The following is a 72089-nucleotide window of genomic DNA, read 5'->3' as shown; positions in this document are numbered from 1 at the left end:
CGTGATTCAGCTTGTCGTGAGAGAGACATTCTTATTGAGGAAAGAAATATAATTCGATCTCAACTCCTTATAGAAAGTGAACCTGAGTTTAATTGGGCTGCTAGAGTTCTGAATGATGCTAGAAATAATTTAGGTGTAAATGTTAGCCTTCACACTGAACATTCCACACTGGTCGCAGACATTATTTCCAATTATGTAGGTCATTTTTTGTTCTTTGATCTTCACTCATACTTTTAAGAATAATTGTCTGTTATTTTAACTCATTTGTTGATACTTCGCGGAGAAATAAAAGGTGTATCAAAAGAAAATTGCACAGTTAGAAACTAGCTTAGCTGCTAAAGAAGAAGAATAATCCGCTCGTAACTCCAAGTATCAACAATTGAAGGAAAATTGGTTCAAATTAGTCCAAAACAATAGTAACGATGCTAATCGCTCTCGTGAGGATGCTGTTAAAAGAGTTTGTCTGGAGAATGGTATTCCTTTGTCAAAGTAGAGTTTTCCAGTGATTCCTGAAAATGTACCCATTCCTGATATCCAAGTTATTGATGGAAAATAAGATTCTGAAGAAGATTCTGAGGAAGAAACTAGTGATTCTGAAACTGAGCGAAATAAGGAAGATGAAAATTGATCGCTTCTTCTTGTTGTAATATTTTGTTGTAAATTCTTGTAAATTCAGCTTTCATCTTTTTAATATAAATCTTCTTTTCTTCGCTTCGTATTTATGACCTCTTCATATGCATATAAGACTATCAAAATGGGGCAAATAACACTTCCTTTGCATTCCCATTTTTGCCTCTTGTTATTTGGCATATCTTGATAGACCAAGTATGATTGTTATCCTTTATCATAAACTTCTCTTGGTGCGAGCACATGTGGAACTTCATGAATAATTTATTTTCTTATATTATCTATGAGGTCTTATTTTTGCCTTCCTATGTAAAGGTCTTACGCTGCCTTTGTTTATGTGCGACGAAATCGCAGGCAGTCTTTACATCGTAGTGTATTGACCCATTGATCTTGTCTTATCATTTTCTTGTATTATTTCCTCTTCAGGTTAATTCGCATAAATATCACAAGTCTTAATACTCGTGTGAGTTAAAAGTCTTGTGACATTTACGACTTTTGACACAATTCAGCTCCCTAATGGAGGCTGTCGTCCTTATCTTCCCCCTGGTTGCCCCTTCAAGGAAGCTTACCTCTATCGGGTTAAGATTATGGCTCTTCTCATCCAGTTTTTCAACAACCAGTTGATTTCGCAGTCTTGTAACCTTTCAGCTACAAGACTGCACCCTAAGTGGGGTTTCTTTGGACCGAGTGCATCATAGTCAGGACTTGTCAAGAGTGGTGAGGTACGCTCCAGACGTCCCGGGCACTCTTGATCGAGTTTCTGCACTCCTTGGGAGATACTTTCTCACCTTAGGCTCTCAATCTAATATTATTATCTTAGACTGAAAATTTAAGGTATCTCTCCCGGATGGGCATTATCGTTTTATTCTCACCCCAAATCTCCACAACTCAAGTTTCGGGGTCGGTGTATCCTTCCCTTGAGTCATGCCTTCTAGGTATCTCCAATTATGACGTGCGATAGGTCTTACTATATTTCCTATTGCATATAAGCGAACTAAGGTGCACGCCACGTTCGGATTCCTAGCCAATCTGATAATAAACATCATTTTCTGTATCCTTTTATAGTGGTCTTATTATAAAGATTTTTCTTTTTGTTTTCTTAGTATGGATTTACCATATGAAATTAAAATTTCTCCTTCCAATCTTTTAAATCGTACAACTCTAGTACATAAATGCCTTTATCGAATCATCTTGGTCAAAGAAAATCAGATACACTATTCATTTTACTCATTTGTCTTCGTCACTTTTGAATCTTCCTAAGTTCGCGTATGTTTTCCAGAATATTCATTCGCATAACCATTCAGTTGGCTTTGTGCGAAAGTCATTGTACCCTCCAATTTTTGATATTTTGCCTCTACGCTTTTTTTTTCCATAGAAACTGTGTTGTTAATCTATTCCAGCACTTCGCATACTTGTATCCCCAACTTCGTACACCGTATCAACAATCAGTCTCTCTGCTCTTTGACTATCTGTCGCATATTTTTTCCAATTACTTCGCTTGATTTCTCTTGCTTCGCATTTGTCAACATCAATTTCTTGGCAATTTTTACTTTCAACTGTATCTCCTCTTATAATGCCAACACCCTGAGGTAAAGGAAACTTAATGCATTGATGAAATGTTGATGCAACAACTAATATACCCTGCATACATGGTCTTCTAATGAGTACATTATAAGGCGACTCAACATCCACTACACAGAATGTGATATCTATTGGTAAATTTTGTAGAAGAATTCGCATAGTCACTTCTCCCTTTGGTTTATTCGCAGAACCATTAAAGCCATAGATTTTGTATGTTGAAGGGATTAACTCATAATATCTTCCACCCATGGTTTTATATGTATGATAAAACAGAATACCTACAGAACTTCTAGTATCTATAAGTATCCTATTTATCGCCCAGGTGTTTTTCTCGTTTTCTTCCTCATCTTCTTTCAATGGCTTCGGATTAATTCCCAATGGCACCACCAGTGGACACTCATGTGATTCTCCTCCTCCTTGTATGTCATCTTCAATAAACGAGATTTTCTTCTTTTGCCATTCCTTCAAGGGTGATATTTTTGCCAGGTTAAGAATTTCCCTTCCTTCAACATCTCTTGCATATTCTCGACTTAAGACATTATCATGAAAATCTTCTATGTTTTTGAAAGAGTGTATGATCGAGTTACAATATAAATTCTTTGCCTTCGCGCCCACTTCAATAACAAATGTATTCATGTCATTCTCCTTTGCATATGTATTTCCTTGAGTTGGTGGTGGTGGTAAATTCCTTGGTTGTTTTAGTAAGAAATGGTCCAACTTTCCTTGCTCAATCATTCGCAATATAATCTTCCCCACATTTCTACAGTTGCTTGTTGTGTGACCGTGAAATCTATGATAGACACAAAATTCTTTACTCATCCTCCCTGGCGGTGGATCTTTGCCTACATTATGTTGTTCTGGAATATCATCCATTAGGAGAGCGTCTTCCCATACTTTATCCACCGTAGTATTCAACTTTCGCAAATTTATCTGTTCCCACACTATTCTTGCAGTTTTCTTGTTATAATGTGTTTGTTGTCCTGAAAAACTTCCTGGTTGAACTATATCAGTACCTCCACGATTTTGAAGTTGCTTGTCTTTGTACTCTCTATCAAACTCTGCCTGATCTGCACTGCCCATAGCCACTAACTTTTGTTTCATTTCTGCATTATTCCTTCCCTGATTTCCCTGCGATGTACACGCAACAACATTTGTCAGCCTCGGAAGTAAACTTGTATTTCCACCTTTCGAATCAGATGTTGCGACTGGGTAAGACTCCATATCTGTTTGTTTTTCCTCAAGTGCTACGTATTCTTCTTGAAATTCGCGCAGCTCCGACATTGTTATTGTATCCTTTATTCTGAAAATTTGGGTATATAATAGATCTGTTGCAAGGAGAGCATTAATGAATGCAAGAATAAGATGTCTCTCATCCACCCGTCTTCCCATTTCACTACACATGGTTCTTCAACGTGTCGTTAGATGAAGCAAACTCTCATTTGTTCTTCTACGAAGTCCGAATGTTGTCTCAATCCCTGGTCTGGATAGATTATTACTTATGTATTACCCCAAAAAGACATTTTGTAAGTGATGAAACGAACCAATGGATTTTACATGTAGTCCTTCAAACCACTTCAAAGCTTCACCTGCTAAACTCGCAACAAAATATTTGCACATTACTACATCATTATTTTCCCACTGCAATAAAGATCTTGCATAAGCTTTCACATGTTGTATCGCACATGAACTTCCATCAAATATACTTGTAAATTCCGGTAAACTTCACTTAGATGGTATCGGTGCTCTCTGAATTTCCTTTGTAAATGGAGTTTTTCCAGCTTCCTCCACTGCTTCCTATAGTTGTATTCTTCCATCATTTCTTTTTGTAGTCATCATTTCTCTTAATTCTGCCATCTCTTTAAGAATTTATTTGCTTAATGATTGATCCAAATCCTCTCGTATGGGTCTTTTTAATCTTGTTTGTCTCAATCTATTCTCATAATTGTTTTAGTGTATTGCTTTTTTTATCTCATGTTGTTCAGTTTCTTCTCTTCTTCGCAAATTCCTTTCAGTATTTGCTTCAACTTGTACTCTATTATGTCTTTCTTCGTTGCATGTGCGATCATATCGATGTCTTGATATTTCTCTTTCTTGTGGTGTAACTCGACCTTGTTCTGTATCATCTATGTGATGACACTCGCGTCTCCTAACTCGATTATCATAATCAATTTGACGCAGTCCGCTTTGTAATTTTGTCTCTTATAATTCTTCCCTTCTTCTCATCTATCTCTCGCACGTGCAGTCTCTCGTTCGCGCTCATATTCGTCTTTTAATATTTCTCTGTCATGTAATATCATCTATCCTTGCCTTGGATCCTCTTCTTCCCTTTCAAAATTAATATGTGTGCAACGAAGAAGTTCACGTGGATGTTCATATCGATTAGTTGGTAAGTCAACTATACGTCTCCTTTCCCTTTGATCTTCAAATTTTTCATTTTCTTGCGAGTTTTCTTCAATGACTTCCATGTGCTTCCTTCGCCTATCATTTCCTCGATTAGATTGACTTTGTCGGGAAGAACTTCTACTTGATCTTGACCTTGAGCGTGTAGAACTCCTTGACCTTTGTTCTTGTAGTCTAAGATTCTCTTATCATAAATCATCATTTTGACGGATTAGATTTGCACGCTCTTCTTCTTCTCTCCTTTGTTAAGTTAGTAATCTTTGCCTAAGCTCTGCAATCGTCACATTTCCTTCACTCGCTGTAATTGGTCCTTCATTCCCAATTCTCTTTCCTTCCTCTGTAGAATCCGTTATTTCAGTATGTACACTCACCCTATCATAATCTATATCATTATTTTGTCCTTGTTGTCGTTGAGATCCAATTGGAATTTATGTTCTTTGATGTTCGTCCACTCTTTCTTCTTGTTGCTCAAGATTTGTAATTCGTCTGCGTTCAACAATTCTATTACTTCTTCTAGTTTTCATTCCTTATTCAACAACAGATTCAATCCTTACCATTTCCAAATTTTGAGATCTCACTTTTTTCCTTAAAATCTATGATACACTATCAGGAATTATCATCCAGAGCTGTTTCTAGCGCCAAAACTATAGTTGTCATAAATCTGACAATTACATTCCACTATCACTAAATGAGAATTTAGGTAATCATCTTCTTATTATATGAAATATAGATAGAATTACAAGGATTGATTTAACTATTACAATGATTTATTTGCCCTAGATTTACTTTCTCTCTCTCTTGACCAAGACTCACTATAACTCTCCCACAAGTAATGACCTCTCTCCTTTATATAGGATTTTGCATAGTGGATGACAACTAAGAAACCCATTATTTTCGGGATCACTATGTGACACATTCGCTCATATACAATCGCTCATCTTCGCATAGCGTACCTCTTCGCACAGTTCTTCACACTTTACTCGTGACTTTGCTGACATCATCTGGTGCGTCATCTCAACTTTGTTGTGTGTGATGCTCTTCGCTTAGGTTGTATTCTTTACTTTGCTTGATTACTAACGTGTGCGATACTTTACTCCTACAAGGAAACTAACTATTACAGTAATCTACAAGGTTCTTGAAGTTCGTGTGAAGATACTGCTTGAATTTAACGGGTATTATAGATTTTTACGGTTTCATGTAACGGTATTTTGTTTTTTTAAACATTTAGAGTATTTTGAGGTTTTGTTTAGTTCACTAAAAATTCCGGGACCTACGTTCCCCATGGAGAATTACTTGCAACTACTATTAGAGTATACTAGCTTTTATGCCGTGCTACGCACCGGGCGGACCCAAAAACTATCCATCAACATTTTTCTCTTTAGACCCTATTTTTTGTTTGGTGTGATGTGGTTTTGCCTTGCCCGGTCGTACATTTTTTATTTGGTGTGCCTCGGTTTCGCCCCGCCCCGTCGTGTATTTATTATTTGGTGTTGTGGGGCTTCGTCCTGCCCCATCACGATGTACTTTTGATTTTGTGTAGCTCGGCTTCACCTCGCCCATCGCTTAGGATTTTTGATTTGATGCGGCTCGGCTTCGCCTTGCCCTGTCTCTACGCATTTTTGATTTGATGTGGTTCGCTTCGCCTCGCCCCGTCACAATGCATTCTTAATTCGGTGTGGCTCGGCTTCGCCTCGTCGTAGAGGATTTTTGCAAAACTAAACTGATAGGATGAGAATATTCCATTTTACAAAACTAAATTGTTACGATGAGAATTTTAACAAACCTGGTATGTAACCTATGCTACGCGCCGGGTTCGGTGAGATGAGAATTTTTGATTGTACGTGTCGGCTTATTGCGATGCATCCACATACTTTGCACGGGATTAAGTTTAAGTTCATTGGATATCACACAAGACCCTAATACTAACACAAACTGTGGTAACCAGTTGATCCGTTGATTGGATATCAGCCACCTCAATAAATAGAGCTTACTTAAATTGTTTTCATTAATTTTCTTGGATTCGTACAAACCCTAAAATACTAAAATAAACTACACAAATTGGTTAAAAAGACCAAAATCAACAATTTCTTGGTGAAATAGACGTTTAGATTTTGATGCTGTTTAAATGGACAAAACTGTAAAAATAGGCAGGATGTAACCAATTTCATCGTGCCCATTTTCAAATATTTTTTCTTATTTTTAATTTACACAGGATGCATCCAGTTTCATCCTTGCTATTTTTTAAATTTAAGCTAGGATGAATCTAATTTCGTCCTTGCAAAAAAAAAAATTTGTCCAATTCACTTATACTAATTTTTACTTGTCCATTTGAACCATGTTTTAAAAATATTTGGACAAATGATCCATTTTCCGAATAAATTACGGATTTATAATGAACCTTACTTGAAAATCAAAAAAATAACCCTAAACTAATTAATTACTAAAGGCACCCATATATTGGATTGGTATTGTTATCCCAACATCCCAACCCCTTGAAACACAACTTATCCTCAAATTGGATCAAAATGATTTATCATATTTTACAGCTAGTAGCCAAGGTGGCTTCCATAGTCTTGGTAAGCTTGACTCAGGCAAAGCAACAATCATTCCAAATATACCTAAATGGTGTGTCAGGTCACCAACGTCTACATTGAATGCTTCAAATCCATCCACTTCATACCAGTCATCCCCGGACTGTTCATTTATGGCGTGTGCATCACCAATCGGAGAATGACAACACGAACGTGAAAATTTCTTGCCACGATCATAAGAAATATAAGAAATATAAAAACAATCATTACCACTTAGTTTTCTGTTAAGTAGTACCTTGGAATTTGCAGTTAAAGATTGTTTAAGATCATACTCCACCTCTTCTTCCACAAACACTTCAACGGCGTTCACCTGATCTGCTGAAGAATTAATAAGTACTACTTCATGTTGTTGTATTATTCCACCCTCCTTACAAAGGACCTTGCCCTCAAGGTTCGAGCTTGAAACTGCCGGTATAATATCATTTTCGGAAATGGGTCATTTGTCCAAATATTTTCAAATCAAGGTTCAAATGGACGAGTAAAAAATAGTTTGGGTGAAATGGTCAAAAAAAAATAGTAAGGATGAAACTGGTTTCATCCTGGCTTAAATTTAAAAAATAGCAAGGATGAAACTGGATACATCCTGTGTAAATTAAAAATAAGAAAAAATATTTGAAAATGGGCACGATGAAACTGGTTACATCCTGTCTATTTTTACATTTTTTTCCATTTAAACAGTATCAAAATCTGTCCATTTCACCCAGGAATTGTTGATTTTGGTCTTTTTAACCAATTTTGTGTATCATTTTCCTCTACAACAGCTGTGGATGGACGTGTGGTTCCTTGATATCGCGCAAGGCAACTTGTTTTAGGAGGTACATTAGCCGGGAGTCTTGAACAAGCCTTTTCCTTCAGTCTACTATTCCAAGAATCAGTAGTAATAGCATTCCCAAAATTATCACGTCCAGGGACTGGCAAAAGTATAGAAAGAGGCTTAATATGTGTTGGTTTATCACAAGCCCCAAGTAAAAGACGTGAATTATGGACATCCATCGCATTACACGAACTTCCCAAGGATACTCCGTTTGGGTCTGTACACTGACAATTAACGCTGCTGTTGCAAACATCAGAACTGCAATGAATGGACTCTTCTCCGGTTAGATGACCATTGCCGATACTTGAGTGTGCTGAAGGACTTGAATTGGAAATTTCAGGTTGCTTTCTATTAGCTCCGGTAGAGACAAGTACAATTTCTGTTGGATTTAACGCTATGTCTGCATAATCCGCTTCCACCACTGTTAATTGAGATGTACATGATGTGCTTGGTCGACTAGTAATGGAGCAGTTAGGAATACCTGAATTATCGACTTGTTCCCTCTTCAATTCATAACAAGTTTCTTTAACAATCTCCAATGGACAAACATCTGCATTACTAATGCTGACATTGTTTTGTGTCTCCGCAGTAATTTGAGTTTCTTTCTTACTCCAAAAATTCAATAAAGAGCTAAATGGATCCTTATTATTTCCACTGACTTCTGATGTGGCATTTGATTGAGAAATGTTGATGGAGTTGGTACCTGTTTGCGCCAATGTGGAACGGGTACGACATTGATTAATACGCTTGCGAGATGGGAATCGAGAATGTAGGAGTTAAATATCGCACATATTAGTAACTACGCGAAGTGAAGAACACAACATTCGCGAGGAGTATCGCACACAGCAAATTGAGATGTCACATCAGATGATGTCAGTAAAGTCACAGGTAAAGTGTGAGGAGTTATGCGAAGATGTAAGCTATGCGAAGATGAGCGATTGTATATGAGCGAATATGTCGCACAGTGATCCCGAAAATAAAGGGATTCTTAGTTGTCATCCATTATGTAAAACCCTATATAAAGGAGAGAGTAGTTGTCTTGCAGAGGATTCTAGGACAAGTCTTGTAAGAGAGATTGAAAGAGAGAGAAAGTGAGTTTAGTTTACAAAAAGTGTTATTGTAGGGTTCCATCAATTTTGTAAATAATCTGAATATATTCAATCAATAAGATAATTTTCCATGATGATTACATAGAGAAACAATTAGGTTAAGTGGAGTGTAGTTGTAAGATTTCTTACAACTACATTTTTGGCGCTAGAAACAGCTCCGGATGATAAATCCTGGTAATAGATCTGAAATTCAAAGAGAAATTAAGGAAGAATCATAAAAGACTAATGAAGACAGCAAGAATCATACCAGTTCAAGAAAGAGGCAGAGATATACAGTGTCATAACATAACTAAGGTATCAATTTCTGAGGAAGATTTCCAAGCGACAGTAACCGGGAAAATTCATAAAAGAAATCATGAAGGAAAGAAAATTGAAACGATGAAGGTAGAATTACCATTACAAGATTGGGAAAAGGTGAAGATATCCTTTGCGGCAGATGAAATTCCAGAAAAAGACTTACAACGAACAGATCCATTGGTAATCACGGTCACAGTCGAGCGAAAAAACGTTATTGCACAACAGAGGACATTTGAAGGATGGGCGATTGATAAGACCTTAATAGATACAGGAAGTACAGTTGATATATTATTTTATCGTAACATTTAAAGCAATGCGATACAAAGATGAAGAAATGACACCTGCATCATATAATATTCACGGATTCAATGAAGCAATTACAAAGCCAAAAGGAGAAATCGTGATGCGAATATTACTGAGAGAGATCGAAACTAAGATAACACTGTGTGTGCTTGACATTGAGTCACCATACAACATGTTGTTAGGACGACCATGGGTACATGGATTAAAGGCAGTTGCGTCAACATTACATCAATGTATCAGATTTCCAATTCCAAGCGGTATAGGTGAAATCAGAGGAGATATTAAGGTTGCGAATACTTTCAATCAAATAGATGTGCGAAATTATGAAGGACGAGCAAAGAAACGAAAGGATAGATGGAGAAAAGAGAAAGAACAAACAAAAGAAGAGGAGTTTCGAATATACATGATAAGAGCAAAAGAAGGAAAAGGAATACCAGGTGAAGAACCTATTGAGGAAGGTGAACGAGTTAATGAAATTAAGGAACCAACACGCGAACCAAAGGAGAATTTTACCGCAGCAGAACCAACAAAATAAATAAATATAGGAACTGAAGAATAACCAAAAATATTAAGAATCGGAACCAAAATGGGTAAAGAAGAAGAAGAAAAAACAAGAAACATTATGCGAGCATATGGTGATATTTTCGCACGGAGTATGGATGAAATGCCAGGAATAGATCCATCTGTCGCATGTCATAGATTAGACATTAAGAAGAATGTAAAACCATTCAAGCAAAGAATAAGGAAAATTGCAATTGATTATCATCCTAAAATCGAAGAAGAGTTACAAAAGATGTTGGATGCAGGAATTATAAGAGAAGAAAAATATCCAGAATGGATAGAAAATATGGTGGTGGTACCTAAAAAGAACAACGGAATTAGGATCTGTATAGATTTTACATATCTAAATAAAGCATGCCCGAAAGATAGCTTCCCTCTACCCGACATACCCCAAATGGTGGAGTCTGCGTCAGGGAATGATAGAGTCACGATGTTAGATGGGTACAAAGGCTATAATCATATTCCATTAGCAGAAGAAGATCAAGAACACATTGCTTTCTTCGCACCTAGAGGTTTATATTGTTACACGAAAATGTAAGTATTTGAAAAATGGATCCATAAAACACTGAAAGTTTATGTAGACGATATGATGGTGAAAATAAAAGAGGCAAAAGACCATGTTGATGATTTGCGAGAAATATTTGAGCAAATGCGAACATTCAATATTAAGGTAAATCCAGAAAAATGTATAATTGGTGTATCATCAGGAAAATTCCTAGGTTATATTATATCTAAGGAGGGAATACAAGTGGATCCGGAAAAAGTCCAAGCGATCAGAGATATGCCACCACCTGCAACAGTCAAGGATGTTCAAAAATTGAATGGATTGATAGCATCTTTGGGAAGATTCATTGCGAGATCTTCGGACAAATGAAACACTTTTTCAATATACTAAAAAAGGGAACCCAATTTGAGTGGACAATGAAATGTTATAAAGCATTGCAAAGCATAAAAGATTATTAGGTGAACCTATCCATTATGCAAAAGGAAAAACAAGGAGAATAAATATTATTGTACTTAGCATCAACATCCCATGCATTAAGTGCAGTATTATTACGATCGGAGGAAGGTGTGGAGAAACCAATATATTATATAAGCAAAACCTATAACTGCACAGAAAAATTATTCAAAAATCGAAAAAATGATTCTCGCATTGGTATATGCATCATTCAAGCTTCGCATTTATTTTCAAGCCCACAAAATTAAAGTAATAACAAGAGTACCAATTGAAAATGCAATGAAGTATTCGAAGAGGTCGGGAAGAATAGAAAGGTGGAATGCACAGTTAAGAAATTATAAGATCGGCTATGAAATTCTATCTTCGCCAAAATCTCAAGTTATCGCGGAATTTCTCGCAAAATTTCCAGTAGAAGAAGATGAATATATAGAAGAACTGATGGAGGTGGATGACGAACATGGAAATCCTAATGATTTATTAACTGAGCGAAACTCAAACAGATGGGAGATTTTGGTGGATGGATCCTCCAATGGAGAAGGCAATGAGATTGGTATATTGTATTCATTTCGCCAACGGGAACGAAAATGGCTTATTCTTTCAGATTATACTTCGCATCCACAAATAATGAAACTGAATATGAAGCGGTTGTTCATGCACTAAGATTAGCAATTGAAACGAAAATTGAGGATGCGCGAATAACTAGCGACTCTGAGCTGGTAATTCGTCAGATATAAGGCACATATAGTACTAATGAACCATTTTTGCAAAAATATAGGAGACTGGTTATGGATTTAGTAGTGCAAATTCCTAAAATAAGTTGGAGACACATAGGCAGAAAAGATAACAGGCTTCCGGATACATTTGCGTTCATACCATCAATGTTAGTAGATCCAGTTGCAAGGGATATAAAAATACAAACACTTTTGTTACCATCTATAGAAAAGAGTGCAGAAGTGCAAACAGATGTGATGATCATAGACGACATACAAGAAGAAAATGTGAGCGAAGAAAATGATTGGAGAACTGAGATACACTCTTATCTAGAGAAGGGAAAATTGCCGAAGAAAAGATTAGGAGCGCACAAATTAAAAATCCGTGCGACAAATTATGAATTAAAGGATGGAGTTCTTTATAGGAAATCATTTCTTGGACCTTCACTTAGATGTCTTACGCGAACGGAGGGAATCGAAATTCTAAAGGCATTACACTATGGCGATGCTGGCAACCATAGTGGAGGAAGATCACTTGGATATAGAGCAAAAATACAGGGCTATTACTGGCCATATATGCATGAAGATGCAAAACAAGTTTCGAGAAGATGCGAAGAATGTCAACATCATAGCAAGAAGATACATGCACCTGGGGCTATGCTTAATACATCGACAAATGTGTGGCTCTTTGGAAAATGGGGAATAGATATTGTTGGTCCATTTATACCAGGGACGGGAGAAAAAAGATTCTTAATAGTTGCAACTGACTATTTCACTAAATGGGCAGAAGTAAAAGCAGTTCAACATATTCGTGATAAAGACATATTTAAATTCATTTTTGAAAATATCATATGCAGATTTGGTATTCCTGCACAATTGGTGTCTGATAATGGGAAGCAGTTTGAAGGCGAGAATATAAAAATGCTGCTCAATGCGTTCAAAATTCAGAGTGGCAAATCTACTGCTTTGTATCCTTAAAGTAACGGACAGGTACAAGTTACGAACAAAACAATCGCAGACAATCTGAAGAAAAAATTAGAAAGGCACAATAAAGGATGGTGCGAACAAGTACATAATGTAGTATGGGCTTACAGAACTACAAGGAGAGAAGCAACAGGAATGTCGCCCTTTTGTCTGACATATGGAGTAGAGGCAGTACTACCAACAGAAATGACCATCCCTACCGCAAAGAGAGAAGCTTGGGAAAAGAATTTAAGTGCGGATTTGATTTTAACAAAGTTGGATGATTTGGAGGAAGTACGAGAAGTCGCTTTGCAGCATATGGAAAATTATCAAAAAAGACTAACTCGAGAATACAACAAGCGGGTTAAAATAAGAGAATTCCAACCAGGCGAATTGGTGCTACGCGAAATTCCAATTTATCAAAGAGGAAAAGATGGAAAGTTGGAGAAAAGTTGGGATGGACCTTATATAATAAAACGAATAGTTGGAGAGGGAGCCTATGAACTAATGGATCCCGAATGACGAGATACAGGTCGTAAGTTGGATCGCCCTTGGAATAGACAGTTCTTGAAGAAATATTATCCATAGTTACTTGCGAATCAATTAGCATGTACAAACAGTTGAAATTTTAAAAGTTCATATTTTTGAATAGAAATGTAGCGCGAACGTTTCGCTAAAAAGTTAATAAAAATAGAAATAAGACCTTTGCAAAAGGCTACAGAAAATGATATTTATTATTAGATTGGCTAGGAATCCAAATATGGCGTGCACCCTAGTTCGCTTATATGCAAGAGGCAAAATAGTAAGACCTAACGCACGTCATAATTGGAAAGACCTAGAAGGCATGACTCAAGGGAAGGCTACACCGACCCCGAAACTTAAGTTGTGGAGATTTGGGGTGAGAATTAAACGATAATGCCCATCCGGGAGAGATACCTTAAATTTTCAGTCTAAGATACTAGCCTTAGATTGAGAGCCTAAGGTGAGAAAGGCTCTCCTAATGAGTGCAAAAACTCGATCAGGGCGCCGAGATACACGATTGAGTCAAGAGTGCTCGGGACGTCTAGAGCATACCTTGCCACTCTTGACAAGTCCTGACTATGATGCACTCGGTCCGAAGATACCCCACTTAGGGTGCAATCTTGCTGCCATAAACCCTATGATTGCGAAATCAGCTGGTTGTTGAAAATTTGGATGGGAAGAGCCATAATCTTAACCATATAGAGGTAAGCTTCCTTGAAGGGGCACCATAGGGGAAGATAATGACGGCACCCTCCATTAGGGAGATGAATTGTGTCAAAAGACGTAAATGTCGCAAGGCTTTTACTCATGGAAGTATTAAGACTTGTGACATTTATGCAAAAAACCTGAAGAGGAAATAATACAAGAAAAAAAGATAAGAAGAGATCAATGGGTCAATGTACTAAAATACAAAGACCTCCTGCGATCTCGTCGCACGAAAAATGGGGCAAAATAAGACCTTTACATAAGAAGGCAGCATAAGACCTCCCAAATAAATTAAATAAACTACTGATAAATTCGCACAATTGTTTATTACAAGAAATATAATAAGAGGCAAGTATGGGAATTAAAATAACAATGTATTATCTTCCTTGCAACAAACAAGTCTAAAGGGGGTGCGAAGGACCAAAAAACATCAAAATAAAGAAAAGAAATCAAGAATGATCAAACAGTAACATCAGACTTTAGCGCTGGGCTCAGGATTTTCAATCTCAATACCGGCATCATTAGTAGATTTCTATTCTTCTAGCTGAATTTCTTCATCACCTTGATCCTTCTCATCATCGCTTAAAAATCGCTATCTGGTTTAGGATATTCTTCATCTGCACCCACATTGCATACGGGGAGTTTTACTGCTGGAAGAGAATTGCTAGAAAGAATCCCATCAATAACAGATTGAGCACTAGAGTGGCCTTGGAGAATAGCAGCCCTTTCAAGATTTCTAGCATTTATCTCTAGAAAATTCTTCAGGAATGCAAACCTTCTTCGTGCTCTGTTTCGAGACGCAGAAAGAGAAACCTCAAGATTACCACGAGATAATTCCAGATTAGCATACTCTTTGCGAACTTTGGATAATTCAGAATTCAGTTGAGCAACAGCAGACTGGTGCGATGCTTCAGAATATACAAAAAATGATAAATAACCATAAGTAGAAATATAAATTAACACTGCATAAAAAAAATTCTGAGAAATTATCATGAGGTAGTCAACCCTAGCTGACTACCTTGGAAGAATTTGGAAAAAGCAAGGGTATTGTCCTTCATACTTTCCATAGCCTTATCAAATCCATCACCAACTGAACCACTAAGACGAGTGCGAACTTTCTTTTCTTCAGAAGAAAGAGATTTGTTCTTTTTCTTAAGAACGTCATAAGAATTCTTCAGCTGGCCATATTGTTCTTGAAATTGGTTCTTCTTCACAGAAAGATTTATATTATTTTTAATTAATTTCTCATTTCGGGAACTCGGATCTTTAAGCGAAGTCTCGTACTGCTCCTTCTGTACGTGAAGAGTTCGCACTTGGTTTTCATTTATTTCATGAAAAATTGAATACTGTTGTGAAAACATTGCTTCTTTCTTTGAAAAAGACAGTTTTTCCCTAGAAAGGGTGTGGTTCTCTTCTGATAAGGTTTGATGAAGTAAGTCAGCGTCGTGTGATAACTTAGAAAAATAAGATATTTGATCGCTAAGAAAATCGATTTTTTGAGCAAGACGGTCATTTTCATGGGAAAGATGGCCAATCTGATTATGTCCATATGAATATTGATGATTTAATTGATTTAGTTGAGACTGTAACTTCGCGTTATTCGCTTGGGAATCTTCGGCAAGGAATTGAAATTCATATCTCTCATTCATTCGCTTCTGGTTTAAATCTTAACAAATGCATGAAGAAATTTACAAAAATGAACGCATGCGAAGAAGTAAAAAATACGATAAGTGACTCAAAGATAAAAATAAGTACATCTAAGTTTCTGATTTTCGCTGCGAAGATTTTCAGACTCAAAATTTGAAATCTGAAGTTCCCCTATCAATCTTTGTATTTCCTTTTCCAAAGAAATATTTTTCTGCGAGAGTTCCAATTGAGAACAACTAGACTCAAAATGCTTTTCAGCTAGCATCATACGACGATGAGATTCCTAAAAAGAAAAAGATAAAGATTAGCACTTGGAAATGTCACTAAAGAAGATAAAAGTTAAGGTGTGAGGGATAATTACCAAAACATCTAGAGCGACGTGGAAACTCGGGTCAATTTGAGAAAGGACCTCTCTCCTTTATATAGGATTTTTCATAGTGGATGACAACTAAGAAACCCATTATTTCCGGGATCACTATGCGACACATTCGCTCATATACAATTGCTCATCTTCGCATAGCGTTCCTCTTCGCACAGTTCTTCACACTTTACTCGTGACTTTGCTGACATCATCTGGTGCGTCATCTCAACTTTGTTGTGTGTGATGCTCTTCGCTTAGGTTGTATTCTTTACTTTGCTTGATTACTAACGTGTGCGATACTTTACTCCTACAAGGGAATAACTATTAGAGTAATTTACAAGGTTCTTGAAGTTCGTGTGAAGATACTGCTTGAATTTAACGGGTATTATAGATTTTTACGGTTTCATGTAACGGTCTGTTGTTTTTTTAAACATTTAGAGTATTTTGAGGTTTTGTTTAGTTCAGTAAAAATTCCGGGACCTACATTCCCCATGGAGAATTACTTGTAACTACTATTAGAGTATACTAGCTTTTATGCCGTGCTACGTACCGGGCGGACTCAAAAACTATCCATCAACATTTTTCTCTTTAGACCCTATTTTTTGTTTTGTGTGATGTGGTTTTGCCTAGCCCGGTCGTGCATTTTTATTTGGTGTGGCTCGGTTTCGCCTCGCCCCATCGTGTATTTGTTATTTGGTGTTGTGGGGCTTCGTCCTGCCCCGTCACGATGTACTTTTGATTTGGTGTAGCTCGGCTTCACCTCGCCCATCGCTTAGGATTTTTGATTTGATGCGGCTCGGCTTCGCCTTGCCTGTCTCGACGCATTTTTGATTTGATGTGGTTCGCTTCGCCTCGCCCCGTCAGAATGCATTTTTAATTCGGTGTGGCTCGGCTTCGCCTCGTCGTAGAGGATTTTTGCAAAACTAAACTGATAGGATGAGAATATTCCATTTTAGAAAACTAAATTGTTACGATGAGAATTTTAACAAACCTGGTATGTAACCTATGCTACGCGCCGGGTTCGGTGAGATGAGAATTTTTGATTGTACGTGTCGGCTTATTGCGATGCATCCACATACTTTGCACGGGATTAAGTTTAAGTTCATTATAGTATAATCATTGAATATGCAACATATTTGAAAAAGAACACAGTATATTTAGCATGAAGAACGTGGTAATAAGTTTAAGAGAAGACAAAATAAAATAAGTGGAAATTGATAATAATCTAAGCCACCAGAACTATTCAAAATGATGTCATCCAGATCAGTAAGATTTGAAAAAGTGAACTACAAAGCACCGTTGATGTAACCAATTTAGCTTGATCCCTTTAATCCAAGGGATAGACCACATTTTTGAACATAAAAGAAGGCATCATTTGAACTATGTTCATGTAATCATCAGAAGACGTTTGTTTCTACATTCTCTTGGGTACTTGGGATTATTGGATATACAGACTGAACCAAAATCTACTTTCAGAGTAAGTATAAAATAGTTAACATCCTGTAGGAAACGCCATTTCTTGAGGACTGGTGTCCAATCTTCGCCTTTATTCATCCAGATCACCGTATCTTGAGTAAGTATATTTATTCATCGTCATCACCCTTGTCACCTTCGCTTTCACCATAACTGTTTTCGATCAAAAGGGGAAAAAATGTTGCCACTGCAAGAATCAGTCTGTAATCTGAAAATGAAAGAAGTTAGTAATATCTTCAAGGATTGGCACTTACTATCTCACTTTTGTTCACCACGTTTACCATGAAAGAACCCTAAAAGCTATACAGTTCTTCATTTCATTTCAAGTAACCTCATAAGTAAAAAGAACTTCATCCAAGGGTTTATCTGTAAAACATTAAAATCTATTATCATATTGGCGTCATTCCGACCTATGGGTCAAAAACTGTTACACAAAGCAAGCCAATATTTAAAAATATGGTACACAAATACTCATTCAGGTGGTCCGGCTAACATCCAATCATAAAGGCTTGAAGGGGGTAACCTAGAGGAAAGTGCGTACTCACTTGGATAGAAGAGTTACTACCATCTTTAAACCGTTTTACCTTTCAATTTTGGATAACCCCCGACAGGATCGCTTACTGAAAAACACAAAATGATGAGCAATGTGGAAATAATATAAGAAACCAAGCCATCACTTTGTTAACAGCTAGAGTTGAATTTCGAGTGATGGGATTGGCTCTATTATCCAATGTACACATGCTTAATTAAATGACTAAAACCAAAAACATGTCAGCCAAATCAGAAATAAAACAAAATTGCTAGATACAAAACTAAATAGAATCATTCATCAACAACTCTCCCAAATAAACCAAACCATCATTTTGTTAACAGCTAACGTAGGCTTTCGGTGGTCTGGTTGACTCAATTATTTAATGTACACACCCTATCATGCTTAACTAAATGACTAAAACTAACAACCTGCCATCCAAATCAGAGATAAAACCAAATTGCTAATTGAGAGAGTTTTTTTTATTCTTTCAAGAATAACAAAGTAACAAAGAAGAAAAATAATAGATGTGAGCGCAATGTTAATTAACGGATACGCCACAATATTAAGAAGAATGAAATCATAACTTCAGGTCATATAGTGCTGGAATGAAGTAGGATTATTGTTCAAAACATATTGTTGGGGTTTTGTTGTTTCCCGACACATATATTGTGAGTCATGAGCTAATGGTCCCGGTTCAAAACATCAATGGGAGATGTAAGTCTCGAGGAAACACAACGACGGAATTTTGGTTTTCATTTTCTCTTATATAAATCCTAATTCTAGCACATTAGCGGTTAACATTATATGAATCATAACCTAGAGCGGCTAAGGAAGTTGCACAATTGTTAGAGGAACCAATATCTTTATGTTTGTTGGAAAACGGATGTGGGCTTGCAGCCATGCACACAAATATTTATTCTAAACTCAAAAAATTGCGAATATATATATATATACCTTTTGGTCTTCAAGAGGTAAGATTATCACTCCTAGCAGTGCATGAATGAGAACACTTCCCGTGGACTCAAGCAGTGTTGCTAGAGTGTGTAACAGACCAACTCGATCTCGTCCACCTTCTCCTATCCCTATGATTCCTCCTGAATACGGAAATAAATGGAATCAATCAAAGAAAATACCTGTCAACAAACAACACAATCACAAAGAAGGAGACGACTGAGCAAGTTTAAAATAATAGATTTTAGTCATTTGTTTCTTCCATCACACTATTTAACTCAACACTCCCAAGAAACAGAGAGATGTGGCAAACTGAAACAAATTCATGAACTAAAATGAACCAAAAGAAAACTGAATGATCTTTCTCTTTACTCAGGTCCAATACTGAGTTCCATTTCAAATGTGTACAGTACTATGTTACACCAAATGACATACTAATTCAAAAGTTAATCATTTTAGTTACTGCCATTCTGCCAAATATAACTTACCTAAATAAGCTGAAATCATGTTTCATTCGCTTGAGACCACACCACTCTGTCATTTTATTGCCAAATATTTATTGCATAATATAGCTTAAAATTGAGTTTAAGGAAATTAAAAAAAAATAAAATGAAGTAAAAGTAAAAGCCACCTCGATCCGGCAAAACTTGCAAAACATACAGTTACCCCCCACCCCCACCCCTTAATATCATGTCTCTGAACTGAGTAGTCATCATCAATGTCCTGCCTCCAACACACTACCGTTTTGGTTTACTTCAAAACTCAAATTATCCATCTCCAATACCTAAAGTCCCATCGTAAGCTTAAGTCACATTCCCATCATATCTGCAGCTATCCCCATCTTCCTATGTGAGCCTTCAAAAAGCCACAGTATAAAGAACACATTTGGCATATTCTTCTACTAAATGTTTGACATATCTACAGGATTGATGGATAAGTGATGCAAGCAGGGTAGCGTTGTGAAATACTTCAACTACTCGTTCACTTAGAATGAGATGTTATGTTCATTTTGGCATCCAAAGTTTGACTGAAACGAAGGAAAGTCTTAGTTTTAGTTGTTTCTAAAGTAGGGTGTTTCTGAAATGTACCAAAAATTCAACCAGTAAAAATTATAAAATCATTTATTCCATTTATAAATACTCAAGTATAATTGATCGTGATCTAATACTACTACCAGTATTCTGTTAGGCATTTAAACAAACAATCAATGTTCACAACCCTGGCTAAATCTGCACCACTACCTAATCATATTCTGTTAGGCATTTAGACAAACAACCAATGTTCACAAACTTAAACTTGACTAAATCTTCAATCGAAATCGGGGATAACCAAAAAAATTTAACACAATGGTACTGTAACAGTTGGATTTGAAATGAAATTGGTAGAGATGTAACAATTGTACCTGAAGTAAATTGATAATGGTGGTGTAGCTTGGTGGTGAACTTGTTTTGATGGTGGAGCTTGATAGGATCCTGATACTAATCACACAAGACCCTAATATTAACACAAACCGTGGTAACCAGTTGATCCGTTGATTGGAGATCATCCACCTCAATAAGCAGAGCTTACTTAAATTATTTTCATTAATTTTCTTGGATTCTTACAAACCCTAAAATACTAAAATAAACTACGGATTTATAACGAACCTTACTTGAAAAGCAAATAAATAACCCTAAACTAATTAATTACTAAAGGCACCCATATATTGGATTGGTATTGTTATCCCAACATCCCAACCCTTTGAAACACAACTTGTCCTCAAATCGGATCAAAATGATTTATCATATTTTGCAGCTAGTAGCCAAGGTGGCTTCCATAGTCTTGGTAAGCTTGACTCAGGCAAAGCAACAATCATTCCAAATATACCTAAATGGTGTGTCAGGTCACCAACGTCTACATTGAATGCTTCAAATCCACCGACATCATAAACATATCCATCCACTTCATACCAGTCATCCCCGGACTGTTCATTTATGGCGTGTGCATCACCAATTGGAGAATGACAACACGAACGTGAAAATTTCTTGCCACGATCAAATAATAGGAGTGGAAGCAAAAAGCGAAAAGATGAGCATTCCTTGCGAATTAGTTTGCTGTAGGTAGTGGTTAATGCCTCTAAAAATTTACAATACTCCTCCACGGATGTGTTATGACTCAGGGTATCAAAGTCCCAGCTTAGGATTTTCTTATCCTTGCTATTACTAACCAGATGCTTGCTATAAAAATTATTAGAATTGATAGCATCAGCGTGCACCCACTTAGCAGTCATGTTTTCTCCACGAGATATAGCAGCATACTTCCCACGATCAAATAATATCCGAAAATAATCATAAGAAATATAAAAACAATCATTACCACTTAGTTTTCTGTTAAGTAGTACCTTGGAATTTGCAGTTAAAGATTGTTTAAGATCATACTCCACCTCTCCTTCCACAAACACTTCAACGGCGTTCACCTGATCTACTGAAGAATTAAGGGAATTTAAATGCCATACTTTGGTTTTCTGGTTTAACAAAGTGCCACTGTTTTTTTCAAAATTTATAAAATACCACTGCTGTTATCTATTCCGTCAAGGCCCACATGATTGGTCATGTATAGCTGATCTGGTCAATTTTTCATTATGCAATTACTTATTTGTCCTCGTAGTCTCCTCAAATAGGTTTTCTTCTTTCTCCTCCAACTGAATCGAAACTGCACAAACAGAGAAGAGCTTCAACTTTCTTCTAATTTTATTCTTCTTTAATCGAATCAATGTATATACATCTGCTTCTTCTTCTCGTGCATCACTACCACCATCACCACTAAACAAGTGATTCTTCACCACACCATTTTTCTGATTTGCAACTACACCAGAAAAATAAATCTTTGGGGTTTTGAAAACTAAAATCATCGATTTCATATAAAAGTTCTCAATCAAATTATGATCAGAGCTTAGATCTGTAAATATGTCATCTCAGTCTTACTTTTGAGATCAAAATCTTGAAATTTTTCTATCTTTAATCTTGATCGAAAATCGGTCTTCAGGCATGTAACTAGTTTTTCTCTTTTAGGGTTCAATTTCTCAAATTCGGATGTCTTAAATTTGAACTCTTTTTGCTTATTTAGGGTCCTCTGATTTCAATTTCACATGCACATGAACTTGGTACTGGCTTATTGCCGTGGGTTTCAAGGATTAATGGAGACGATTGGAGGCTGTCTCAGGAAGAGGAAAGATGGATTTTCATTGAGAAGTGCACATAATCAAGGAGAGTTGGGTTTCATTCAGATTCGAAAATGCAGAGAAGAGATTGAGCTTAAGGATGGAAATATAGGGGAGAAGAATCTTGTTTGTCGCCACTGATCTTTGGGAAGTAATTGGTTAAGGTTGATAGTGAGTTAGAGTTCTGAATGAGATTTAAATTGTTGCGTTCTTATTGACTTCGAATTTGCAGGGAAGGAATTGATTTTTGTTGGCTCCAATATGCAATTAGAACACATCGATTGTTAGTTTGATAGACACACATTTAGTGCTCGACAGAATGCCTGAGTCGTCTTCAACTGCATATCGTCACCACCATTCCTTGTTCAGTTTTCAGTTTACACAGCTAATTGTTGAAGTGAAGCTGACTGTTCAGTTTTCAGTTTACACATTTAGTAAGCAAGTATATCCTTCTATGTGTATTCCTTGATGCACAAGTTCAGAGGTAAGGTCCTATTGTTGGTGCTAATTGCAGTCTTATTATTGTTATACTTCATTGGTTGTTGTTGATGGTGCACTACTTGGTGTAGGCAGAGTACAACTGAATATTGAATTAAAACAGTTCGTACATGTTGTCTTATATATTTTTGTTGCTAGAAGTGTTGTTGCAGTACTATACTTCCTACAAAATCATTGTACAGCAGAAGGAATACACATAGAAGGATATACTTGCTTATTACATCCAAGTGCTTAGTCAGTGCCATTTGCTTTTAGGGAAGAACAATGGTGTTCTTACTGTGCTTGGGAGTGTCTGCAACAGCTGGGTCTCCACTGGTTTGGGGTAGAAGACAAACAGAGGTTGAGTTGTGGTTCACTGGGCACTTACTCGCAACCAAACTCCCAATGACTCACACTATTAAGTCGACTTGAATCAGTCCTAGTTAGATGTTTTGGGGGATTAAATGTCTTTTACTAGGGCTGATTTACTGCCACGTAGGCACTAACGGTAATTAACCGTTTTCTCAAAAAAAAACGGGATGGAAAAGGTCAAAACTGTGGCACTTTATAAATATTGAAAAAAACAGTGGCATTTTCTTAAACATGAAATTGTAAGTGTGGCACTTTATTAAAATACCCAAAAATTAATAATTACTACTTCATGTTGTTGTATTATTCCACCCTCCTTATAAAGGACCTTGCCCTCAAGGTCCGAGCTTGAAACTGCCGGTATAATATCATTTTCGGAAAATGGGTCATTTGTCCAAATATTTTTAAATCACGTTCAAATGGACGAGTAAAAAATAGTTTGGGTGAAATGGCTAAAAAAATAGTAAGGATGAAACTGGTTTCATCCTGGCTTAAATTTAAAAAAATAGCAAGGATGAAACTGGATACATCCTGTGTAAATTAAAAATAAGAAAAAATATTTGAAAATGGGCACGATGAAACTGGTTACTTCCTGCCTATTTTTACATTTTTGTCCACTTAAACAGTATCAAAATCTAACTGTCCATTTCACCCAGGAATTGTTGATTTTGGTTTTTTTAATCAATTTTGTGTATCATTTTCCTCTACAACGGCTATGGATGGACGTGTGGTTCCTTGATATCGCGCAAGGCAACTTGTTTTAGGAGGTACAATAGTAGGGAGTCTTAAACAAGCCTTTTCCTTCAGTCTACTATTCCAAGAATCAGTAGTAATAGCATTCCCAAAATTATCACGTCCAGGGACTGGCAAAAGTATACAAAGAGGCTTAATATGTGTTGGTTTATCACAAGCCCCAAGTAAAAGACGTGAATTATGGACATCCATCGCATTACACGAACTTCCCAAGGATACTCCGTTTGGGTCTGTACACTGACAACTAAAGCTGTTGTTGTAAACATCAAAACTGCAATGAATGGACTCTTCTCCGGTTAGATGACCATTGCCGATACTTGAGTGTGCTGAAGGACTTGAATTGGAAATTTCAGGTTGCTTTCTATTAGCTCCGGTAGAGACAAGTACAATTTTTGTTGGATTTAACGCTATGTCTGCATAATCCGCTTCAACCACTGTTAATTGAGATGTGCTTGGTCGACTAGTAATGGAGCAGTTAGGAATACCTGAATTATCGACTTGTTCCCTCTTTAATTCATAACAAGTTTCTTTAACAATCTCCAATGGACAAACATCTGCATTACTAATGCTGACATTGTTTTGTGTCTCCGCAGTAATTTGAGTTTCTTTCTTACTCCAAAAATTCAATAAAGAGCCAAATGGATCCTTATTATTTCCACTGACTTCTGATGTGGCATTTGATTGAGAAATGTTGATGGAGTTGGTACCTGTTTGCGCCAATGTGGAATGGGTACGGCATTGATTAATACGCTTGCGAGATGGGAATCGAGAATGTAGGAGTTAAATATCGCACATATTAGTTACTACGCGAAGTGAAGAACACAACATTCGCGAGGAGTATCGCACACAGCAAATTGAGATGTCACATCAGATGATGTCAGCAAAGTCACAGGTAAAGTGTGAGGAGTTATGCGAAGATGTAAGCTATGTGAAGATGAGAGATTGTATGTGAGCGAATATGTCGCACAGTGATCCCGAAAATAAAGGGATTCTTAGTTGTCATCCATTATGTAAAACCATATATAAAGGAGAAAGTAGTTGTCTTGCAGAGGATTCTAGGACAAGTCTTGTAAGAGAGATTGAAAGAGAGAGAAAGTGAGTTTAGTTTACAAAAAGTGTTATTGTAGGTTTCCATCAATCTTGTAAATAATCTGAATATATTCAATCAATAAGATAATTTTCCATGATGATTACATAGAGAAACAATTAGGTTAAGTGGAGTGTAGTTGTAAGATTTCTTACAACTACATTTTTGGCGCTAGAAACAGCTCTGGATGATAAATCCTGGTAATAGATCTGAAATTCAAACAGAAATTAAGGAAAAATCATAAAAGACTAATGAAGACAGCAAGAATCATACCAGTTCAAGAAAGAGGCAGAGATATACAGTGTCATAACATAACTAAGGTATCAATTTTTGAGGAAGATTTCCAAGCGAAAGAGGTAGAATTACCATTACAAGATTGAGAAAAGGTGAAGATATACTTTGCGGCAGATGAAATTCCAGAAGAAGACTTACAGAGAACAGATCCATTGGTAATCACGGTCACAGTCGAGCGAGAAAACGTTATTGCACAACATAGGACATTTGAAGGATGGGCGATTGATAAGACCTTGATAGATACAGGAAGTACAGTTGATATATTATTTTATCGTACATTTAAAGCAATGCGACACAAAGATGAAGAAATGACACCCGCATCATATAATATTCATGGATTCGATAGAGTAATTACAAAGTCAAGGAGAAATCGTGATGCGAATATTACTGGGATAGATCGAAACTAAGATAACACTGTGTGTGCTTGACATTGAGTCACCATACAACATGCTGTTGGGATGACCATGGGTACATGGATTAAAGGAAGTTGCGTCAACATTACATCAATGTATCAGATTTCCAATTCCAAGCGGTATAGGTGAAATCAGAGGAGATATTAAGGCAGCGAATACTTGCAATCAAATAGATGTGCGAAATTATGAAGGACGAGCAAAGAAACGAAAGGATAGATGGAGAAAAGCGAAAGAACAAAGAAAAGAAGAGGAGTTTCGAATATACATGATAAGAGCAAAAGAAGGAAAAGGAATACCAGGTGAAGAACAACTGAGGAAGGTGAACGAGTTAATGAAATTAAGGAACCAACACCTATGGGCGAACCAAAGGAGAATTTACCGCAGCAGAACCAACAAAAGAAATAAATATAGGAACTGAAGAAGAACCAAAAATATTAAGAATCGGAACCAAAATGGGTAAATAAGAAGAAGAAAAAACAAGAAACATTATGCGAGCATATGGTGATATTTTCGCACGGAGTATGGATGAAATGCCAGGAATAGATCCATCTGTCGCATGTCATAGATTAGACATTAAGAAGAATGTAAAACCATTCAAGCAAAGAATAAGGAAAATTGCAACTGATTATCATCTTAAAATCGAAGAAGAGTTACAAAAGATGATGGATGCAGGAATTATAAGAGAAGCAAAATATCCAGAATGGATAGCAAATATGGTGGTGGTACCTAAAAAGAACAACGGAATTAGGATTTGTATAGATTTTACAGATCTAAATAAAGCATGCCCGAAAGATAGCTTCCCTCTACCCGACATACCCCAAATGGTGGAGTCTGCGTCAGGGAATGATAGAGTCGCGATGTTAGATGGGTACAAAGGCTATAATCATATTCCATTAGCAGAAGAAGATCAAGAACACACTGCTTTCTTCGCACCTAGAGGTTTATATTGTTACACGACAATGCCGTTTGGATTGAAGAATGCTGGTGCGACGTATCAAAGAATGGTACAGAAAGTATTTGAAAAATGGATCCATAAAACACTGGAAGTTTATGTAGACGATATGATGATTAAAAGAAAAGAGGAAAAAGACCATGTTGATGATTTGCTAGAAATATTTGAGCAAATGCGAACATTCAATATTAAGGTAAATCCAAAAAAATGTATAATTGGTGTATCATCAGGAAAATTCCTAGGCTATATTATATCTAAGGAGGGAATACAAGTGGATCCGGAAAAATTCCAAGCGATCAGAAATATGCCACCACCTGCAACAGTCAAAGGATGTTCAAAAATTGAATGGATTGATAGCATCTTTGGGAAGATTCATTGCGAGATCTTCGGACAAATGAAACACTTTTTCAATATACTAAAAAAGGGAACCTAATTTGAGTGGACAATGAAATGTGATAAATCATTGCAAAGCATAAAAGATTATTTGGTGAACCTATCCATTATGCAAAAGACAAAACAAGGAGAAGAACTATTATTTTACTTAGCATCAACATCCCATGCATTAAATGCAGTATTATTACGATCGGGGGAAGGTGTGGAGAAACCAATATATTATATAAGCAAAACCTATAACTGCGCAGAGAAAAATTATTCAAAAATCGAAAAAATGATTTTCGCACTGGTATATGCATCATTCAAGCTTCGCATTTATTTTCAAGCCCACAAAATTAAAGTATTAACAAGAGTACCAATTGAAAATGCAATGAAGAATTCGAAGAGGTCGGGAAGAATATAAAGGTGGAATGCACAGTTAGGAAATTATGAGATCGGCTATGAAATTTTATCTTCGCCAAAGTCTCAAGTTATCGCAGAATTTCTCGCAAAATTTTCAGTAGAAGAAAATGACTATATAGAAGAACTGATGGAGGTGGATGATGAACATGGAAATCCTAATGATTTATTAACTGGGCGAAACTCAAACAGATGGGAGATTTTGGTGGATGGATCCTCCAATGGAGAAGGCAATGAGATTGGTATTGTATTCATTTCGTCAACGGGGAGGAAAATGGCTTATTCTTTCAGATTAGACTTCGCATCCACAAATAATGAAACTGAATATGAAGCGGTTGTTCATGCACTAAGATTAGCAATTGAAATGAAAATTGAGGATGCGCGAATAACTAGCGACTCCCAGCTGGTAATTCGTCAGATAGAAGGCACATATAGTACTAATGAACCATTTTTGAAAAAATATAGGAGACTGGTTATGGATTTAGTAGTGAAAATTCCTAAAATAAGTTGGAGACACATAGGGAGAAAAGATAACAGGCTTCCGGATACATTGGCGTTCATACCATCAATGTTAGTAGATCCAGTTGCAAGGGATATAAAAATACAAACACTTTTGTTACCATCTATAGAAAAGAGTGCGGAAGTGCAAACAGATGTGATGATCATAGACGACATACAAGAAGAAAATGTGAGCGAAGAAAATGATTGGAGAATTGATTAGAAGCGCAAAAATTAAAGATTCGTGCGACAAATTATGAATTAAGGGATGGGGTTCTTTATAGGAGATCATTTCTTGGACCTTCACTTAGATGTCTTACGCCAACGGAGGGAATCGAAATTCTAAAGGCATTACACTATGGCGATGCTGGAAACCATAGTGGAGGAAGATCACTTGGATATAGAGAAAAAATATAGGGCTATTACTGGCCATATATGCATGAAGATGCAAAACAAGTTTCGAGAAGATGCGAAGAATGTCAACGTCATAGAAAGAAGATACATGCACCTGGGGCTATGCTTAATACATCGACAAATGTGTGGCCCTTTGGGAAATGGGGAATAGATATTGTTGGTCCATTTATCCCAGGGACGGGAGAAAAAGGATTCTTAATAGTCGCAACTGACTATTTCACTAAATGGGCAGAAGTAAAAGCAGTTCAACATATTCGCGATAAAGACATATTTAAATTCATTTTTGAAAATATCATATGCAGATTTGGTATTCCTGCACAATTGGTGTCTGATAATGGGAAGCAGTTTGAAGGCGAGAATATAACAATGCTGCTCAATGCGTTCAAAATTCAGAGTGGAAAATCTACTGCTTTGTATCTTCAAAGTAACGGACAGGTATAAGTTACGAACAAAACAATCGCAGACAATCTGAAGAAAAAATTAGAAGGGCACAATAAAGGATGGTGCGAACAAGTACATAATGTAGTATGGGCTTACAGAACTACAAGGAGAGAAGCAACAGGAATGTCGCCCTTTTGTCTGACATATGGAGTAGAGGCAGTACTACCAACAGAAGTGATCATCCTTACCGCAAAGACAGAAGCTTGGGAAAAGAATTTAAGTGCGGATTTGATTTTAACAAAGTTGGATGATTTGGAGGAAGTACGAGAAGTCGCTTTGCATCATATGGAAAATTATCAAAAAATACTAACTCGAGAATACAACAAGCGGGTTAAAATAAGAGAATTCCAACCAGGCGAATTGGTGCTACGCGAAATTCCAATTTATCAAAGAGGAAAAGATGGAAAGTTGGAGAAAAGCTGGGATGGACCTTATATAATAAAACGAATAGTTGGAGAGGGAGCCTATGAACTAATGGATCCTGAATGATGAGATACAGGTCGTAAGTTGGATCGCCCTTGGAATAGACAGTTCTTGAAGAAATATTATCCATAGTTACTTGCGAATCAATTCGCATGTACAAACAGTTGAAGTTTTAAAAGTTCATATTTTTGAATAGAAATGTAGCGCGAACGTTTCGCGAAAAAGTTAATAAAAAGAGAAATAAGACCTTTGCAAAAGGCTACAGAAAATGATATTTATTATTAGATTGGATAGGAATGCAAATATGGCGTGCACCCTAGTTCGCTCATATGCAAGAGGAAAAATAGTAAGACCTAACGCACGTCATAATTGGAAAGACCTAGAAGGCATGACTCAAGGGAAGGCTACACCGACCCCGAAACTTGAGTTGTGGAGATTTGGGGTGAGAATTAAACTATAATGCCCATACGGGAGAGATACCTTAAATTTTCAGTTTAAGATACTAGTCTTAGATTGAGAGCCTAAGGTGAGAAAGTCTCTCCCAAGGAGTGCAGAAACTCGATCAGGGCACCGAGGTACACAGTTGAGTCAAGAGTTCCAGGGGCGTCTGGAGCGTACCTTGCCACTCTTGACAAGTCCTGACTATGATGCACTCGGTCCGAAGATACCCCACTTAGGGTGCAATCTTTCTGCCATAAACCCTATGATTGCGAAATCAGCCGGTTGTTGAAAAGCCGGATGGGAAGAGCCATAATCTTAACCATATAGAGGTAAGCCTCCTTGAAGGGGCACCATAGGGGAAGATAATGACGGCACCCTCTATTAGGGAGCTTAATTGTGTAAAATGACGTAAATGTCACAAGGCTTTTACTCATGGAAGTATTAAGACTTGTGACATTTATGCAAAAAACCTGAAGAGGAAATAATACAAGTAAAAAAGATAAGAAGATATCAATGGGTCAATGTACTAAAATACAAAGACCTCCTGCGATCTCGTCGCACGAAAAATGGGGCAAAATAAGACCTTTACATAGGAAGGCAGCATAAGACCTCCCAAATAAATTAAATAAACTACTGATAAATTCGCACAATTTTTTATTACAAGCAATATAATAAGAGGCAAGTATGGGAATTAAAATAACAATGTATTATCTTCCTTGCAACAAACAAGTCTAAAGGCGGTGCGAAGGACCAAAAAACATCAACATAAAGAAAAGAAATCAAGAATGATCAAACAGTAACATCAGACTTTAGCGCTGGGCTCAGGATTTTCAATCTCAATACCGGCATCATTAGTAGATTTCTATTCTTCTAGCTGAATTTCTTCATCACCTTGATCCTTCTCATCATCGCTTAAAAAGTCAAAATCGCTATCTGGTTCAGGATATTCTTCATCTGCACCCACATTGCATACGGGACGTTTTACTGCTGGAAGAGAATTGCTAGAAAGAATTCCATCAATAACAGATTGAGCACTAGAGTGGCCTTTGCGAATAGCATCCCTTTCAAGATTTCTAGCATTTATCTCTAGAAAATTCTTCTGGAATGCAAACCTTCTTCGTGCTCTGTTTCGAGACGCAGAAAGAGAAAGCTCAAGATTACCACGAGATAATTCCAGATTAGCATACTCTTTGCGAACTTTGGATAATTCAGAATTCAGTTGAGCGACAGCAGACTTGTGCGATGCTTCAGAATCTACAAAAAATCATAAATAACCATAAGTAGAAATAAAAATTAACACTGCGTAAAAAAAATGCTGAGAAATTATCATGAGGCAATCATTCCTAGCTGACTACCTTGGAAGAATTTGGAAAAAGCAAGGGTATGTCCTTCATACTTTCCACAGCCTTATCAAATCCATCACCAACTGAACCACTGAGACGAGAGAGAACTTTCTTTTCTTCAGAAGAAAGAGATTTGTTCTTTTTCTTAAGAACGTCATAAGAATTCTTCAGCTGGACATATTGTTCTTGAAATTGGTTCTTCTTCACAGAAAGATTTATATTATTCTGAATTAATTTCTCATTTCGGGAACTCAGATCTTTAAGGGAAGTCTCGTACTGCTCCTTCTGTACGCGAAGAGTTCGCGCTTGGTTTTCATTTATTTCATGAAAAATTGAATATTGTTCTCAAAACATTGCTTCTTTCTTTGAAAAAGACATTTTTTCCCTAGAAAGGGTGTGGTTCTCTTCTGATAAGGTTTGATGAAGTAAGTCAGCGTCGTGTGATAACTTAGAAAAATAAGATATTTGATCGCTAAGAAAATCGATTTTTTGAGTAAGACGGTCATTTTCATGGGAAAGATGGTCAATCTGATTATGTCCATATGAATGTTGATGATTTAATTGATTTAGTTAAGACTGTAACTTCGTGTTATTCGCTTGGGCATCTTCGGCAAGGAATTGAAATTCATATCTCTCATTCGTTCGCTTCTGGTTTAAATCTTAAGAAATGCATGAAGAAATTTACAAAAATGAACGCATGCGAAGAAGTAAAAAATACGATAAGTGACTCAAAGATAAAAATAAGTACCTCTAAGTTTCTGATTTTCGCTGCGAAGATTTTCAGCCTCAAAATTTGAAATCTGAAGTTCCCCTCTCAATCTTTGTATTTCCTTTTCCAAAGAAATTTTTCTGCGAGAGTTCCAATTGAGAACAGCTAGACTCAAAATGCTTTTCAGCTAGCATCATACGACGATGAGATTCCTAAAAATAAAAAGATAAAGATTAGTACTTGGAAATGTCACTAAAGAAGATAAAAGTTAAGGTGTGAGGGATAATTACCAAAACATCTAGAGCGACGTGGAAACTCGGGTCAATTTGAGAAAGGACCTCATCTCGTGAAGCCTTGTCAATTGGAAATTCCCGAAGAAGCTGATTTAAGTCAGAATAGGAGCGAATTTTGGAAGGATCATCGGTTAAAGATTGGGAAGAATTGATAACATCGGAAAGAGTTTGAGTAACCAATTTTACGTTATCCAAACCCTTTTTATTCAAAGGAAGAGAATCCAATAAGGAAAGAGAAGGAGGAGTAGTAGAAGTTGTTGGGATGGTGGATTTATCTTGAGGAAGGTTCGGATAAGAGCTATAGCTAATGGGTGAAGGAAAAATTTGATGCGATGGATTCGCAGAGGAAACAGGGGGAGTATTTTTCAGGATTTGGCTAAGAGAAAACTCCTTATTCGCAGGAGAATCTTTAAAAAGCTCGCCATACGTAATATAAGCATTCTCATCTATAAGAGTATTTGTTGGTGAAGGAGTAGCAGTACCATTCTTCTCAGAACCTTGGGAAAGTATATGGGTAACAGAAACATCTTTCTCAGGAATTTGACTTATTGTTGGAGTAATAGGAGGATTAGTGTGCGAAGGTTGAACTGTAGATACAGGAACAACATCTACAGCAGTAAAATTTAAAATAGAAATATTTGAAGAGAGAGGTACGGGTTTGCGAGACTTTTTAACTTTCTGTTTTTTACCATCAACTATTTCAGCATCAGAAGCATGCGAAAATAAAGAAGATAAGAAATAGAGGCAACAATATTATTTAGAGACAGTGGAGTATTTCTTACTTCTTTATTGTGCGAAGCCTTCCTCTTGTGAGATTCCTTGTTTTGAGGATCATTATCGACACTGGGTTTCTTTTTTTGCGTTTCTTTATTTTCACTTGAAGAAGAATTGGGTCTTTGCATAATTCGAAGAGCACTAACTGAAGATATTTTTCTCCAAAAGTATGGGAATCATACCATATAATAATAATAATAATAAGTAATGGTTAAAATCAATAATCATAATGAAGAAAAGAAACGAACCTTGATTCGGGATTCATGGTAGAAGAACAATAGCAGAAGAAATCAATACAACCGCAACAGAACTGGGAAGTAGCAGACGAAGATTAAGAGAGAGAGGATGAATGATGAAAGAAGAAAATCTTGTGGATAAAACCCTTAAATAGGTGAAAATAGGTTACCGTTTGGAGACGGTTCAAGCATGTAAAAAAGGAAGAAAATCAACACGTATAGAGAGGAGATTGAAATCCGGATAACTGTCGATAAAATAAAATGTAAAAGGATAAGCATGTGTGATTTGAAAATGGAGAATTTCTCATATCGGTCACTTTAAAGAATCAAGCGACATGAGAAGAGGAAAATGTAGGATTTCAATATCGCACATATTAGTAACTACGTGAAGTGAAGAACACAACATACGCGAGGAGTATCGCACACAGCAAATTGAGATGTCACATCAGATGTTGTCAGCAAAGTCACGGGTAAAGTGTGAGGAGTTATGCGAAGATGTAAGCTATGCGAAGATGAGCGATTGTATATGAGTGAATATGTCGCACAGTGATCCCGAAAATAAAGGGATTCTTAGCTGTCATCCATTATGTAAAACCCTATATAAAGGAGAGAGTAGTTGTCTTGTAGAGGATTCTAGGAAAAGTCTTGTAAGAGAGATTGAAAGAGAGAGAAAGTGAGTTTAGTTTACAAAAAGTGTTATTTTAGGTTTCCATCAATCTTGTAAATAATCTGAATATAATAAATCAATAAGATAATTTTCCATGATGATTAGATAGAGAAACAATTAGGTTAAGTGGAGTGTAGTTGTAAGATTTCTTACAACTACAGAGAACAAAGTGTACGACGGAACTGTGGCCATGTTAGTTCTCCTAGATAATATATCTTCCTCTCGTACCAACGAATTGCATCACCATTGAGATGGACAGCAGCCATGGATACTTTCTCGGCGTCAGTTACACCATGGAGAATGAAGTATTCTTGTGCTTGAAAAAGCCAGCCATCCGCGTCATCTTCGTTAAAATTTGGGAACTTCAAACTTGTTGAAGGCACACCTCCTAATTCTGCAAGTATGGAATCAAGTTTTGCACTAGAAGCTATAGTATCTGCACGTATTTTTCCCAGCAGCGCAGCTAATGGTGTATTTGGCGTCATTGACAAACTCCAAAAGAAAATCTTGAAGTCCAAAAGAAACAGCTAAACAAACATGTAATGCTAGTGGTCATTAACCCGACCAGAATTGGTGAATTTTCTTTTTGTTGTTGTGTCACCAGACTCACGTGTCGTCCTACCCTATTCACCAGGAAGATACGAGTGTGCTTGACGATAGTGATACAAATACCTCAAATCGAGTATTCACTTTTTTTTTGAATCGTTGAATGATGTTTTTCGATAGATAATGTCAGCAATCAATCGTTCGTGTTTTTTTTAATAATATGGATACGGATGGGATGGTATAGCAGCGGAAGATGTAGTGAATAAGAATAAGGATCTAAACCTAGTTGATACCCGATGATAGGATCCTGATACTAATCACACAAGACCCCAATACTAACACAAACGATGGTAACCAGTTTATCCGTTGATTGGAGATCAGCCACCTCAATAAGCAGAGCTTACTTAAATTGTTTTCATTAATTTTCTTGGATTAGTACAAACCCTAAAATACTAAAATAAACTACGGATTTATAATAAACATTACTTGAAACGCAAGGAAATAATCCTAAACTAATTACTAAAGGCATCTATATATTAGATTGGTATTGGTATCCCAACATCCCCAACCCCTTGGGATACCAATCGTGGTGGTCTTGTGTGATTAGTATCAGGATCCTATCAACTGGTATCAGAGCCAACCACCACGACTCCTGCCAGCTCCACGGAAGGGGTGACCTAAAGGCTAGATTAAAGTGTTGGGGCACCTACGTATGGGCGTAGTTGTCACCCTCATTGAATACTGATAGGAAAGTGAAGTCTCCATAAGAGAAAGGGCTACCTTCGGGTCAGTGTCGATAGAGTGGGCCAACGAGGACGTTGGGTCTGGAAGCATGGTGGGATGCTGGTTATAATACAGAATGAAAAATTGTACAGGTTGACCGCAATTTTCTCTAAAAACAACCTTACAAGAATTCAAGGATGATAGGATAAGAATCTACTTTTTGGATAGTAAAGGTTCTCAGTTGGTCCCACTACATGTTTCACTTGGTGGTTTCTTCGAGACAGCTATTACGGTCAACCTAGCAATTCTCAAAAAAAAATCAAAAATATTGTCACTATATATATCCAACAAAAAAATTACAACGGTTAAAACTGACATATTCTTCTTTTACTTATTATGAACACCGTGCCGTAACGGCATGGGTGAAGTTCTAGGATCCTCATATCCCACCAAGCTTCCAGACCCAACGTCCTCGTTGTCCCACTCTATCGACACTGACCCTAAGGTAGCCCTTTCTCTTATGGCGGCTTCACTCCCCTATCAGTATTCAATACGGGTGACAACTACGCCCATACGTAGGTGCCCCAACACTTAAATCTAGCATATAGGTCACCCCTTCCGTGGAGCGGGTATGAGTCGTGGTGGTTGGCTCTGATACCAGTTGATAGGATCCTGATACTAATCACACAAGACCCTAATACTAACACAAACCATGGTAACCAGTTCATCCGTTGATTGGAGATCAGCCACCTCAATAACCAGAGCTTACTTAAATTGTTTTCATTAATTTTCTTGGATTAGTACAAACCCTAAAATACTAAAATAAACTACGGATTTATAATAAACATTACTTTGAAAGCAAGGAAATAATCACACAAGACCACCATGACTGGTATGCTGGTTATAATACAGAAGAAACAATTGTGCATGCTGACCGCAATTTTCTCTAAAAACAAGTGAAAATATATTATTTAAGAGAGATTTTAGGGTTTGTATTAATCCAAGAAAATTAGTGAAAACAATTTATGTAAGCTCTGCTTATTGAGGTGGTTGATCTCCAATCAACGGATCAACTGGTTACCATGGTTTGTGTTAGTATTAGGGTCTTGTGTGATTAGTATCAGGATCCTATCAACTGGTATCAGAGCCAACCACCACGACTCATGCCCGCTCCACGGAAGGAGTGACCTATAGGCTAGATTAAAGTGTTGGGGCACCTACGTATGGGCGTAGTTGTCACCCGCATTGAATACTGATAGGGGAATGAAGCCGCCATAAGAGAAAGGGATACCTTCGGGTTAGTGTCGATAGAGTGGGCCAACGAGGATGTTGAGTCTGGAAGCGTGGTGGGATGTTGGGATCTTAGTCCCACATTGGTTAGATGGGGCTTAATTGGTAGTTTATAAGTCAATGGGTTCCCTCATCTAGTCAACCGGTTTTCGAGTTGAGTTCTATCCATGGGCTTATGACGAGTTTAGGATCGGTACCCTAACAGAGCTGGCTACGATGGTGCTGATGGTGTAGTGAACTTTGGAAGCATGATTCATTATTATGAATTACCAACTGCCAATAACCCAAAATTTTAAAATGAAAATTCGAAACTTGAAAGGAAAAAAAATATCAAGGCACAGACAAAGTGGATACTAAACTGTATAATGAAAAACAGAAAGAACTAAAAACTCAAGATGCGAGAAAAATTATTATCACAAAAACACAAAAACAGAACTCGACTGTTGTTTGTGTTAGGGGTTACCTTCTCCAACCTCCAAAATCTAATTTTTCTACTTTGTGAGAGAGCCGATTGTAAGAAAAATCCAACAAAATCAATAACATAAAGAGCTAATGAATCTTAGAATCAATAACACAAAAATCAATAAAATCAATGCTACTTTGACAATTAATATAACAAAAAAATCCAACAAAATCAAAAATTAGAATCCATTCACTTTCAACCATACAAAATTACTGCATCTTAGAATCAATATCACGAAGAGCTAATGAACCAAAAGTAGTGAACAGACAAAAAAATTACTGAAAGAGAAGAAATACAGTGTACATTGAGTTTGTACAATAATCAATCTGAAGAAAAATCCAAATGTTAAAGAAACCAAATACTGAATTAGTGTGGCAGAATTAGATTGGGGTATTTCCATTGGCATATATCAGTAATTATTTTTCCTGTATGAGAACCTTTCGCAACGGTTTTGCTAAACTGTGATCTTTAGTCTTGAATTTTCTGTCACGGTTATCTGAACTGTTATCTTTTCAAGAACTGTGGTCGTTTCCTTCAAACTTTTTGTAACAGTTTTCCAAACTGTTGCCTTTTCCTTCAACAACTTCTTGCAACGGTTCTTGAGCATGTTGCCGTTTCTCATGGACTTTCCACCACCGTTTTGCTACACTTTTGTGGCGTTTTCTGGATCTTTTTAAGATGCTTTTCAGGAGGTATTATCTAAGGTTTTCAAGTGCCTAGAGATGTAGGAAACTTGACAACCTTGCGATCATGTAGATACTACGTTATTTGGGAAGCAAATTTTTCCAACTTTGGAATTGAATATGCTGCGGATCGAACATCCTGGCAACAATCTTAGCGATCTTTCCAATGAGTCAGTCTTAGTGGCCTCTGACTATGATGCTGGACTGCAGTAGTTGCGATCAACTGGACTGCACTAACAGTGATTAGCTTGACTGCAGTAGCTGCGATCAGCTGGACTACAGTGATTGAAATCCATGTTGCGGATCAAATATTCAGCAACAATTTTGTCGATGTTTTTACGCCATCTTTTTCCGCGGACCGAACGTCCTGACAACATTTTCATCAGGCTTTGTAGTGATGCAATTTTTAGTAGTTTCAGAAGGTAATAGCTTCATCAAATCTCGAATTGCGAATCTGGACTACAGCAGTTGCGATCATCTGGACTGCAGTAATTGCGATTAACTGGTCAGCAGCACCTGCGATCAGCTGGACTGCAACTATTACGATCAAACTGGGCTGCAACAGTGATTTTTCACGACGTTCAAACATCCTTTTCACGAACATGATTTTAAAGCATTCTGTACAAATTTTCTCAATGGGAAAACACGATTCCTTTTCTCGTATTCCCCTTAGTCGGCGCCAATGTTTGCACCCAGAAATTTTTCCAGGCACTAAACACGGTGATTTTGGTGTTGTTGATGAAAACAGGGCTAATAACAGGAAATACTCAGAAATGACAGACACACGGATTTAACGTGGTTCGGCATGGTTTGCCTACGTCCACGGACGAATCCCATTGGCAGTGATATTTTATTGATATTTCAATTACAGTGTCCCTTTTTCTCTCTCAGCCCATCTCCCAAATGATTTCTGCTCCTCCCTATTTATAGGGTTGAATACCTAATTTCCATATAAACTTAAATGGCATTAACTGCTCATTCATGCCTTCATGTTTAATTCTGCATGAAACTGCTCATTCATGCCTCCATGTTTAATTCTGCATGAAACTGCTCATCCATGCCTCCATGATAAATTCAGCATGAAACTGGTGGAATTAACATTCCATGCCTCCTGGCCATGCCTTGCATTAATTATGCATAAAACCCCATGAAACTCCCCTCTTTTATTAATTATGCATGCTAGCAGACTGGATTGATGGTTGACAGACAGAATGGGCTGGCAGTATGGATGGGAACTGGCTGACAGCGCATCTGGCAACATGGATGGGAACTGGTTGGCAGCACAACTGGCAGCATGGCTAGAAACTGGATGGCAGTGCGACAGAGTACTTGGTTGGAAATTGGTTAGCAGCACTGCTGGCAATATGACTTAAAATTGGCCAGAGGTGCGACGTGCAACCTGACTTTGGCAGTTGACAAACGGTTGACTTTGACCGTTGAGCGAGCGTTGACTTTGACCATTGACCGGTCTTTGTAATACTGGGCAGGCTGGTGGGCTTCTTTGGTTAACTGGTTAGCGGTCTTGGATGACGGCTGAACAGTGGCCCAGGAAACATTCTGGCCCTATGTGCGGTAATTTTACTCATGGTACAAACAGTTTTACTGTATGTTGTTTTCTTATTCTGGATTCTAATTTGATCATAATATCTTTATAATTAGACACTTTTATAGGACTATTGCCATCCGAAATTGATTGGTCTCAATACGTATGTTGTTTTCTTATTTTAGTACGGGATGAGTAAGTATACGGAAGTTTTACATTATTTTTGTATTTTGCACACACGGAGCCATATTTCTGTAATAACATGCATATAGAGTGTATGTGGGTAAAATACCCGATGTCCACGTGTCTGCATCTTAAGGGATGAACATATGATGAGGTGATAAGGTAGGAGCACCGAATCATCCTCCAAAAGGTAGTTTTGTCTCAGTCGAGGCGACTGCACCAGCGCCACATGAATGACGCGTGTAGATAAAGGTCTAATCTGCTCAGACGGTCAAGTCTAAAAATCAAGACCGCATTTAATGAAGGATAAGAACAAGACGTGGGTAGTTCCGCATCGTGATGAGAGACTTGGCGATCCATACTACGACCCAGAGCACCAGGTTCTCCACAGAAGGCCGGCACGATCCAGGGGAAGGCGAGACAACTCGGATGGAGAACCCAGTGAGCCATCGTAAGAAGTAGTATGGATGTCATCCCGAGGAAACCAGAGCGAGGGAAGACAGCTCACCGAGTTCGGACGACCACACCACCACGAGTTTAGTTAGCCTATAAATGTCAGTGCATGTACCAGGATATGGACAACTTATGTAACATTTTAGATGGTATTTCTACGGATAATTCCTGAGAGAGATCTAGAAAGAGAGAAAGTGAGAAATCTAGAAGAGATCTGTAACACTTTCAAGGGTAAGACCTTATAATCAATAAGAAAACATCTTCTTCTCCATGGACGTAGGTCTTCATGGCCGAACCACGTTATATTATTGTGTTCATCTTTACTTTTCATGTTATTTACATCTTGTTCATCTTTGATCTTGTATGTTTAAGTAGTTTTTAGTCTATAATTTCACTTGGGTGTAGTAGTCAGAAAATATGCAACTACATTTTGGCGCTAGAAACAGGGAGGTATGAAGATCTAATCTACCTACCTAACAACAGCTCTATATTGTTTTCATAATCTCTGTAAGAGAAGTGTTTTCACACTACAAAGTAGATTTCTATTGAGATGAGTGAGTAGAGCTCGGACTCAAAAATGGTCTTCACGATCTAAGAAGTCTAGGAGAACCTCAAGATCAACAGATCTACGTTTTTCCACTAATTTTATTTAAGATTTCTTGTTATTTTCAAGGTTTTTAAAGTCTTCCTCAAGTAGCTCAGGAGAGTTGTAGATCGGAGTAAATATGGAGTTTCAAACACTTCGGTGCTCAAACGATCTCCTCCATGAAAGAGTTGGGAAGATTTGCAAGTCAGTAAACTACATAAGGAAGAAATCACCTTATGAGAGTTGAAAACACAACTTTTTCGTGATGTTAATCATCAAACTCAACAAAGTCCAAGATCTCCTTCTTAAGAAGCTAAATCTAAGTCAATGGGAAGGATTAATGAGTACATAATCGTTCATCAGACTCTAAGTTTGTTTAGAATCAAAAATCAAAATATGATAAGATATGTTTCCTAGAATGGGAAAACGCACTCAATCATCCTGATAAGATTCTTTTCCTAAAAAAGGGAGGTGTAATGATGGAGTTATTTCTTCGAAAAGAGAGGACTGAAAAAGCATCTTTCCCTCCGTCATCAATACCTCACTCTTGAAATGAATGTTTTGACATTTTCATATGTTACCAAAACTTACTGCAAAGTCTTCCTGTACTAAACTGTCTAGTCTGAACTATAGCTTAGTAATTGCACGTGACCTGCAAACTTAGGGTCCCACTTTTCTAGAAAAAGGGTAAATTAAGTATTATTGCATATGATGCAGGGAAGGTAATGGGTACGAGACGATCTGCTCGTACGAGCCAAGGTGAAAATGTTGGAGCCAAAATAGAAGGACTCGGCGATGTAGAGAAATGAGAAGCTCTGATCCCAGGCGAGAGAGAGCCCGATGGACAGTGTCGGGGAGAGCCAACTCCAAATGCGGTGGAAACCCCTTCTAGAAGAACAATGATAGCCATCTTGTTCAACCAGGAGGGTTGAACCACTTACCACAGCGAGTATCTAGCTCAGAGGTCAAGAAAAGTAATTCTTCTGACCTCGACGATGTTAACACTACAAGTGTGATCGTACAAAAAGATCTATAAGTTCTGAATGAGAGAATGATGAAACCCAAAGGGCGTAGCAGAAGGATAAAACGAAAATCTAAGAGGAGAATAACGCTTGCCACTATACACGAGGCCTCAGAGGAGGAAAACTCCTTTGAGAAACTACAAGGTGACCAATGCGGTACATCAAAGGCGGTGGAAACGAGCCAGTTCCCTAGGTGGAGTAAAGGCATACTTGAACGCGAAGCTAGTTCATCCAAGGGGTCCCCCAGACGTTAATCCCAAACAAAGGCGAGCAAGGAGTCAAACCGGCGGAATCCAGCTCGACTGCGAGACCGAGAATCTCGCAGTCCCCAACTCGTACTAGAATTCTATCATATGGTGAGCCACCAGAACGTACCGAATCCCGTGAATCCCATCACCTCCATGGCAGCACGACAGGCTCGTGTAAGGAATCAGCGAAGGACTCACAGGGCAAAGTCAACGAGTCTGAGTCCCAAAAACACAACATACAATCGGCGATCTCGCCAGCCACAGGGGCATCTCCCCATTGCATGGAAGTCCCCTGCGAGGAACAAAACTTTAATTGCAACACCATCTCGCATTCGACGAATACCTCACCTGTGAGAGAAGGGAGCATCACAGGGTGAATACACAAACGTAACTTCCAGGATGATGAAGTTTTCAGTACGACTAAGGAAACCCCATTACAGGAATGGATGAAAGTTCCCATAAGCTTTTCAGCCTCGGAGGCACCAGAAGGAGAGCATAATCACAACGATCCTCTCGTGGTCACAATGGTCATCGCACTCCCCGAATGCAAGGACGAGGGAGCAAAAAACATAGCACTACCATGGGCAATGCCCAAAATCCTAATTGACGGCGCATCTCAGTAGAAATATTGTTCTACGAAACATTCAGACAAATGGGGCTCAAAGATGAGTACCTCCCAGCATATTTGGCCTTAACGGATCGAAAACTCGTCCTAAAGGTGAAATAACGTTAGAAATTAGGGCTGGCAAGATTGTCAACCTAACCACCTTCTGCGTGGTATATGTATTATCACCTTACGCGGAAATTATGGGGCGACCTTGGATCCATGGGATTAGAGGGGTGGCCTCAACATATCATCGGAAGATAAGGTTCCCTAAACCTGACGGTGTGGCAGAAATCACTGGAGATCCCGGAGAAGAAAAGTATTTCTACAAGGTAGAATTCCAATATAGAGAGAACAAAGTGAACTCCTCGAGGTCCAGAAAGAGACGATCTAAGAGTGCCAAACACCAGGCATAAATCGACGCTTACATATCCATAACTAATGAAATCAGGCAGTCAGGCGATGAATCTATAACAGATCAATGTCTCCCGTCGGACTCACCCATGGGACCCATACAAAACCTCTCAGATGTTGGAAGTCTCGAGTCGAACTTCTCAGCCTCGGAGAAAACCAAGGAGGTAAATATTAGAACACCCGAAAACCTGGGCATGGTAAAAATAGGGACGCTCCTCAGCGAGGAGGAGGAAGAAAAACTGATACAAATCCTAAGGAAATATTCCGATATCTTTGCATGTCATATGGAAGACATGCCAGGAATATACCCTGAAGTATGTTTTCACCACTTAAAAATTGACCCAAAGCATAAGCCCATGCGGCAAAAGATGAGAAAGGTGGCACCGGAATACCATGAATTTATCCAAAAGGAGTTGAAGAATATGGAAGCATCAGGAGTAATACGAGAAGTGCAATATCCAACATGGATATCCAATATGGTCATCGTACCAAAGAAGAATGGAGGAGTAGGGATATGTATTGACTTTAGCGATCTGAACAAAGCTTGTCCGAAAGACAGCTTTCCCCTCCCTAGCATAGACCAACTTGTGGAAGCAACATCAGGATATGGATTTCTATCTTTCATGGATGGATACTCTGGCTACAACCAGATCCCCCTCGCCGAGGAAGATCAAGAGCATACCGCTTTTTTCACCCCTCGTGGCCTATACTGCTATACCAAAATGCCATTTGGGTTGAAAAATGCAGGGGCCACGTACCAACGAATGGTAGAGAAGATGTTCGATGCCTGGATACATGAAACCATTGAGGTATATGTAGATGACATGCTTGTCAAAAGCGAAATCCCCCAGAATCATGCAGACGATATCAAGGAGATCTTTGCGAAAATGAAAAAATTCAACATGAAGATCAACCCCGCCAAATGTACCTTCGGAGGCGCAAATGAGAAAATTCAACATGAAGATCAACCCCGCCAAATGTACCTTCGGAGTCACCTCAGGCAAATTCCTGGGCTACCTAGTCACCAAACGAGGTATTGAGGTCTACCCCGAGAAGGTACACGCTATAGTAGAAATTCCCTCTCCAGCCACGGTCATTGACGTGCAAATACTAAATGGTCGGCTAGCGGCTTTGGGTAGGTTCATCGCCCGATCCTATGACAAACGTAGAGATTTCTTCAATACCTTAAAAAAGGGTGAAAAATTTTCATGGACAAGCGCTTGCGAGGAAGCCTTCCAGAAAATCAAAGAACATCTCGCAACCCTGCCAATCCTCCAAAAACCCAGCCCAGGCGAAAATCTTTACATCTACCTCTCGGCGACCAACACTTCAATCAGTGCGGTACTTACTCGCATAGACACAGAACTGAAGCAACCAATTTATTTCATCAGCAAGACTTTGACATCTGCCGAGAGAAATTACTCAAAAATCGAAAAAATGGTATTATCTTTGGTTTACGCAACGCAGAAGCTACGTACTTACTTTCATTCACATACCATAACAGTCATCACAAAAGCCCCCATAGAATTCGTGCTTGACCATGCCGACAGAGCAGGTAGAATCTCCAAATGGGGAGCCCAAATTAAACAATTTGGTGTGAAATACCAAGCCCAGACGGCAATTAAGACCCAGGTGGCTGCAGATTTCTTAGATGATTTTCCAATATACGACGCTGACGAAGTCGAAGGAATCCCAGGAATGGAAGATGAACTAGCATACCCTCTCGAACTGCTTCGTTCCGAGGACCCAAATCGTTGGGAAGTCTTCGTTGATGGCTCGTGCAACTCGGAAGGGTCGGGCATCGGAATGGTCTTCACCACCCCGACAGGCCGAAGGATTGTCTACAGCTTGAGACTTGAATTCCCCGCCACCAACAATATAATTGAGTACGAGGCGATAATACATGCCTTCCGAGTGATAATCGCACTCGGCATCCAAAATGTACAACTAACGAGCGATTCCCAACTTGTCATCCGACAAATAGATGCAACGTACCAAGTCTCTGATCCATGTTTGCAGCGATACCATCAACTCGCCAAGCATTACATTGAGCAGATACCAAACATCACGTTCCGCCACTTAAACCGGATTAACAACCAATATGTTGATGCCTTAGCCTTCATTGCCTCCATGGAAGTAAACCCTGAGGCTACCAATGTTAGAATCGAAAGAGTCTTACTCCCTTCCATCCCTTTGGAAGGAAACATGGACATCCTCGTTGTGGACTCAGTAGCTCAGGAGGAAACTCTACCAGAAGATGACTGGAGGACACCAATCATCAAATATCTAGCCAATGGACACCTTCCAAGCGACCAAATTTCCGCCCACAAGATAATATCAAGGTCCGGAAATTACCAGCTTCGAGACGGTGTGTTATACAAACAATCCTACCCTGGACCTCTCCTTCGATGTCTCTCGTTTGCAGAAGGGAAGAGCATATTGAAAGCAATACATTATGGTTACGTAGGAAACCATACTGGATGACGATCCCTATCCCACAAAGCAAGACTACAGGGGTATTTTTGGCCTCGCATGAACGAGGACTCAAAACAAATGGCGAAAACCTGCATCGAATGCCAAAAATTTGGCAAAAGAAGACATGCACCATCAATGGACTTAAAATCCGTGTTAAGCCCTTGGCCATTCTCCAAATGGTGGGTTGATATTGTCGGACTACTAAGAGCCGGCACCGGCTAACGAAAATATCTAATAGTAGCCACAGACTACTTCACCAAATGGGTGGAAGCATCCACCCTAAGACACATCAGAGACCATGATGTCTGCAAATTCCTATTTGAGCATATCATATGTCGCTTCGGTATCCCGGCTTCCATTGCATCCGATAATGGGGCCCAACTAAGCAGGAAAAATATCGATCTTCTGTTCAACTGTTTCAAGATCAGAAAAGATAAGTTCACACCGATCTATCCTGAGTGCAATGGCCAGGCAGAGGCCACAAATAAAACCATCGCCTATATACTCAAGAAGAAGCTTGATGGATATGGAGCTATCTGGTGAGAGCAACTGCACAATATCCTATGGGCATATCGAACTACCAAAAGGGAAGCAACAGGAATGTCCCCCTTCGCCCTCACATATGGCACAAAGGCAATCATACCCACAGAAGCGATGATCCCCACAACGAAGACCGAGGCATGGGAGAAGAACCTGACCTCGGACATGATACTCTCCAAACTAGACGACTTGGAGGAGAACAGAGAGATCGCTATCCAAACAATAGAAAACTACCACATAATATTGGCTCGGGAATACAATAAACGTGTTCACCAAAGGAAATTTAGCCCAGGAGACCAAGTCTGGCGTGAGATCCCACCCTACCAGCGCGAGTCAGGCAAATTTTCAGCCGTATGGGAAGGTCCACTAACAGTCCTAGCCAAGGCGGGAGACGGAGCATACAGATTGCTCAAATACGATGACGTAGAACTTGAACGCCCCTGGAACATCAGATACTTAAAAGCTTACCACGCTTAGTAGGATCATTCAAAGATCCTAGAATGGGGACGCTCCCTACTTGTACACAGGTCACAGAACCCTTCTAGAATGTACTAAGAGTTTACTAAACTCTCTTTTGCAAAAATAATAAACTAGCACCTTTTGTCTTAATTCTTTCCTTTTATTTGTTTTATTTTATCGTTCTTGTTTTCGCGTTTTTTTATTTTCTTTGTTTTATTAGTCTTTTTTATTCTTTCATATTATAGTCGCATTCTACTAAAGCCCATAAACCACTATGGCATGGTGCTAGCCACACCTTCCATTCTCTTAAGAATGATGCAGGTAATCTACCTAAGCTACCCCAAAAATTAGGATACATTCTGGGAAAATAAATTTCCATTGAAGAGAAGCAAATGAAACGCTTTCATAAAAATTCTCGTAGAATCGAGAATGAAGTTTTCAGACACGAAAACAGACCTATGGTAATGCCATCGCTATCACAAATTCGGGATGATGTCCTCTACATGAGGAGATATCCAGAACCGAGCTACTCGCCCTTGGCTAGGGCAGGTATCACCCGGCCGAGATATCACCCTCCAAGTTACCAGGAGGAAACATAACTCAAAGCAAGGGACAAAAAATAGTTGCGAGAGCGAGAAGGAAAAAACCCTATGTATAAACACCCAATATTGTAAGAGATGCCTCATCCAAATAGGAACTGGTTACTCCCTGGCTTTGGCACCCATAATTGGACTTACAATGCATACAGAGGATCCTCAGAGCCACACGAATATACAACAATCAAACATACACACTCGTAGCAACATAAAAATACATATTGCATAGTGCCTCCTCGCAGGAGCATCGCACTCGCAGCAGCGGATCCCCTGCCCATCCATTCCTCTCCCGAAGTAACGACCACGAGCAGGAGCACGAACAATCCTTCTTCACACACATAGCCTATTTATGACGAAGCAAGACGTCACCACTTCCCCCTTTTTCACGCAACTAGCCTCCGGTGCTACGGCATAAAACAGGGGAAAGGTATATATACATACGTTTGAAATCACAGTATTTTATACCCTAGCACCTCCAGCAGCAAATGTTTCTAAGCCAAAACGAGCAAGCACGAGCACGACATAAAGTTTCGCCAAGGCCAATCGCCGGAAGAACCTTAACACATAAAGTGTTATCAAGGCCAACCGTGGAGAGGAAAACGATGCACAAAGTGTTTCCAAGCTTGCCCGTGGAAGGGAAATCAGTGATAAACACGAGATCCCGTAACAGGAGGTACAATCACTTGGCGAACAGACGAGGCTAAAGATGTCACGCGAAGAGATGGGTCTCTCTGAGAAGACATTGGTGATGATATAGAATAGGATCAAGAAAAAACGAAGCAATACATGAATGAGATGACATACCATCATGGTAAAAAATACATGAATAACGACCTTGTTCCCATGGAGGACGAGGAGGAAAAAATTTAGCATACATCGGAGAAAAGAACGAGGGAGACCATACCCTCATCACTAAAAGACTCTTCTTAAATAGAAGAGAAAATCTTTGGAAAACTAACTAGATTTCCAAAACCCAAGAAGGTCAAAGGCGCTGCAAGCTAGACGATAAGATTTCCGGAGGAAAAGTACAAAAGAAAAGACATCTTGTCCCCATGAAATCTAAGATAACCAACGAGAAACTTAGAAAGGGTCAACAAGTGCACACGTGGCGGAAAAGGTGGAAAAGGCGGAAAGTTACACAGATTTCTTCCCATCATGCCCTTGGAAAGTTGCAAAGAAAAGGATAAAAATGTGTGGGTAAAATACCTGATGGCCACGTGTCAGCATCTTAAAGGATGAACATCCGATGAGGTGATAAGGTAGGAGCATCGAATCATCCTCCAAAAGGTAGTTTTGTCTCAGTCGAGGCAACTGCACCAGCGCCACATGAATGACGCGTGTAGATAAAAGTCTAATCTGCTCAGACGGTCAAGTCTAAAAAGCAAGATCGCATTTAATGAAGGATAAGAACAAGATGTGGGTAGTTCCGCATCGTGATGAGAGACTCGAAGATCCATACTACGACCCAGAGCACCAGGTTCTCCACAGAAGGCCGACATGATCCAGGGGAAGTCGAGACAACTCGGAGGGAGAACCGAGCGAGCCATCGTAAGAAGAAGTATGGATGTCAGCCCGAGGAAACCAGAGCGAGGGAAGACAGCTCGCCGAGTTCGGAAGACCACACCACCACGAGTTTAGTTAGCCTATAAATACCAGTCCATGTACAAGGGGATGGACAACTTATGTAACATTTTAGATGGTTTTTCTACAGAGAATTCCTGTGAGAGATCTAGACAGGGAGAAAGTGAGAAGTCTAGAAGAGATCTGTAACACTTTCAAGGGTAAGACCTTATAATCAATAAGAAAACATCTTCTTCTCCGTGGACATAGGTCTTCATGGTCGAACCACATTATATGCTTGTGTTCATCTTTACTTTTCATGCTTTTTACATCTTGTTCATCTTTGATCTTGTATGTTTAAGTAGTTTTTAGTCTTTAATTTCACTTGGGTGTAGTAGTCAGAAAATATGCAACTACAAAGTATTTGGAATAAGCTTAGTAGTTGGCTGTCTTTTTCAAGTTGCTAATTGTTTAATTCTTTCTCACAAATAATTTTTTCAAGTACTACGCTGTTTCCAACTAATTCACTATTACCACTAATGGTCTTTCCTACTTTTTCTAAATTAAAAGTTGGTATCTGGACTAAATATTTGAATGTCAGAATTTCCAGTCGACCAATTCGGTAAGCTCGCGCATTTGTGTGGCGCTAGTTTATTAATACTAGTTACACTTTCATTGCTTCATCTTGAATTGTAGCTTACACTTTTAGCTTGAGAAAATAATACTCTATTCATTTCGGAGAAAAGATGATATTACCTTTTATTTCAACTTGAAAATACGCCAAATTAAAAAGATGATAGTATTTTTTTTCAAAACGGAGGGAAAAACTGATTACTTTTTTAAGAGCCTTCTCTTATCAACTATAATTGATGTTTCAATCCTTCTCATCCCAGAACTCTTCTTCAGTTTTGAAAGGTCCAGTCGGTGATAACAAGAAAGCAGCAGAGCTTGTTCTAGATTGTGGAATCTCACTGATCTTTTCCATGTCTTCTGCCGTTAGTTCCCAATCAAATATCTTAAGGTTTTCCTTCATCCTCGCTTCATTGAAACTTTTCACCACAAGACTCGCGCCTTGCTGGTAAACCCATCTCATACTAACCTGAACAGACGAAATATAACACAAATATAAGTGAAACTAAGAAGTTCATTATACATGGGATTGGAAGAGGAGAATTCAACCAACCTGGGCAACAGATTTTCCTCTGGCCACAGCAATCTGGTGAAGCACCTTAGAATGCATAACTGCTTTGGTGCCCCAGGCGGCACCTACGGCTCCCAAAACTGAGTGTGCGGTGATCATGATATTATTGGCCTTGCAATATTCCCTCAGATTTTTTTGATGTAAAGTCGGGCTCATCTCCACCTTAATCGTAAGAAATCCACTTTGTAAGATTTCAAATGCGAATACGGGCTAAATGCTTGTCAAATGGTGGTAATTTGATACAAAACCTATTTAAATACCCTTCAAAATCTACCCCTCGGAATATGTCCTTATTTTAAATACCCATATGTTTTAAAAGTGGTAGCAACTAGCACAGGTTGTTCCCGGACCCAACTTAATACAAATTGATTCTAAAAGTGGAAGCAACTGTCTCAAGTTGACTCCAAAAATGGAAACAACTGTTTTAAATTGATTTCAAATAATATTATTTTTTTATTCCGGGGATCTTTATACAAAATCAACTAAAATGGAGGGTATTTATAATATTCGAACAAATGGCATTAATTATGGTCAAAGGTCGAACAAGGCAACCACTAATTTTTATCCAAACGTTGTAGTAAGAATTAATGACTAATTTGTACTCACTTGATTCACAACTGGAGGGCTGTTGGCTGTTGCCATCAACTCTTGAAGCTTTTTGCATGAGAAATTACAGACCCCGATTGCCCTAGTGAAGCCAAGGGTCTGACACTCTTCCATGGCTGCCCATACAGATTTGTAGTCCATTGGAAGGATATGATCCTTCGGTATTTCGTTAACAAACTTCCCTGGCTTCAAGCTTACCGGATGGTGTATCAAATATAGATCAAGATAGTCCAATTTGAGATTCCTATATGACACAAAACAAGATGAATTAATATCAATTTGAATTTCTGAAGTTCTATATATAGATGTTTAAGAACTCAGTCCAGGTTGTGGTGCCTATGTACATAAGCCTTGGATAGGTTCAATTTTTGCACCAAAATATTTTTACCTCAGAGAATTCTGAAGAGCAGGGAGGACAAGATCAGCGTGAGCATCAGCGCACCAGAGCTTGGAAGTGATGAAGAGTTCATCTCGAGATTTTATTAGACCAAGTTGAAGTGCTTCAGCTATAGCTTCACCAAGACACTCTTCAGTTTGGTATGCAGCAGCTGTATCGAAGTGTCTGTAACCGACCTCTATCGCTTTCAAAAACGCCAATTTCTCTCTTTCAGTTCCTTTTTCCATTGTTTCAACTGTTCCCATACCTAAAGCAGGCATCCGAATGCCGGAACTGAGAGTAATCATAGGAACACCATTACTCTCCATTTTTCTTTCTATTTCTCGGAAACTAACTGCTGGTCGTCGTCTCTATCTCTCTATATATGTATATATTGTTGGATACACCTAAAAGCTGATAAAAGCAAGGTTAAAAAAAGGGGGTACCCAGCTTTACTACCTTTAAGCGAAATTTTATACTATTGAACTTTGTCTAAAGTGTATGTGATTTTAGTGGAGAAAAAAGCAGCAATTATTTTGATTTCTCTATCTCCACCAAAGTCACATCCAATTATTTTGATTCTCTCCACTAAAGTCACATCCACTGTTAGAGTACTATGATATTTCCAACTAATTCACTATTACCACTAATTGGTAATCCAGATGGTTGGTTGTTTCGTTGTTGTAAAGAGAAAATGAGTGTAGTAGTTCTTTCATTAAGATTCTGTGACTGTTAGTTGCTACACCTAAGATTCATAATTTCATAAAGTGCCATTAGGAGGAATATATTCAAAGCTAGATGATAAAAACCAAGCTAGATGATAAAAACCTGCTTGGAAAAGAACAGTTGTTTAGGTACCAGCTCTTCACTTTTAAAGAAATGGTATTAATGTTTTAGATAAGGATTATATGCAGAAGTAGGCCTGGTCTGAACCCCCACTTTCATTTTTAGGCCACTTTTTTTATTTCTTGCAAAACTAGGTAAGTTAAACGGATTCCATCCACTTTAACCATCTCGGTCAATTTATCGCGTTGACTTGTCAATATCTCGCCAAAATATCATATAGGGATATCTCATGGATGTGGTAAGATTACTGAAATATCCTTCACACGTGTGTGTCAGTCACACATGTTAAGATGTCCACCTGTCTCGATAAGATCTCCACGTGTTGCTATCTGAGAGCCTAATCTAACTAACACGACATCTCGAGGATGAATTGAACGAAGATAGTTCTTCATTGTTATTATCGACAGCGCGGGAAGGTGTAAGGAATAACAGAAGACAGAGAGAGAAATCGATTCATTTAGTTTCTTCTTCTCTTTTGTTCTTCAGAGAGGGTTCTTCAGAGAGGGGTTTTAGATAAATCAGTGAAACAGTGTTTTGTTAGTTGAGATTCGAAGAACAAATTGAAGATTTCCTGCTGGTGAAGATGACGAGAAGGAAGAAGCGTTCTACAGAGAGGTAACAAAAAACACTAATCTGTTTTTTGAGGTTTCTCGGTTGATTTTAACGTTTCACAGATGAACATATTATGGGTTTTGTTTGTAAGGTTGATTTATTTGGGTTTGTCGGTGTTTATATTTCTAGGGTTTTCTCTGTTTATAGAATTTTTATGAAGTTCGAATTTGTTCTGCTGATAATGAAGTTCTACTGATAAATTTCTAAGGTTTCTTAATTTCAAAATTGGGTTCTGCTGATAATGATTAACTGAAATTGATTTCTATGGTTTTTTATGGTTTGTGTGATAATTGATTTCTAGGGTTTTTATGGTTCTAGAATTTGTCTGAGATGGGTTTTCCATAATTTGTCTGATATATATTTTGTTGTTCTTAATTGTAGAAAGCAAGTGGTTAAAGAGGTTATAAATGAGGTTCAACAGGACATATTTCCAACCAGAAATATTAAGGTGAAGGATCTAATCAACACTGCTATGCGTTTTGAGTTTAAGGGTTTGTCCAGAGAAGATATGGGTATAAATCAGTTAAAGTCTAGGATTAGTCCTATGTTGAGATTAACCAGTAGGGAGACATTGGACCTTCTATGGTTTGTTGATCCATGCCTACCATCAAACATCATTAATGATGTAGAATTTTGGTTTTTCTGGGAAAATGCAATTGAAGATGAACATGGTTGGATTACATTGTATTTGCAAGTGATGCCACTAGATGAGAATGGTGAGATAGATGTATCTCAGGTTACTGCAGATTCACAGCCTCCTCCACCACAAATGACACCTAAAAAGAATGTGACTCCAAAGAAGCCAGTCTCTAAGACTCCACCTAAACCAGTTTTTACTAGTGGTACGTCACCTAAGAGATGGCATGGCAAGTCAGTTAGAAGAAGTCAAAGAATACCAAGGATGAAGAAGAAGAATCCTACTAAAGTGTTTGTTGATTTAGCTGGTAGTGAAGAAGATGTTTCTGATGAATATGTTGATGATGGAGGTGTATCAGTTCCACAGTTTACTCAACAAACACAAGCAAGTGTAGCTGAGAATGATGATGGAGATGTTTATATTCCACAGTTTACTCAACAAACACAAGCAAGTGTAGCTGAGAATAATCCTGTTTTGGAGGCTAGTGGAGCTGATCAAGGTAATGAGATACCTAGATTAGGTGATTATTTCAATCATGACTTTTGGGTTGAAGATACAACACAGGCAGAAGTGGTGGAAGATTTGTTTGCAGTTGCCCAAGAGTACAAGAAAAGTGATGAGTATGTCATGTACTTGAAAAATGTAGAAGAAGATGAATGTAACCCTGATGATGAGGATGTCCTGAAGATGAATGACAATGACAGTGAAGAGAAAGATATCAAGAGTTACAATAAGTTTCTACAAAAAGTTGAGAATGGGTATCTTTCAGATGGTACTGCAAGTGAGAGAAGTGATGGTGATAATGTTGATAATGATGCTGCAAGTGATGGTGATAATGTTGATAGTGATGCTGGTGATCCAAACTTTGGGGAGGTGGAGGTTGAGAATGACAAGGAAGGTATGTGATTGCTTCTGTCTCTTTTTAAACTTTGATGTGTTTGATTGTAGATTTGTTTAATTTATTTAGTACTAATGCCCTTATCTCTGTGGTTTTGTAGAGGACCATTATGGGGACTTGGTCTCTGACAGAGAAGAAGAAGGTAATTTGTCATTTGTTTTGTAGTCTTTTGTTTTTCTTATTCTTTGTTTGTTTGTTATGTTTGTTTGTTATGTTTGTTTGAAGGGCTCTAACTGAGTCATTTGTTTTTGGGAATTTGTATCAGAAACCAACAAGAATGATGAGCTTGAACTTATAGTATCAGAAAGCAACAAGGCTGATGGGCTTAATTGTTCAAAGCCTCATGATAACACACATTTTGAAGAAGAGCATGCACAACATTTTAAGGATTAGGAAGATGAGGAGATGTTCCCTGAGGGAATTACTTTTGAACGAGTGGATCCTTACAGCCTAGTGAAGGGAAGCAAGTTTGTCAGCAAGAATGCTTTCAAGAAGCATTTGAGGGCCTACTATGTGAAGCATAGACATCAGGTCAAGTTTAAAGATTCAAACAACTACAAGATTAGGGTGAAGTGCATTCATCATGAGAAGACCAAGTGTCCTATGTTAATTTATGGAAGAGTTTTGAAGGGTGAAGGAACTACATTTACTCTGAGAAGTTGGAATGTGAAGCACACATGCAATGGAAATGTTAAAAGGGAGAACAGATGTGAAAATCCAGAATTTGTAGCTGACTGGTACATGCAAAGGTTGGAGACTCTTGGTAACAAAAACAAAATCCCTGATCCTGAATCATTGGCAAATGAGTTCAACAAAACAATGAAAGTGAACATTAAGTACCATACAGCATGGAGAGCAAGAAATATTGTGTTGCAGAATCTTCATGGCAGCTATGAGGAGCAGTACAAGAAAATTCCTGCATTCTGTGAAATGGTGAAGGTAACATTAATTGTTTTGTTGTTTGTTTGTTAATGTTTGTCTTTAGTTAGAGCAACATGACTTAATATTACAAATTATATGGCATTAACATTACTTTGTTGTAATTGCAGGAAAAAATGCCTGGCAGTGTAGCTAGTTTCTCATATGGAAGCACAAACAACACATTCTTGTCAATGACACTCTGCTTCAAGCCTGCTATAGAAGGATTCTTGGCTGGATGTAGGAAAATCATTGGATTGGATGTTTGTCATTTGTATGGGAAGTATGGTGGTGTGTTACTGGTTGCAACAGGTCTAGATGGTCAGAATGGTTTAGTACCTCTTGGTATAATGGTGTGTAGGAATGAAACCATTGAGAACTGGAAGATTTTTCTCAAAGACTTGAAAGCTATACTGGGTAAAGACTTGCATTTCACCATTATATCAGAAAAGCAGAAGGGGATTAGTGAAGCTTGTGACAAATACTTCTTCTTGGATGAGCACACATTATGTTTCAGGTTAACTTTTATATCCTTAATATTTTCTAATAATATAAGTTCAATGACTAACTGTTTCTTATTGATAAATTGACAGACATTTTATGAAGAATTTCAAGAAGTATTTCAAGTTATACAACTTACATGTTCATTTCTGGAATACTGCCAAATGTTACAAGAAGAGACACTATCAGGTATGCTCATTTCTCAAAACAATATAATGTAATTTCAAGTATTACATACATGGGTTTGATACTATTTATGTCATGTTTGTTTTTAGCAACACATGGATAAATTATTTGTTGAGGATGAAAAAGCTGCACTGTATCTCATATATCAAAAACCTGAAAGCTGGTCTAGGTCTCATTTCTCAAATGACAGCAAGTGTGAGCACATCAACAATAATTTCTCAGAATCTTTCAACAACATGGCCAAGCCCTTTAGAGATAAGCCAATCATTACACTTGCACAAATGTATAATAAACTAGTGATGGGTCTTTTCTTCAAGATGAGGAATGAAAGTGAAAACTGGCAGGATCGTGAGATAGTTCCAAAGGCAATGAAGCTGATTACAAGATGCAGGACTTAAATCATCTGTTTGAGTTAACTGGAGCTGTAAGGGGAAGGGTGTATGAGGTCAGCAGTGTTCATGATGCTGTGTTTGTTGTGGATCTTTCCAAAAAGAGTTGTAGTTGTTTGCAGTGGCATCTGGGGGATTTCCCTGTCAACATGCTATAGTTGCTTTAACACCATTGAGACCAAACTGGGTTGAGTAAGTCACACTCTCTTTTCACTCCAATGTTTTGATTTGTTATGTTCCCTTTGTTTTTCCTTGCTCAAGCTTGATTGTAAACTGATAATTTGTGGATATGCTTCCCTGATTTCATGTTGTAGCTACTGTGACCCTGTATACAGTGTGGAATACTACAAAAAGACATATGCTCCAGAGTTTGAACCACTGTCAGCTGAAATTGACTGGGTAAGACCACTAGTTTTATTAAAGAAAAATATACTGATTATTGTGCAATAAATATTTAATAATAACAAAGATTCTTGGATTCTTTTAGGGTTTCATACATGCTTTATATAATACACAACCTTTAATGGTTTCATATCTTAACAAATATCTTCTCTTTCTTCCTCTCTTTGTGTAGAATATACTGGTAGAGTTCATTAATCCTCCTGTTATCATAAGAAAAACTGGAAGGCCAAGAAAGAAGAGTATTCCTTCTTATGATGAAGCTGGAAGTGTGAAGAAAATGAGAAAGTGTAAGAAGTGTGGAGTTTATGGTCACTATGCAATAACTTGTGCTGGTGGAGAGGTTGGAAAGAATCCAAAGGGAGAAAAACCTAGAACCTGTGTTGATGGCTCAACATCATCTACTTATGTCCCTGAACCACCAAAAAGAAAGTACAATAGAAAGAAACCGGTTGTTAGTGCTTCTGCAGGTGCATCTACTACTGCTAAGGAAGGAATGAAGAACCAAAACAATTCAGAATCTTCTAAACAAGGTGTTGCAAAAGGGAGAAAGAGAAAGGCTTCTTCTCAACCTGCTTTCAATCAGACTAATCAACATGTTGGATCTGTCAACAACAAAGTCACCTTCACAGTTGCAGATCCAAAGGGAAAGAAGAAACCAAAGAAGTACATGAAAGTCTGTTGGGTTGGTTGTCTCTTTTGTTTTTGTTCTGTGACTGGATCTGAACAATATGGTTGATACTATTTATGTTTCAATTTGGTTATCTTTTGTGAATGGATGAATGGATGCTTTTGTAAGACAATGCAAGTTCTGATATGGGATAAATTTTATTATAAAATTGTTGCAGGCTACATTTTCAGATTTTTCTTAAATTCGTTGCATATTTCATACACTTTACCCTTCATTGTATCTTTGATTTCAATGACAAGAGCATCTGAATCCCATCTGAATGCATCACAGGATTTTTTCTTGCACACAAGGTAAGCTATGTTGAAATTATGTTGATTTTTGCATATCTTCAGTTCTAATTGCGAGTTGCAGTTGTCTTTAAAGCATTTTTGAACCTTCAGTGGACAACTTGTAACACTGTGATTGTCTTCTCCACAGGCAATACAACCATGACCTGATGGAAGCTTGATTGGAAGTGCTGAAGAATGGGTAGAAGCTTGAGAAAACCACTCAAAGTAGTTGCAGGTAGGATTCAAGCATTTCAAGAACAACTTTCCATTACTTACATCTGTTTTAGACCTCAACAAAGCTCTTACTCCATTACAAGGTACATGCTTGCACCTTGAATAAACCCATGGTCATGCTTTTGTTTCATGATCTTCTTCCATTTCACACAATAAACACACTAGCATACTAGTTGAAGAACTTGCTTTACCATTCATACCCCCACCCATTTTTCAGATCTGAAAATGAAGAGAAGAAGAAGTATGTGGTTGTGGAGACGTTCATTTATGATTTATGGAGAAGAAGATAAGAGTGCCACGTAAGCAGTGTCACGTGGGGCTTGCCACGTAAGCAGTGCCACGTACGCACTGGGTGATGACGTATAAAGAGTCATAGTAGCTGGTTGGGTCGAAATAACCAATTCAAAGGACTTTTAGGTCTTTTTAAGTGCACCTAACGGTGCTAACTTTCCATCCATCACTTTTGGTCAAAACTTGCCTAGTCTAACAATAAATAAAAAAAATGGCCTAGAAATGAACAACTTTTAGGTCTGTTTCCAACTAATTCACTATTACCACTAATGGTCTTTCCTACTTTTTCTAAATTAAAAGTTGGTATCTGGACTAAGTATTTGAATGTCAGAATTTCCAGTCGACCAATTCGGTAAGCTCGCGCATTTGTGTAGCGCTAGTTTATTAATACTAGTTACACTTTCATTGCCTTTTCTTCGTCTCGAATTGTAGCTTACACTTTTAGCTTGAGAAAATAATACTCCATTCATTTCGGAGAAAAGATGATATTACTTTTTATTTTAACTTGAAAATACGCCAAATTAAAAAGATGATAGTATCTTTTTTCAAAACTGAGGGACAAACTGATTACTTTTTTAAGAGCCTTCTCTTATCAAATGATGTTTCAATCCTTCTCATCCCAGAACTCTTCTTCAGTTTTGAAAGGTCCAGTCGGTGATAACAAGAAAGCAGCAGAGCTTGTTCTAGATTGTGGAATCTCACTGATCTTTTCCATGTCTTCTGCCGTTAGTTCCCAATCAAATATCTTAAGGTTCTCCTTCATCCTCGCTTCATTGAAACTTTTCACCACAAGACTCGCGCCTTGCTGGTAAACCCATCTCATACTAACCTGAACAGACGAAATATAACACAAATATAAGTGAAACTAAGAAGTTCATTATACATGGGATTGGAAGAGGAGAATTCAACCAACCTGGGCAACAGATTTTCCTCTGGCCACAGCAATCTGGTGAAGCACCTTAGAATGCATAACTGCTTTGGTGCCCCAGGCAGCACCTACGGCTCCCAAAACTGAGTGTGCGGTGATCATGATATTATTGGCCTTGCAATATTCCCTCAGATTTTTTTGATGTAAAGTCGGGCTCATCTCCACCTTAATCGTAAGAAATCCACTTTGTAAGATTTCAAATGCGAATACGGGCTAAATGCTTGTCAAATGGTGGTAATTTGATACAAAACCTATTTAAATACCCTTCAAAATCTACCCCTCGGAATATGTCCTTATTTTAAATACCCATATGTTTTAAAAGTGGTAGCAACTAGCACAGGTTGTTCCCGGACCCAACTTAATACAAATTGATTCTAAAAGTGGAAGCAACTGTCTCAAGTTGACTCCAAAAGTGGAAACAACTGTCTTAAATTGACTTCAAAAAATATTATTTTTTTATTCCGGGATCTTTATACAAAATCAACTAAAATGGAGGGTATTTATAATATTCGAACAAATGGCATTAATTATGGTCAAAGGTCGAACAAGGCAACCACTAATTTTTATCCAAACGTTGTAGTAAGAATTAATGACTAATTTGTACTCACTTGATTCACAACTGGAGGGCTGTTGGCTGTTGCCATCAACTCTTGAAGCTTTTTGCATGAGAAATTACAGACCCCGATTGCCCTAGTGAAGCCAAGGGTCTGACACTCTTCCATGGCTGCCCATACAGATTTGTAGTCCATTGGAAGGATATGATCCTTCGGTATTTCGTTAACAAACTTCCCTGGCTTCAAGCTTACCGGATGGTGTATCAAATATAGATCAAGATAGTCCAATTTGAGATTCCTATATGACACAAAACAAGATGAATTAATATCAATTTGAATTTCTGAAGTTCTATATATAGATGTTTAAGAACTCAGTCCAGGTTGTGGTGCCTATGTACATAAGCCTTGGATAGGTTCAATTTTTGCACCAAAATATTTTTACCTCAGAGAATTCTGAAGAGCAGGGAGGACAAGATCAGCGTGAGCATCAGCGCACCAGAGCTTGGAAGTGATGAAGAGTTCATCTCGAGATTTTATTAGACCAAGTTGAAGTGCTTCAGCTATAGCTTCACCAAGACACTCTTCAGTTTGGTATGCAGCAGCTGTATCGAAGTGTCTGTAACCGACCTCTATCGCTTTCAAAAACGCCAATTTCTCTCTTTCAGTTCCTTTTTCCATTGTTTCAACTGTTCCCATACCTAAAGCAGGCATCCGAATGCCGGAACTGAGAGTAATCATAGGAACACCATTACTCTCCATTTTTCTTTCTATTTCTCGGAAACTAACTGCTGGTCGTCGTCTCTATCTCTCTATATATGTATATATTGTTGGATACACCTAAAAGCTGATAAAAGCAAGGTTAAAAAAAGGGGGTACCCAGCTTTACTACCTTTAAGCGAAATTTTATACTATTGAACTTTGTCTAAAGTGTATGTGATTTTAGTGGAGAAAAAAGCAGCAATTATTTTGATTTCTCTATCTCCACCAAAGTCACATCCAATTATTTTGATTCTCTCCACTAAAGTCACATCCACTGTTAGAGTACTATGATATTTCCAACTAATTCACTATTACCACTAATTGGTAATCCAGATGGTTGGTTGTTTCGTTGTTGTAAAGAGAAAATGAGTGTAGTAGTTCTTTCATTAAGATTCTGTGACTGTTAGTTGCTACACCTAAGATTCATAAAGTGCCATTAGGAGGAATATATTCAAAGATAGATGATAAAAACCAAGCTAGATGATAAAAACCTGCTTGGAAAAGAACAGTTGTTTAGGTACCAGTTCTTCACTTTTAAAGAACTGGTATTAATGTTTTAGATAATTAGTTAGTATATAAATTATTACTATCAGTGGTATTAATGTTTTAGATAAGTACCTCATTCAAGGTTAAGAGAACCCAACGACATGAACATGGTTAGGTAATATTGTTCATTTGAAATTATCAATTTCAGATACTGGAGCTGAAATTTGAGAACATATAACCACAGTCTAACAATCAGTACATACAGAAACACGACTCATTCAATTTCAGAAATATTTCACATTAACTTTATTTTTTTTTGGAAAAAGAGGCATGCCTCGTAGATTAATAGATAACAGTATAACACCGATTTAAGGATCAAATTACAATCATCAGAGTTACAAAGACTCCACCGATTTAAGGATCAACCTTTCCTAAAGACCAACTCAGTAACATTAGCCTAAATAGACTATAAGGCCAAATTTGTTTTAGACAAAGCAAATTTGCACTCTGCAAAAATGCAGCAAATACATCTCCAGTTTCACATTCACATTAACAAACACACGTTAGATACCCTAATTCTATATACATCTCCAATTTCAATAAACCCTAATTCAAAACATCTAATACTTCACTCAATATTTCAACTATATACCCTAAAATTAAAATTACATCCCCAATTAGTCAAATTAAACATTCACAAACCAGCAAAACATGTTAATACTTCTACCACAATTAATTATAACCCTAATTTACTGCATTGAAAAATTATACACTTTAAAGGGTAAGAAAAAAAATGTGGGTTTGATTTACTTACTTGTTTGGACGTACCCTTTGCTCCGATTGATGTTATCGACTTCAAATAACTTTATTTGCAACTGTCTTCGTCATCAAATAGCTAGCCAGATTAGAGCAAAACTTCAACGGAAACTGTCTTTGACTCCAGATTCGCACCTTGTTGTTTCAGCAAAAGCTGGAATAAATGAAGAAGAAGAAGAACTGAAGAAGGAGCAGAAGAAAAGCCGGCCAGGAAAAGAAGAAGGAGATGAATGTTTCCATAATCTTTAGAGTTTATAAGGAGATTATTGTAAGTCGTTGATTTTTTCTCGAGAAGTCAATCGTAAAATGATATATTAGTCGTATTTCGAACATGTGGCAATCCTTTCAAATCCATTATGTCTACACCGTTGATTTTTCTTAAAGAAATAAATCATCAGAACAGTTATTGACCGACGGGCATAATAATAATAATCATGTTGTTATCATCTCATCTCAGTCAACGAGATATCGACCGACAGTCACGTGAAATTGGCAAAACTAACTCAGTTGGACGGAAAAGTAAAAACAGACCTATATTTAGTGCGCTTTCTTTCTTGAAACTACATTAGAGATAGCCTTTCCTGGAGCAGTAAGATTGGAAAAGTTAATCATGAGTTTAATACTTATCTAAACTGGATAAACAAAACCTCCAGGAATATCAAAAGTGTTCCTTTTAAACTCCATAATTTTTAAATGAGTTTCTTGATTGTAGAAATTAGTCATAATTTGGGTACACATATGTACACCCAAGGAAGAAAATGTTAGTATCAACTTTGCAAAGTTATTAGTTTATGAAATTAAAGTTTAGGTTATGCAACCTGGCCAACTTGAGGTACACCCAGATCAGTTGGGGTATACCTAATAAGACAACACCCGGATCATTATGAAGTAAAATACAATACTCCTTAACCAGTTATTTTCAAAATGTCTAATCTACTCATACTTAATTAACATTAATAATGTGTTTAGGTTAATTAATTTATCTAGTTAATTAGTTGAATTAAAATTCTCAAATTAGGTATTGTTTGGATTGAACTCAACGGATTATGTGTTGTAACGGAAATGAAACCACACTAACCAAGCATTTCTATAAAGGGGATTGTAAAGCTGTTGAATGATTTCATACTCAAAATTACAGAAGGAATCATACTTTCAATTTTGAAAGTATGACAAGTCGGCAAGGTCGACAAAAAAATACATTACCAACTATAGGATTTTGACATACAGAGAAAGGTGTTGCAAATCCATGATTAGTCGGTAAGGTATTAATTTCGTAATCTGCCGACTAAACTGTAGTGCTCAAGGTACAAGGATGAATACCTTGACGACCCTGTAAATGCTAACTTTAGGGATGAAAAGTCATCACGTTATTCAACATTGGAAGATAACGATTAATACTGGTAGCAAGGTCGACAAAAAAATATTCTGTCGAATAATACTAGTCGGCAAGGTCGACAAAAAGATGCCCTGCCAACTTTTGATAAAAATGTGGAATCATAAGGGATTTGAGATTGGGCATGATTTTGTACCCAATCTTAAAACCCGTTTTTTTTAGGAAAAATTGGAAAACTGCCCCATATTTCGATGCCCCATTGGGAAGATGCCCCATGCAAAAAAAGTTATGGGAAAATGCCCCACAGTGACTTTTCCCATCCAACTGCCGTTAAAGGGTCAAACAAGGCACACGAGTGAGTTATACGTGTGAGGCAGAGGACCAAATTACCCTTTCGGGCAGATATTGACGCATCTAGTGGGGTAGTTGATGATGGTCGGTATCAGATAGGGGATATTATTACCAAATAGGGCTTACCAATTTTATAAATGACCTCAGATAGGCACACAGACACAGTGCCCAGACACCACAATTTGATGGACGGCTACAAATAGTGGGATGTGTTGATTACCTCTGTGTCCAGTCACCAGATTGTGACACGTCGGGTAGGAAAACTGAACGGCTTAGGATGAGCAATTATGAGTAAAAGAAATGAAAAATGAACAATTCCAAGGACTATCAGTAAAAGCATTTCACTTCTCAAAATAACAACATACCCACTAAAAGCTGTCTCTAAAAAGAGACAAATTAACATCACTACCACCGTCAAAAAACCACCACAGGTGAAACACCCAAAACATTGTCAAATGTGCAGGCCTAACAAACACCATAATCCACACACACCACTACCTGAACCTGCAGTAAAATTCTGCTTCACCTTTATATTGCCAATGGAAATCTTTGTTGCCTGCTTCTTCTTTGTTCAAGCAGCAGTTGAAGTAGATGTTGCGGTTTTCTTCGTAGCCACAGTTGAAGTAGATGTTGCATGTTTCTTCCTAATCCTCTTTGGAACTTCAGCTTTCTCAAAAAATGACTCACCATCAACCTGACACTTAGTTCTTGCTCCTTTCTTCTTAGGATTAGACCCAAATTATCCACCTTTACAAGTAGATCTGTTTTGATTAGGTCCACCACATTTAGTACAACATCTAGGCTTTTTCTGTGAGTTCGTCTCTGTCCAAGACCTCTTCCTATTCACAATACAGTTTCTTTCCCTCATGCACACCATTCATTACCCTTGAGCAAAAAATCAACTTCATTACCCTGATGCACATCAATTTAAGACATTCATAAATACATTTCCTGGATAAAACACATTCATGGTGTAATTACACAACTTTAAGAAACACACATCAATTACAATTCGATTTTAACACACACAAAGAGTAAAAATACCACAAATGTGCAGCAAATTAAGATTGAGCATGCATTATTATAAAAAGTACTGTACACAAAAAACCAAACCGCCAGAAGAAAAAAATTTGGATAAGACAATGCAGAGAAGTGTGTTCAGGGAGGTATGTTTTTAATCTATTTCTACAGATATGTCACAAGGCAAACACATATAGGTAAAAATGCTGCCTACTTAAGATCTCAATGCATCTAATTTTAATTGCGCGTTGGCTTGAATTAACTTTCGTAGAATCAATTTCTCAATTCTGTAGTTATATAAGAAATGTAATAATTTGCATTTAAAAGAAAACTTTGTCTGTTACTTGAAAATAATACATGAGCTAAATTTGAATAGTACTTTGTTATCAATTCAATCAAACCCAATGTAACATGCCCTCACGGTCTACTTCAAGGGACAAAATTACAGAAACAGTAGGTGGCTGTGATCGGAAGGGATTATATTAAATTCGTGAAAGTTAAAAGGAAGTGAGGTTTTAAATTAAGTATAATTTAAGGGATTATACTAAACAAAGTTGTACAACATAGTGTAAACTGAATCCATGAAAATTAAATGTACATTTGAGTACTCATAAACGAAGTCATACAACAATCGATTAGATACACATACATTTACACTGTGTCACTCACTGTTGTTGTAATTGTATCATAAAAATACTCAAGGTTGCGTTCTTATATATATTATGGAGGAACTTTCTTGAAATTGTATCACTATATCTAAAGTAGCCTTCTTGTAAATATTATGGAGGTTGTTTCTGCAATTCTGGAAATACTATGGAGTATGAAGCTCATAGTTCATACCTAGATGCCTAGGATAGTTGTAACTATACATGCAACTTGGAGCTGAACCACTCCTCACTTCGATCACTGTTCTCATAGTTAGGCTAGTTGTAATTCCAGTTACAAACGAAGTCTCAAATAATCGTGATAGATCAATCTAATTTTGAATTTCACACAAATCAGTAGAACCCTATTTCCAGTACATATAATTTCAGAAATTAAACATTGTTGACTGTTCATAACATGTTTATATTGTTCAATTTCTACAAATCATGATACAGCTACCCTTATTCAACGTACAGAAATCCTAACTTTCAATTTTCCCCAAATCCAAACCCTAAGTTCAATGCAAACATAAAATAACACGATTCAAACTGAAATTTCAGGATAACAATTGAAACAAGAACTGGGTTTCATAAACTTACGGTTTATATCGATCTCCTTCTTCTCTTTTTAGATCTTCCGTTATCTCTGATTTCTTCGACCACCTTCTCTGGTTTCTCATGGCTTTGTCTTCAAGAAATAAACACAAACCTTTAACTAATTACTCTCTATAAAAACCTCTCACTGCAACCAAGTTTTAATCTCTGGATCGACCGCCGTCTCTGGTTTCTGCAACTCTAACCTCACGGCAGACTTTGTTACGAGGAGAAGATAAGAACATAGCGATTCGAGGAAAAGGTTAGATTGGGAATTTCCTCACCTGACGATATCTCATGAGACCAGTCAATCTCACGATATTGACCGTTTGGATGGAAAAAGTGACCGTGCGCATTTTCCCATAACTTTTTTCCCATGGGGCATTTTCCCAACGGGGCATCGAAGTATACGGCATATTTCCAATTTTCCCTATTTTTTTTTTTTGATTTCATCACGTATGGTTAGAGTTTTAAAGAGATTTTGAAAATTGTTTTGATAGGTTTTAGTTTTAAGGTTGAATTCATGAATTAATAATTAGGGCAATTTGGTCTTTTAAGGGTTTTTTTAGACACCTCCTGTTACACCATCTTGGATGAGATTAAAATTGGTATACCCCAATTTTGGCAGGTTATGCAAGGATAGCTGGGACCATAAAATTTTATTATCTTAGCAAAGTAATCAATTTAATTATTGAGTGTTAATTTGTGAAAGTTCTACTTATATTAATTTCAGAGTAAGGGTGAATGTGAAATATAATCTATGTATAACCTCAATTTCATAAATTCTTTTTTTCTATGGATAAAAGTTTGGTGATGATAAGTAATGAAGTCCTGGGTATTTTGAGTCAATATATTAAATGGAACACCCCTTACTGTAGCAGGTGAAGCTGCAAATTTTGAACTTCCCATATTGCTAACTCAGAACTCAGCGATTCTAGGAATTCTAAGATTAGATGGAAATTGGGCAATCTTGCCTCTATACTATTTAAGAAAGGGGATTGGAGCAACCCTGGAGTATAATAAGTTGGGATGGGAATGCTACAGCTACATCCGTAGTCGAGCAATTAGGGGTATAAACGTAATTTGAAATAATATGAAAATCATTCCCATAGAAACTTAGATTTAATGGTGAAATTGGTGCTATCAAAAGCAAATATGTTCTCATAATCAAATCAAAGTAACAAAGATCGCATCATTGAAACATTCAAGTCTATATAAGCTACAACAATAAGCGAATCGAATAAGCACTTTTAATCCTTCATAGAACACAAATGAAATTTAAGCTAATTCCAAAAATTGGATTGATCAACGTATTACACAGATAAAATACAATAATATGATGGTGGTCTTCGTGAAACAAAAACAGTAAGAAATTAACAAAGTGATAGTTGAGATGGAAGCAAAAGAAAATGGTGGTTTTGTTCGTTTTAGCAGAGAAAACTTGATTAGGACGATTAAAGCTCTATTATTATATTGGACCTTTACTACAACTGGGATGTTGTACTTAATAGCCAGTGTTAATTGCACTTTTTTAGTCGAGATTTTGCTCAATTTTTGGGGAAGTTGTGGTGGTTTAGGTTCTTGGCTAGCAAAGACCTTGTGAACGTATCAGTGTTCTTTCTTGTCGACTATAACAGAGATGAAGTGGTGAGAGGAGAGAGAACGCGTTTGAGGAGAGAAAAATGGTGAATCGGAACCGGATTGTCGATGAAGAGGGGTTTATGACAGTAGCAAGAAATAACAATGGATCTCGAATCATCAAAGATGGCGAAGTTAATGGTGGAAGGAGATTAGAGATGTTGAGCAAAGGGAAATCTGTAAGGGTTGAGAAAAAAATCATAGGTGGTTCCATGGGAAAAAAAAGGTTCAATCTGGTTAGGTATTCATCGGAGATTTTGCTGGCTTACTTTTAGGGCTGGAGTATGGTTGTCTCGGATGTTAAAGAAGGAGGCAAAGGGTGGAATTTTAGGGAAGAAGAAGACTGGATGTGTGCTATTCGGCAGGAAAATGAGAAGGGACAGTTTATCAGATTGTTGGTATCTCACAACAGAGAAGTCCCGGATACTCTAATTTTTCCGATTGGAGATAACGGCGATGGATGTTGGGAAACAGGGATCCTGTTGGAAGAAATATTGTTTGGCACTGCTAATCAAAACATGGAATGTTTCAAAATCAAAAGATAATCTTCAACAGGTGATGCAGCCACAAACTGTGATTCAGTCAAAATCAGGACTTCAACTCTCTTTGGCAAAGAACACTAGTGGTGGAATTGGCGGTAAGAGAATTTGAATGGAAAGAAGTGGGTTTGTTGATTATGGACAGATTTGATTCAACCTATTGACGAACTTAAAGCAGTATTCACGGTCAAAACAAATGCTGAATTTCGCAGGGTCAAAGAACTTAAAGCAGTATTCACTGAGGGTGAAGGGTACTGTTCGTGAAGGTTCTTGGTGCGAAGAAATCATGTTGAACAATCAGTCTATTTGGGTTGAATATAGGAGGATTGGTGATATTTTAGAGCAATCATGGGAGGACTTAAAGCCAATTTTTATTAAAAAGGATTCATCAAATGATTTTACGGGCAATATTTGGCGTCGGAAAGTGCTTTTGGGAGTCGGAGACAAAGAAGGAGAAGGATTAGGAGGCGATGGTGGGACACGTGGTTGTGACAGACAGGTGGAGTCAAGTCAAAAAACCAACAATCAGGCTCCTAGACCGACAAGTCACAGTATTGAGCCAGTAGTACTTGCTAGTAATTTGGTTGAGGAAGGGACGCGTGTCAACATAATAAATGATGAGGTACTTACATTCAGTAATTCAAATTCAACTTTGGAATCAAATGAGTTGGATAAGGAGTCCGTTACTAATAGTTTACATAATAAAGATGTGGAGGGGGTAACGCCATGGGTCAACGGTACAGCTGAAATTGTGAATTTAAAAATGGAAAATTTATTGTTTGGTCCTCCGCCCATATAGTTATTTATAATAGGGTCCAACCGGATTTTTTTTTTATCCGGAGGTTCAAAATTAATTAAAACATGGAAATGCCCATTACTACTAAACGTGTGTGTCTACACTGCTTACAAATTTGAGTACATATCTGGTACACTGCTTAAAAATTCGAGTACATATTTGCTACACTGCTTACAAATTTGAGTACATATCTGTCGCACTGCTTAGAAATCTGAGTACATATCTGTCGTACTGCTTACAAATCCGATTATATATCTGAATGCTTACAAATTCGAGTACATATTTGCTGCAAGAAAGAGGAAAAATAATAAAATTGCCAAGAAAAAGAGCAAAGATTCGAAAGGATTAAGTAAACAATGATTGATTTTCTTGACTAGTATTAGTACTTTCAGTCTGGAAACTCAATTTGGTAGATACAAAGAGATTCTAGGTACATTATGCGCATGCTACGGTTGCAGGGGTCATATCTTCAGTGGGCTTTACATGATAAGTTATCACCGCTGAGTTCCTTCTCCACTCAAACAACAGACACTAGATGCAAATCAGTCCAGACACAATTTTAAGTAGCAGCATTTCCTGTTCAATGACCAGCCTAGGCAACCAAAAAAGGGTACATAGTAAATTATGTCAATGAAGAGTAGCATGTTATGGATGAGAAGGAAACGAACGCAACAATCAAACATTTCAGGTATCTCATTAATGATTACCCTAAAGTTCGACTATCGAAATTGAAACCAGAGCCCATCACTAACAATATCAATCATAAGAGAGCTTACTGATGTTCATTTCAGTTCAAATTTGTTAAAAAGAAGAGGAACAGATGGTAGAAATCTATGTATATAAGCCACTGAATAATATTGTGATAAAAGCAATCACTTTTGGTCTGCAGTTCCATTTCACCATCCCACATGTAACAGCATCCAGTTGAATTTCAATTCTCAATTGAATTCTTACACATAGCCCCTTGAGTAGTGTTATTAAAAGTAATAGGCATACGAAAGCTCAAAAACTGCTCAGGCCCTCAGGGTACCACATCTATCCTAATGCTCCTTAACACTATGTCATGTCCGAAAAATTTCTTGGTGTAACGTCCTGACTTAGGGTTCTGCAATTAAAACGATTCCTGACAACACTTACTTGTTTTCCCAAGGATAAAATACTAATCAAACAACAGCAAAACCTATCACATTTCAACCTAATCTAAAGCTCAAGAGACTCGACAAGCCAGCAATTATCTAGGGAACAAAACTATAAGAAAGGATTCCAATAACAAAAACATTACCTATAACAAATGATAAGCAATCATATCCATTAGGTACTGAGGAGACAATCTTAGCAATTCTTACAGAGTAAGGCTACATTGCCAAAGTGGCTGGCAGTATATGCTACTAAGGAAAATGTAGGCATGTGTAGTAGAATTAAACTTCATATGTGCATCTCAAAGAAAATAAATAATTTGAAAGGTTTTTCTCTTTGCAAATTAATCACAATTACCTATGGATATGCCCAAAAGAAAATAAAGTGAAACCCTTCGAAGCGCATAACTTTTGTTATGACCTTTCAAATACGTGAATAACAGTCCATATGAACACGACTTTGAGAACTCAAACGAGTACTCTAAATAGCTCCTTGAGAACCCATTTACTCTTTCTCTCTACTTCTTCCAATTGCATTAGTAACTATTTTGCACTCAACAGACACCTGAGTCAAAACCAGGACAAGCAACAATTTTCATAGCAGCTTCTATGACCAGCTTAGGCAACCAAAAGGAAAACCTCGTACATTATGTTAATGAAGAGTAGTAGGTGATGAAATATAATGAAATGAATGCAACAATCAAACATTTCAGATATGTCATTACCCTAAAGTTCAACAATTGAAATTGAAACCAGAAAAGATGTCTAAGCAAAAATGGAAGAATCTGAAAGTAATATAGAACTGAGAGTGCAATACCCATCACCAATTGTATCAATCATAAAGAGCTTACTCAGCCTGCAGATATTCATTTCAATTTAAATTTGTTAAAAGAAGAGATTGTTAGAAGAAGAGGATCATGCAAAATCAGAAGAGGACCGCAGAATAATAAGAAGCTGCAGGCATTCTTCATGTGATTTTAAGTTGTTTGCAAAATCAACAAATCAAAGAGGTATATAAGCGACTACTTACTGGCTACTGCAGTTCCATTTAACCAACCATCCCACATGTGACAGCATCTTTGAATTCCAATTATCAATCGACTTCTCCCAGCCCTTGAGTAGTGGTTCTATGAGTAATTGTCTTAAGGGTACCATAACCCCGCAGAGAACTGGAAAATTGCTGCAAAGGTTTGAAAAATTGCTCAGGCTTCTACACCAAATGCTCTCTATCATTTGTCCTCACGTTCCTTCTTAACATTATATCCTGTCCGAAAGTATGATTTAAGGATCTGCAAGTCAAATGATTCATGATAACAATTAGACTTGTTTTTCCAAGAGAAAAGACTAACCAAAATGCATCACATAAGTGACAGAACAACCTAATTTTAAGCTCAAGAGACTCCACAAGCCAGCAATTATCTGGATAAACAATCTATTAGAAATGATACCAATAACAAGACGATAAAATTACCTATATTCAAACAAGTGAAACTCATCAATTGGAAAAACTACCTTCAGCTCATTAACAGCATGAAGAACTTCTTCAAAAACAATGGCAAAACTCTGAATATAACCGAATCAAAGCACATACTTCAGTATTACACATACGTACTCATGGATCGAACCCAAAAACAATGACAAAACTCTGTATATAACCGAATCAAAGAAGATATTTCAGTATTACGTATACGTACTCATGGATCGAACCCAAAAATCAATTAAAAAACGCGGTGCAACACAAATACACTCATGGATCGAATCCAAAAATAATGACAAAACTCTGAATATAACTGAATCAAAGCAGATATTTCAGTATTACACATACGTACTCATGGATCGAACCCGAAAACAATGACAAAACTCTGAATATAACCGAATCAAAGAAGATATTTCAGTATTACATATACGTACTCATGGATCGAACCCAAAAATCAATTAAAAAACGCGGTGCAACACAAACACACTCAGAGATCATACCGAAATCGACGAAAGTAAACTCTTCCAATTTACTATCAACATCAGATCTAATACCTAAACATTAGATTTTGCTATAAACATGAAAATTTCTCTAATCCGAGAAGAAGAAAACCTAAATTAAAATAAGCTTTTGAAGAAGAAAGGAAAAATGAAAACCTAAACTATACCAACAGTAAGGAAGTGAACCTACCGATTAATCTTAGTTTGAGTTCACGAATTGATCAACACCTCAGAAGATCTTCATAGCCGGAGCTCTTCACCGAACCACATATGAGAAAATGAAGAAGAAGAAGAAGAAGAATATATCGAGAAAATGAAGAAGAAATGGATTTGGTTACTGCTTTTATATACTTGAGGGTGTTTTCGGTATTTAAAAATACGTCCCCATATGTTCCACATGTGTGCAGGACCAGGGCTTAAAAAGTTGGGTCCATTTTTCTGTTTTCTTTTTGCTATGGACCTCCGATTACTGGGCTTTAGTGGGTGGACCTGCTGATGAGTGCTAAAAAGTGCATATTTCTATATATTTTTCTTGGCATTTAACTCATCTTTTGTGCATTAATTCTACATTTTATCCCATATTCTGTATTTTCATTGTTTTCAAGAATAAATATTTTTATTAATTAATTTTGCATTTTTAGGTAATAAATAAAGTTTGGATGAATAGCGGAGCGAAAAGAGCAGAAAAGTAGTGAAAATCCGGGAGGAATTACACAAGGAAGCCGCGAAGAATGTTGTGCACAAGACCAAAAGGCTAGAAGTGGGCTTGAAGAGGAAGAATTGTTCTTAAAGAAGATATGGGCTTGGCATACCCAATGCCCAAAACCCTCACCCAAGTCCATTTCCTATATCCATACTCGTTTCCCTTTCTAGCCGTCAGATTGGATCATCTCAGCATCCTACGGTCGCAGCATCGCCATTACATCAAAGTCTGAAGCTCCTGTCTAACACTACAGCACCTAACTCCATCTTGAGCCGTCAGTTTCGTTGTATCAGGCATCCAGCGGTCGCTCATGATCTGTCTCCATCTCGCCGTTAGATCCGTCCCAGAAGATATTATCCCACGGCTCAGCTTCGCAAGACATCAAGATTTGTTGTACCCGCCTCACACTCGAACAACCTAACCCTATACCCAAAACAAACACACCCTAGCCAAAACCCATCGAGCCATCTCCTTCTTCCCCTCTTCTGCAACAGCGACGCTGTCTCCATCACCACCATCTTCTCCCCCAAATCACTCAATCACCACCATCTTCTCCCCCCAAATCACTCAACCACCACCACTCGAGCCATCATCACTTCTAACAACCAAGACCTACTTTTCTAGCCACTTATTACATCACCTCCTAATCGTTTCATCTCACAGGAACCCTAGGTTAGGAGTTGATGAAATAGG

At 37.7% G+C, this 72089-nt stretch overlaps 4 protein-coding genes and 2 long non-coding RNA genes across 11 annotated transcripts; 2 read left to right on the top strand and 4 right to left on the bottom strand.

The window, feature by feature from the left end:
* Positions 1–17384: 17384 nt before the first annotated feature.
* On the bottom strand, positions 17385–20727 carry LOC113328294. Of its 4 annotated transcripts, none has more exons than XR_003349347.1 (4): positions 20508–20727; positions 19109–19248; positions 18168–18242; positions 17385–17988 (listed from the first exon to the last, which is right to left on the bottom strand). It is a non-coding gene; the product is annotated as an uncharacterized LOC113328294 (long non-coding RNA). The 4 variants fall into 4 exon arrangements; XR_003349349.1 differs by having other exon boundaries at positions 17386–17830; positions 18207–18242; XR_003349348.1 differs by having other exon boundaries at positions 17385–18242; positions 19109–19287.
* A 7728-nt stretch (positions 20728–28455) lies between these two features.
* Positions 28456–29045, top strand: LOC113327967. The gene is made up of 2 exons (XM_026575070.1): positions 28456–28788; positions 28893–29045. Exons 1-2 carry the CDS (start codon positions 28456–28458, stop codon positions 29043–29045), a joined length of 486 nt encoding a protein of 161 aa, XP_026430855.1.
* A 19641-nt stretch (positions 29046–48686) lies between these two features.
* LOC113328200 (NADPH-dependent codeinone reductase 1-5) lies at positions 48687–60879 on the bottom strand. Of its 3 annotated transcripts, none has more exons than XM_026575304.1 (5): positions 59047–59363; positions 58659–58902; positions 58036–58215; positions 57724–57951; positions 48687–48939 (listed from the first exon to the last, which is right to left on the bottom strand). In XM_026575304.1, exons 1-4 carry the CDS (start codon positions 59361–59363, stop codon positions 57727–57729), a joined length of 966 nt encoding a protein of 321 aa, XP_026431089.1. In that variant the 3' UTR covers positions 48687–48939; positions 57724–57726. The 3 variants fall into 3 exon arrangements, with proteins under 3 accessions (XP_026431089.1, XP_026431088.1, XP_026431087.1); XM_026575302.1 differs by lacking the exon at positions 48687–48939 and adding an exon at positions 60664–60879 and having other exon boundaries at positions 57727–57951; positions 59047–59448; XM_026575303.1 differs by lacking the exon at positions 48687–48939 and having other exon boundaries at positions 57471–57951.
* Positions 48721–50721, bottom strand: LOC113328201 (NADPH-dependent codeinone reductase 1-5). The gene is made up of 4 exons (XM_026575305.1): positions 50264–50721; positions 49876–50119; positions 49252–49431; positions 48721–49167 (listed from the first exon to the last, which is right to left on the bottom strand). Exons 1-4 carry the CDS (start codon positions 50578–50580, stop codon positions 48943–48945), a joined length of 966 nt encoding a protein of 321 aa, XP_026431090.1. The 5' UTR covers positions 50581–50721; the 3' UTR covers positions 48721–48942.
* Positions 53650–56376, top strand: LOC113327965. The gene is made up of 7 exons (XM_026575069.1): positions 53650–54183; positions 54294–54679; positions 54756–54852; positions 54939–55214; positions 55351–55430; positions 55553–55637; positions 55813–56376. Exons 1-7 carry the CDS (start codon positions 53650–53652, stop codon positions 56374–56376), a joined length of 2022 nt encoding a protein of 673 aa, XP_026430854.1.
* Positions 60880–62694: 1815 nt separating the features above from the next.
* LOC113328375 lies at positions 62695–64803 on the bottom strand. The gene is made up of 2 exons (XR_003349367.1): positions 64614–64803; positions 62695–63261 (listed from the first exon to the last, which is right to left on the bottom strand). It is a non-coding gene; the product is annotated as an uncharacterized LOC113328375 (long non-coding RNA).
* Between the last annotated feature and the right edge of the window lie 7286 nt (positions 64804–72089).

This window comes from Papaver somniferum, unplaced genomic scaffold, assembly GCF_003573695.1.
Source record: "Papaver somniferum cultivar HN1 unplaced genomic scaffold, ASM357369v1 unplaced-scaffold_107, whole genome shotgun sequence".
NCBI classification, from domain to species: Eukaryota; Viridiplantae; Streptophyta; class Magnoliopsida; order Ranunculales; family Papaveraceae; genus Papaver; species Papaver somniferum.
This window is presented reverse-complemented; position numbering and strand designations above follow the sequence as displayed.

What these genes read in the sequence shown, in the direction of transcription:
- LOC113327967 (XM_026575070.1), top strand. Translation starts at nt 28,456, where the DNA reads ATGCTTAATACATCGACAAATGTGTGGCCCTTTGGGAAATGGGGAATA. An exon ending in ATCTTCAAAGTAACGGACAG is followed by an intron (nt 28,789 to 28,892) that starts GTATAAGTTACG and finishes ATGGGCTTACAG; the next exon opens with AACTACAAGGAGAGAAGCAA.
- LOC113328201 (XM_026575305.1), bottom strand. Translation starts at nt 50,580, where the DNA reads ATGGAGAGTAATGGTGTTCCTATGATTACTCTCAGTTCCGGCATTCGG. An exon ending in GCTCTTCAGAATTCTCTGAG is followed by an intron (nt 50,120 to 50,263) that starts GTAAAAATATTT and finishes TGTGTCATATAG; the next exon opens with GAATCTCAAATTGGACTATC. An exon ending in GCCCTCCAGTTGTGAATCAA is followed by an intron (nt 49,432 to 49,875) that starts GTGAGTACAAAT and finishes CTTACGATTAAG; the next exon opens with GTGGAGATGAGCCCGACTTT.
- LOC113327965 (XM_026575069.1), top strand. Translation starts at nt 53,650, where the DNA reads ATGTTCCCTGAGGGAATTACTTTTGAACGAGTGGATCCTTACAGCCTA. An exon ending in ACAAGAAGAGACACTATCAG is followed by an intron (nt 54,853 to 54,938) that starts GTATGCTCATTT and finishes GTTTGTTTTTAG; the next exon opens with CAACACATGGATAAATTATT. An exon ending in ATCGTGAGATAGTTCCAAAG is followed by an intron (nt 55,215 to 55,350) that starts GCAATGAAGCTG and finishes AAAGAGTTGTAG; the next exon opens with TTGTTTGCAGTGGCATCTGG.
- LOC113328200 (XM_026575302.1), bottom strand. Translation starts at nt 59,363, where the DNA reads ATGGAGAGTAATGGTGTTCCTATGATTACTCTCAGTTCCGGCATTCGG. An exon ending in GCTCTTCAGAATTCTCTGAG is followed by an intron (nt 58,903 to 59,046) that starts GTAAAAATATTT and finishes TGTGTCATATAG; the next exon opens with GAATCTCAAATTGGACTATC. An exon ending in GCCCTCCAGTTGTGAATCAA is followed by an intron (nt 58,216 to 58,658) that starts GTGAGTACAAAT and finishes CTTACGATTAAG; the next exon opens with GTGGAGATGAGCCCGACTTT.